The sequence below is a fragment of the Vitis vinifera genome, chromosome 12 (assembly GCF_030704535.1).
Source record: "Vitis vinifera cultivar Pinot Noir 40024 chromosome 12, ASM3070453v1".
In the NCBI taxonomy this organism is placed as follows: Eukaryota; Viridiplantae; Streptophyta; class Magnoliopsida; order Vitales; family Vitaceae; genus Vitis; species Vitis vinifera.
The window spans coordinates 19,847,263-19,919,351 of NC_081816.1; the positions used below are offsets into that span (position 1 = coordinate 19,847,263).

Sequence of the window (72,089 nt, forward strand, 5' to 3'; positions counted from 1 at the left end):
GATGGTATGCGCAATGCAGATCCATCCTGAACTGGGGTGGAATCGGTTGAGGTGGCGGCCTGGGAGCTAAAACAGTCAACAGCCCTGCCTTTGTGAGCTTCCGAAGAGCCTGGCTCAACGTCATGCCTAACTGCGAGAACTGTCTCTGTGTCCTCAAAGCAAATGGAGCAAAAGTTTGCTGAGCTCTAGGTCGGGGATAAAGCGCTGTGGGTCTCGCAGTGAACTGAGCAGCATAGCATGGCTGTCCTGTGGCCGTGTAGGAAACCGGGGGTCTCTTAATGCCCTGAGAGGCATAATAAGGCAAAGCCAAAGTCTGTGGCACATAGGGCTGATCATAAGTCGGACGAGGTGCCCGTGGCCTGTACTGATGAGGTGCATAGGAAGAATGAGGCTCGAAAAGCTGTGGGATCGGCTAATGGCGCCTGAGAGGCCTTTGACTGGAAGAACCAATGGCGCTCACATCCATTAACCTCTATCCTACGAAAGGCTTCTTCCCCTTAATATCACTAGGGGAAGAATCTGTCCACAATCCTCTCGAGATGTCGTCCTCAACATCGTATAAAGCCAAAACCAGAGACCCAAAATCTGCAAATGGTACCCCGACCACATGCCTGGCAATCCTCGGCTGTAGGCTCCTCAAAACCATCTGAATCTGATCTCTCTCTGATGGTTTATCCACTACCTTGGCTATCTTCCCGCGCCAGCGGGAGATGAATGAAGAAATAGATTCCTCTGCCCTCTGTCTCAGAGCCTCAAGCTCCCTCCTCGATACATCTACGACAGTGTTAAACGAAAACTGTCGTAGGAACTTGTAGACCCTCTATTTTGTCTTCCTCGCACATGTCGTTTATAGCAATTCTCTGGTGGCCCGTTAATACTCGTGTAACCTATCTTTTCTAAGCCACCTTGGAGACTTTGGTTGAGGGATGATTTGACCTCTTATTGTGACCTTTGGCAGCTCTAATTTAGACTTAGGCACTTTAGGCCCACTTAGGCACCACACTTAGCCCGTTAGGCATCACCCTAGGTCCATTTAGACACTTGGCCCATTAGGCATCACCCTAGGCCCACTTAGGCACCTTAGGTTCACTTAGTACACCTTAGGCCCATTAGACATGCCTAACCCATTAGGCACCACTTTAAGCTCACTTAGGCATCCTAGGTTCACTTAGATACACTTAGGCCCACTCTAAGCCCACTTAGGCCCACTTAGGCATCCTAGGTCCATTAAGCACCACTTTAGGCCCACTTAGAATCCCTTGGGTAGTTCTTTAAGCTTAGTACACTAAGGTTTGTCTTCTGGAATTCTATTTGTTTGATTTTTGTTTTAAGTGGGTTTTAGTTTATTTGTTCTTGTATTTATTTATTTTTAGGAGATTATAAGATACTAACGTTATGTTTCTTTATCATGAAATAATATTTTGGTTATCTTGTGCATGTATATGATTAATCATCTTTATTATTATTATTATTATTATTTATTTATTTATTTATTATTATTATTATTATTATTATTATTACTATTTAATTGGATGATTTTGTTTTTACTATTTTTATTGCATGGTTCTATGGAAGGGAGATTCGACCGTGATTTGAAAGAGCATTCAACCCAAGACAGATATGAAAAAGGGAAGAAAGAGAGAGATGGGAAGGTTTAGAAACTTACCAAAGCTGATTTTGGCAGGTGAAAAGAAGATGTTCGGTGTGTATAGGGATGGAATGAAGGCTAGGTTCAAAATGGAGGGTTCTAATCATGTTGGACTGATGCGGAAGATTACGGGTTTTCTCTAGACCGGTGAGGGATTTTTTCCATATTGGTAGAGTCAACGGGACCATTGAGAAGGAAAGGATTCTCTGGAGGGAAGTGGCAGCTGCACCAGGAAAGAAAGAAAATATTTTTGCATTCAAGAAGAGAGGAAAAGGATCAGAGAGGGGGACCTTTCCTACGGTGTCTTCCATCACTGTGGCTAGAGAGGAGTCGGAGAGATTGAGAAAAGGGGAAGGAGAAGGAAAGAAAAAAAAAAAGGAGGGAAGAAGGAGAGGGGATCAACAACTGCTTCATTCTGGAAGCGGGAGCAGGTGCAGCCGCACCATTCAGACCAAAGGAAAGTTTGGTATTTTGGGTTGAGGAGGAGGTGCAGTCGTACCTGGTTTTGGAGGAAGTACATCGCACCTTTGAGAGGGTTTTCAGCACAAGGAGGGGGAAAGAAAAACAGGGAGTGCGATCTGGAGAGAGGGGAATCATCATTCACATCTCCATGATTGACTGAAAAAGCCAGGACGACTAGAGATTTTTTTTGCTGGCCTCAGCCTTGAGAAGGATCAGTAGCGTGCTTCCTCTAAAACCAACCAGACATCTCACCACGGGGACACCGGCTTCATCACTGCCAGTCCGCTCATCTTGATGATTCGCCTATCACCATAATCAGAAACACTTACGAGGTGCATCAAATCTCCACAAAAAGATTTCCGTTCACACCTTCAGCACCAACTTCACGCTGCCATCCGTAGTCGCATGCCTCTTCCCCCTCCTCTCGCAATCTGCATCCGCCATCAGTCCACGCATCAAGCCTTCATCCACACGACTGCCGCTTTGAGGGAAGCAATCCACGCACCAATAGAGTCTCCACAGGAAGCATCTCCACCTGAAGGAAATCCACTTACACGGCTGCCACCTTGAGAAGGACAATCCACGCACCTAACTGCCAGGTAAGTTTGGTTTCTATGTGGGGTTGCTTTGAAAAAAAAATATATAAAAGTCTGGTTTGATTTTTGTTTGGATTATTATATTGGGTTGCTTTATTGGTCCAGTACGTTTTCATTAATATGGCAGCAAGAATACTATTTTTTAGGTTTAATTGTTTAGTTATTATATTCGGTGATGTTTTGGTGTACCATTTTTAGTTTGGATTTTTGTATTGGGTGAGTGGGTTGATTTGTTTATTTGCTTGAACACGTGTTTTCTTTAATATGGTAATACAATCTCACATTTGTTTATTTATTTTTTTGATTCATCACATTAAAGGTTAGTTTTGATGTATTATATTAAATTCATAAAATATGATTTTAGATAGCTTTACATAAAATAAAATAAAAAACATATATATTTTAATCTTCATTTGATATGGTTTTGATTCATTTAATTACTGATTTTTTATTTATTTATTTGTTACCAAATTAATGCTTTGTAATTTATTTAATTATAAATAAAATTGATTTTATAGGTTAGAGATTTGGTTTTAAAAATCATTTTTGTTAGTTTTTAATTTTACTTTAGGTTTAAGCACTTTTATAAAATTTTAGTTCATTAAAATAATTTATCATATATATGTTTATCCAATTATAAATAAATTATTTTTGATTTGTTATTCTAGCTTGAAAATTATGTTTTGTTCACTGTAGTTACAATTTATTTTCTTAGTTTGACAAATTAGTTTCTTAGTATTGGTTTGGGCAATTTTTGTTAATAATGGAAAAGTTAAGATTTTTTAGAGTTTAGATAATTTTTTATGATAGTTAAAAATTTAGAATATTGATTAGCATTATTTTGGTTCTCAATTAGGAAATTCATAATTTCATACGTTTTAGTTTTAATTTATCTTTTAGTTTAGATGTTATTAAAATTCAGTTTATTAGTTCAATTGCTTCCATGTCACTCTTTTCATATCTAAAAGTTGTTAAATTTAATTCATGATTCATCCTTTTAGTTTATTAGTTTTAGAATTTAAGTTGGTTAATTTATTTCATTCTGCGTTGATATATTCATGTTTTAAAATAAAATATATAAAATTAAATAAATAAATAAATAATAAAAATTTATTTTAGTTTTGATTGATCCTGTTTTAGTTGATATTTTTTAGAGTTTTAATTAATTTGATTGGTTTCATATTGTTTAGTTTATGTTAAGATTTTTTTATTTTTTATTTTTTTTATTTTTTATTTTTTTATTCCATTTTCCCATTAATTATATGCTTTCGAATTGTAGGCTATTAGTTTAATCTATTCCCATGTTGTCATTTTGTGTTTAAAAATAGTTCATTTTAGTTTTTGACTAATTTTATTTATTCTATGTGTTTTTTTTCTTTTATTCAATTATTTAGTTAGTCGATTAAATTTATGACTCCAAATCATTAATATTAGTTGATACGTATCGTTTGTACTATTTTAAAGGTCACATAATATTTAGTGTTTGATTAAGTTTATCTTAAGATTAAATGTTTTTAAAGTTTTAGTGCTTGTAAGATCTAAGGTTTTGGTTTATCACTTTGGTCATCCTTTGTCAAAATCAATTTTTAGAGGTTATCGGAAAATAGTGAAGATTGGCCTCCATTCCCACCACTTCAATTTTATCGGTTGTCAAAAATTCTACTTTGTGATTTTGTTCTTTTTTTTCTTTTGCTTGGTATTTTGATTCATACATTTTATTGTTTTCAAATTAACTTCTTTTATCTTTAAAACATAACAATATTCTCAAAATCTCATTTCCTTAAAAACAAACCATTTCAAAAATTCATTTAGAGTTCTCAGAATCAAAATCCCATTCCCTTTAAAAATTCATTTCAAAGATTCCTTTAGGATTCTTAAAATCAAAACCCCATTTTCTTAAAATAATATGCAACCATTTTTTTTGATCGGTTTGCATCTTTCTCGGTTTTTAACGAAAATTTTGGTTTGAAATCAGACACGAATCAAAGCTTGTGGTCCCACATAAATGGGATAATTTTGAGCTAAATTCGTGTATATCAATTGGGGAATTGGTGAAACCCCTACATAGAAAAATCTTTTCAAAAATTATTTTTGTTGCCACTTTTGTCACTTGTTGAAATTATGTCTATCTTTTTTTAGGAATTGTATACAAGATGAGTGTGATAATTAGTGTTTTCATATACTTTGATAATTTCTGCTATGCTAATTAGATAACGAGCATGCTAGGATTCCTATATTTTATTATTTATTATCTAACCCCTCATGTCTTATGGAAGCGCATTGTAAGTCATCTATGTTATCCAGGTACGTATCACCTACTTTCTAAATTTTGTAAACAATCATGTCACTGTGAAATATGCATATGTTTGATAATCCTTAGGTGCTTAGATGTATGCTAGATTCGCTATGATTAAATACATGTTGTGTGCTATACTTCTATACTATCTCTCATGTTTTTTTATGGCGCTTGGGAAGCCGTCCAGGTACGCATCCTTAACTTTCCTTCATTGTTATTTGATCTTGTTAGGCATGCAATATTCGAAATCATCTAATCTACTTAGGTATCCATAATTAACTGATTAATGGCCACACTTCCCTTAACTTTGTCAATAGAGACCTTTATAGGGCTTAGAGGGGTGCTACCTTTCAAAGGTACCTTCCCAATAGGTAACCTGATCCCCGGACTTAGACTCGGGTTTTTCAAAGACACGTTTTTCCAAAAATTATGGAGTCATTTTTTTTAGGGTTTTATTTCTTGTTTTATTTTCCCTTTAAAAATAAAAATAAAATAAGTGGCGACTCCAACTTTTTTTCAAAAATCAATTTTTCACAAATAAAAAGCGAGTCTCGCCGATCGAGTGGGGGCGCACGTGAAAAATGCGGGTCCACAGAACTCTTGGGCTAAGTCATCCCATGTACGGCGTCTCGAAGACTCCAAAGACGCGAACCAGCGTTGAGCCACCCCACTCAGAGATAGTGGGAAAAGAGTGATCATCTGAGGCTCGTCCAATCCATGAGCCCTCATCACCGTGCTGTATAATCGGAGGTGCATGCGTGGACAACCAATGCCTGTATACCTCTCAATATCCGGCATCCTGAACTTAGCCAGTAGACTGGCTATCGACATACCCTCTAGATCGTCTTAGACAACGGAGCCATCAGATACTCTCAACTGCCTCATGCGCTGCTCAATGCGGTCCATGCGCGCATGAGCATCATCGATAACAAGGGCCTGGACAACTGCGGGCGGAACAACCTCAGAATGACTGTGTAGCACATAGGGTGAAGCCTGGGGCACCAAAGGAACTGGTGGTGGCGGTGGAGGTGGCAACGAGTCATGCGGTGTCTCATCCTGAGCCACTGGGGGTCTACTCTGCTGACCACTGATCTCCTGCCTGAGGTTAGCCAAAGTCTCCTGAATAGAAGCCATCGCGGCCGTGAACTGGTCGACCGTAACTACCTGCTGATTCATAATTGATCTCTCTGAAAACCGAACCAATCTCCCCTCTACTCTGATCCAATGAGGTAAGTCCAGACTGATAACAAAGGTCCAATCCTGAAAGTCTCGTCCTCTGCTCTAATCTACGAAGGTATACCTAGACTCAGAACAAAGGTCTAATCCTGGCAAATCACGAAGAACGAAATAAGGATATGGCTCGAGGAAAGTACGAAAGAAATGATAATCTGAACAGAAACAAACAAGGCATCCAAGTGAAAATGAACGGTCTGACCGTACTCAAACTCGTCCTGATCTCAGTGCACTCTCAACTGGAGACTAAATAGAGGGAACATCGGATCCAAAATGTGGCTAAAGAGGCTTTGAAAGCCCTCAGATGCACCCACGTGTAGGGAGGAAGTCCTAGTTGAAGGATCTACGACTCAACCTACAAGGTCAAGGTGGTTCTAGATGGATAAGGGTGGACTTTAAAAGATCCCTAGCAGAAGCAATCATACCCTCCGGTAGTATGCAACCCTCTGCACGCCTCAGAAGAGACGGGGTGCTTCCATGCAAGGTGGTCATCACCTCCATACATGCACTACCTCGACATCCCAGGGGGTTCCTATGGTGAAACCTCTCAAACTCGCAACTCTCAAAAGTCAGCTAGAGTGCACAGTGAATGGTGTGGGTGCATCTGAAACCCTATGAAGCTAAAACAGAAGAGGAAACACACTGGCCACACAAATATCCATGAAACCTAGCTCCGGGCTATATAGGTCTTCAATGATCGGACTCCAATCTGCATCAACGTGTCGCTCTTCTCCAGAATACTCCCAAACATCGGTATAGCCCGTCGCTAGACCCTACTCCTAACCTCTAGCTCGGTCAGAGTGCAAGCACACACAAGGCCTCACATTTGCAAAAGTGAAAACCGAAATGAAGGAAATGACCGAAACCAGAGGGTGGGAGGTAAGGGGATAAATGTGCGACCCACATAGATAGGCGACATGCAATCATACAAGGGAGGGCAATCATGCAACATACAGTCAGGCAGTGCTCAGATATATTACCATGTACACACAAGATAAGCGAGAATATGACAATTAGATGAATAATGATACAAATATCATGCTCAAAGACGATCGAGTTAATATGCGAGCAAGCGAATCAACATGTCAAATCAAATTATATACAATGGTGAATCTATACAACATGTGATGTGATCAAAACAAACATGGCAAAATCAGAATCACTATACTAAGCAAAACAAAACGAGCAATCGATGCAATCAACATGTCAACATCCTCAAACAAATAAAACAATGAAGTACGGAAGAGGTAACTATCTCGGGTCTTCAATCATGACAAATCAATCATCATAATCAACATACCAATATCCCAGATGAATACAATATCCGAACATGCATCAAAACTCTCAATGTACAATCAAAAGATAGGCATCCACTGATTGACCAATCAAATGCCACATTTGCTTCATCCTAAGTTCAAGCTTGACCCTTTAAAAATCCCCAGTGGAGTCGCCATTTTGTGGACCTCGCATTTCGGCTCATGTGTTTCCCACTTGATGGCGAGCTCAACTTTTATTTGAAAAATGATTTTAATTGTTTAAGAAAACTGACTTGGAGTCGCCACTTATTTTTGTTTTATTTTTAAAGGGTAAACAAAATAAGAAAGAAAACCCTAAGTGCGACTCCTTGTTTTGGAAAAGGTGGCCTATGAAAACCGGATCGGGCTCAGGGGTCAGGTTACTTATCGGGAAGGTACGGTATGAACCGTAGCACCCCTCTAAGTCCCTAAAGTCAGGTCTCTACTAATAGAATGAAGCTAACGTGGTCATCAACAAGAAAAACAATGAACACTCAAATCGATCGTGCACAATATGAGAATCAGAATATGCATATAGAATGATCAAAACAAGAATGAGTGCGTACCTGGACCCCCAGTCACGAATGCGCTGTAGAAAAGAATCCGTGAGTTCCCTTCTTGCCCGTGATCAGCTTCCCGGTCTTCCTCCTCCTCCTGGAAACTCTCTGCCCTCCCAATATTTTTTTTTTTCTTCCCCATCTTGTTTCCTCTTCCTGCAAGCCAATATCCACTCCCCTGTTCCCCCGCTCCGCATGTTTGGAGCCCCAACCACCACTATGGCTGTGGTCAGTTGCTCCCCACACGTTTCATGCAGCTGATGTTTCCAGAAAACGGTCCCCACCCCAGCCTTTCTCGAGTTGACACGCATAAAACCTCATAAATGCTCCACCTGATAAGAAACGGCTACAGTTAGATGGGGGTCTACAATAATATTATTTTATCTCAATGAGATAAGATATTTGAAACTTAATAATTTGATAAAAAAGATTATAATTTAATATAACTTTTTATATCCTAAAGTACCAAAATAGATTGCAATAAACAAAAGTTTAGGGAAAATGAGTTTTAACTCACTATTTTGAAAAAAATATAGAAAAAAGAATTCCAATTTTTATAAATCAGTTTTATCTTCACTCATTTAAAAATATTTTAAAATACATGCACTTTTTCATAATTCAAATAATTATTTCTTAAAATAACCTTTTTACTTGTGATATTAATAACACTAATTAACAATTTTTTTAAAAGTGAGAAATGGTTTGAGATTAATAAAATAATAAATTTAAAAATTAAAAATACAATTAAAACTTAAAATAACTTTAAAGCTAAAAACATAAAAATAAAATATTAACTTTTACTTAGTTAAAGCACTTTGGTCGAAAATATAGATATCAAGAAATTGTTGAAAATAAAATAGGAGTAAATTTTTTATTTTTAATTGTATTCAATTTTTATATATTTTAGTTTTAACTTAATTTTCTTATTTTATTGTTGATGTCAACTAACAAAATTTTTATTTAATTTTATTGAAAAAATATAAGAAGATGAAGGGATTTATATAATACAAGATATAAAATCATTATTGATTAATATAATAAAGTAAAAGGATGTTTCAGGAAATAATTATTTGATTCATAAAAAAGTGCATGGATTTTAAAATATTTTTAAATGAATGATGATAAAATCAATTTATAAAAATTGAGTTATTTTTTCTATATTTTTTCAAATTAGTGAGTCAAAACCTACTCTTCCCATCAAATTATATGAAATTATAATTTGATTTATTTTTAAGTAAAAAAAAAAATTAAAAGTAAAATTGGTTTTCTTTAGGTGACTATTGTAGAAATTAAAAGAAAAACAACTTTTTTCATTGACAGAAAAATTATAAAAAATAAATAAATAAATCAACTTTTTCATTAACACAAACTTGTTTTAGAATAATTAATAATTTGGAAATAACTTTAAATTGTCTTAAGTAAGGGGAAAAGAAAAAAAAAAAAGAAAAAGAAAGAAGAAGAAGAAGAAGAAGAAGAAGAGCTAGTTCATTCTTGTAAAAGCATTTCTAAGAGAAGTAATGAAAGACTAACATTAAATACACTTTTATTTTAACCACTTGCAAACAAGCCCTTAATTAATAAATAACAAAGATGATAAAATATCATTTGTGGTCATATTTACTTAACATTAAAATTTCATGGCATGCTTCCTAACATTGAATGGTCTAGGTTGTGTAATTTGGTTGTAATTCATTTTTCCCATGAGATTTAAAGCCTCTTTGTATCTTTAGAAAATTTTATGAGCAAATATAAGAATGCCTTAAGGTACTTTGATTCTCGAGAAATTTGAATGAAAATGCAACGAAAGAAAGTAGAAAGAAAAAGTAGAAGAAAACAAAGAACGAAAGAAAACAAAAAAATAGATATAGAGTCAATAAATTATTTGTTTATGTACTATTTTAAACTCGTTTAATTTATTTTAAATTTTTTATATAAAGATTGAATAAAAATTTATAAGTTTCTAACTAATTTTAATTTTATTTATTTCTTTATTAAAGTAGGCTTAGAGGATTGAAATTTTCATATAAAAAAAAATGATGTAAGGTTTTTCTAACTTTTTCTTAATCAAACAACACTCTCATTCAAATATGTAATTTTCCTAAAAATGAAAGACTAAGTAAATGAAGTTCAATTGAGGTGAAATTTAAGTTAAAGGAGTTTGTTGATGAGTCTAGAAATTTTAAAAATTAATTTCTAAGTCAAATGGATACCAAAGATTATCAATTAAGCCTCAACCAAAATCAAATCCAAATTTGCCCAAAACAGAATATGTTGCAATGCTACTCACTTTCTCGAATTTTCTCACCAATTAAATAAGTTCTAAATATTATGAAACTCTCAAAATCTAATATATAATGAGTTTAAAAAAATAAATAAATGATTTATAAACCTAAAAAAATTCTAATTACACCAAACTCTAAAAAATAAAAACTATCTCGGGATAACTTGTCGAAAATCCATTAGCATTTTCATAATTACTTTCCTATGAAATTGAAGTTGGAATGGCATGAAATTAAGCTCTATAATTTTCTTTTTTATTTTAAAAACATATAAAAATAATTAAAAATTATTTTTATATGAAATAATTATTAATAAAAACTATAAAATAACCTTTTAGATATTTGGATATAATTTATGATTGATGTTACCTTAAATTTTAATAGGAAGGGTTAGGATGTAGGAAGAGGCCTGATTTAAGCTTGTCTCAACCGAAAGGGCCGATGCAAGCCTAACCTGGCCAATAACTCAGGGGCCTGCATTGACCTAGTGAGTCTTGCCTTGCTGAGCTAGATGGGCCTAAGCCTGGTCCTGGCCGGCAAGGTGCCTCCAGGAAGATCCGGAAAGCTTCCCTTTTCCTATGAGTGGGTAAGCAGTCCTCATCAGGAATATTGCATGTTACCCCGTAAGTCTTGCAACCCATGTTCAACATCATTTTCTTCTTTAAAGGGTGGTCCACACTCCTTCCTATCTTATCTTTTTGTGGTGGATATTCACAAGTCTCTTAAAAATCATTTGACAAAACTCATCTGATATTCAAAAGTCTTCATCTACCTCTTTCTTCTGCCTAATGGTGATTTGAACATATTTTTTAATACTTATTTTTAGAAATTGTTTTTAAGTTAAAAAACAAAAAAAAATAGCTTTTTAATATTTCATAAAAATAAGAGTTTTGACAAGTTGTCTTTTAAAAGCAGTTTTTAAAAACAAAAAACAAAAAACTCAATTGTTTTTAGAAATTATTTTTCTATTTTTATTTTGTAAAAACATTTTAAATCCAATTGATATGATATTAACTAAATTTAATTCAAGTCTTATTAAAAGTGAAAAATAGTTTTATAATTATAAATAAATTAAAAATAAATCATGCTTATTAAAACATGAATAGTAATATTATAATAAAATAATAAATTAAATTTTTTTGGTATAAAATATACTATTTTGGTTTATGTTAAAAAAATATGGATAGTAACATTTTCGTAAAAGCATAATTTGTTTTCTTAAATAAATAATGATAATTTAAAAGTAACAATGATTAATAATATTTTATTTAAAATAAATAACTAAGAAAGTTTAAATTTTTAATATGTAAATTAATCAAGTTTTTCATTACATGCACACATGTCGTGTTCAATTACGCATACAATATTCTGGAATATTTCATTGAACCGCAATTAATTAGATTGATTTTTTGAATTCCAAATTATTTTCTTTAAAAATTGTTAAACTTATTAATAAATTCAATATAAAGTGTGCCCCTTGATTTAAAGTTCATTTTTCTAATGAGAAAATTTATAAAACTTTAATTATGTGTAAAAAATTAATAAGTAAATTCATTATAAGTCAATTTCTATTTATTATTTAAATTTAAATTATTTTTAAACATTATTAGACTCGTTAACGAATCTAATATATTAAGGTTTGTTTAATTTATAATTAATTTACTTAGTGAAAAAAATCGGAAAAAAAAAATTCTGCATAGAAAAATAATATAGTCCTTTGGGACTAATTTTTATCAATAAACTTTTCTCATTAATGAGTCCATTATTTGATTTTTAAATTATTTTTAAAATTTTCTAAATTTATTAATAAATCCAACCTATTAAGTATTTAAATTTATTTGTGTAGTGAAAAAATGGGATCAAATTGCAATCCACATAATATCGGTAGGTAGAAAATGAATTCTTCTGTACCTTTAGCATTAGTTGATAGGCCATCGTCTTCATCCACCTCTTTCTTCCAAGGCCAAGGCTCTTCCACGTTGCTCTGCAACTGCTTTCTTGAATTGTTCTTGGATCCACTATTCACTTCCCTTGCAAACCAACAAACATGGCTGGGGCTATAGTAGGAGGAGCACTTCTCTCGGCTTCTATCGAAGTTCTACTTCACCGGATGGCTTCTCGCGAGGTCCTCACCTTCCTCCGGCGACAGAGACTCAGTGCTACGCTCCTAAGGAAGTTGAGGATAAAATTGCTGGCAGTTCAGGTAGTGCTCGACGACGCTGAGGCCAAGCAATTCACAAAATCAGCTGTAAAAGATTGGCTGGATGACCTGAAAGATGCTGTGTATGATGCAGAGGACCTGTTGGATGATATCACCACTGAAACTCTACGCTGCAAAATGGAGTCTGATGCTCAAACCAGCGCAACTCAGGTACGTGACATCACCTCTGCCTCGCTTAATCCGTTTGGAGGGGGGATCGAGTCCAGGGTAGAGGAGATCACTGACAAACTAGAATATCTTGCACAAGAAAAAGATGTTCTGGGATTGAAAGAAGGCGTTGGAGAAAAATTGTCACAAAGATGGCCCGCGACTTCCTTGGTAGATGAGTCTGGGGAGGTGTACGGAAGGGAAGGTAATATAAAGGAGATAATTGAATATTTGTTGTCCCATAATGCAAGTGGGAATAAGATAAGTGTGATCGCCCTGGTGGGTATGGGCGGTATTGGAAAGACCACACTTGCTCAATTGGTGTATAATGATAGGAGAGTGGTGGAATGTTTTGATCTTAAAGCTTGGGTTTGTGTTTCCGATGAATTTGATCTTGTCAGGATAACGAAAACCATTCTTAAGGAAATCGATTCTGGGGCTTCTGAAAAATATTCTGATGATAGTGATTTGAATCTGCTTCAACTTAAAGTGAAGGAGAGACTTAGTAAGAAGAAATTCTTACTTGTCCTTGATGATGTTTGGAATGAAAACTATACTAATTGGCATATGCTACAAACTCCATTCACCGTTGGTCTAAATGGAAGTAAGATTATTGTAACTACACGTAGTGATAAGGTTGCATCGATCATGCGTTCAGTTCATATTCATCATTTGGGACAGTTATCCTTTGAGGACTGCTGGTCGCTATTTGCAAAACATGCATTTGAAAATGGAGATTCTAGTCTACATCCAGAACTAGAAGAAATTGGCAAAGGGATTGTAAAGAAGTGTAAAGGATTGCCTTTGGCTGCAAAGACCCTAGGGGGTGCCTTATACTCAGAGTTACGAGTAAAAGAATGGGAATTTGTATTGAACAGCGAAACGTGGGATTTACCAAATGATGAAATTCTCCCCGCCTTAAGGTTAAGCTATTCTTTTCTTCCTTCACACTTAAAGCGGTGTTTTGCATATTGCTCAATTTTTCCTAAGGACTACGAATTTGAAAAGGAAAATTTGATTCTATTGTGGATGGCAGAAGGCTTTTTGCAACAATTTGAAAGCAAGAAAACAATGGAAGAGGTGGGTGATGGGTACTTTTATGACCTATTATCAAGGTCATTTTTTCAGAAGTCCAATAGTCACAAATCATATTTTGTAATGCATGATCTCATTAACGACTTGGCTCAACTTGTTTCTGGAAAATTTTGTGTTCAGTTGAAGGATGGTAAAATGAATGGAATTCTTGAAAAGCTCCGCCATTTATCATATTTTAGAAGTGAATATGACCAATTTGAGAGATTTGAGACCCTAAATGAAGTTAATGGTCTTCGTACCTTCTTTCCTTTGAATTTGAGAACTTGGCCTCGGGAAGATAAGGTTTCAAAGATAAGATATCCAAGTAGTCATAGGTATGGTTTAGAGTTTCGCTTGAGTACTAGAGTTTGGAATGATTTGTTGATGAAAGTTCAATATTTACGAGTGTTGTCATTATGTTACTATCAGATAACGGATTTGTCTAATTCAATTAGTAATTTGAAACATTTGCGCTATTTAGACCTTACCTACGCACTCATCAAAAGGCTACCGGAGTCGGTTTGTAGTTTGTATAATTTACAAACATTGATATTATACAATTGTAAATGTCTTGTTGAATTGCCTAAAATGATGTGCAAAATGATTAGCTTACGTCATCTTGATATCAGGCATAGCAAAGTGAAAGAGATGCCAAGTCACATGGGTCAATTAAAAAGTTTACAAAAATTGAGTAACTATATAGTGGGCAAGCAAAGTGGGACAAGGGTTGGAGAGTTGAGGAAGCTTTCCCACATTGGTGGGAGTCTTGTCATTCAAGAGCTGCAGAATGTGGTTGATGCTAAGGATGCCTCAGAGGCCAATTTGGTAGGCAAGAAATATCTGGATGAGTTACAGTTGGAATGGAATCGTGGAAGTCATTTTGAACAAAATGGAGCAGACATAGTGCTCAACAACTTACAACCTCATTCAAACTTAAAGAGACTTACTATTTATAGTTATGGTGGCTCAAGATTTCCAGATTGGTTAGGTCCTTCAATTCTGAATGTGGTGTCGCTACGTCTCTGGAATTGTAAGAATGTGTCAACCTTCCCACCGCTTGGGCAGCTACCCTCTCTTAAACATTTATATATATTGGGGTTGAGGGAGATAGAAAGGGTGGGCGTTGAGTTTTATGGCACTGATCCCTCCTTTGTATCCCTAAAGGCTCTATCATTTGAGGGTATGCCAAAATGGAAGGAATGGTTGTGCATGGGAGGCCAAGGTGGAGAATTCCCTCGTCTCAAGGAGCTTTATATAGAGGATTGTCCCAAGCTAATTGGGGACTTACCAACCGATCTGCTTTTCTTGACCACACTACGGATTGAAAAATGTGAGCAGCTTGTGGCTCCACTTCCAAGGGTTCCAGCCATCCTTCGATTGACAACGCGCATCCGTGACATCTCACAGTGGAAGGAACTACCACCACTACTGCAGAATCTCTCAATTCAAAATTCCGAATCTCTACTGGAGGAGGGAATGTTGCAAAGTAATACTTGTCTTCGAGAGTTGAGAATCAGAAATTGTTCTTTTTCGAGACCCTTGTGCAGAGTTTGTTTGCCCATTACATTGAAATCATTATATATAGAGGAGTGTAAGAAACTAGAGTTTCTCCTACCTGAGTTCTTAAAATGTCACCACCCTTCCCTTGCCTATTTGTCTATATTCAGTGGTACTTGCAATTCTCTCTCATCCTTCCCACTCGGCAACTTCCCAAGTTTGACTCACCTCATTATCAGCGATCTCAAGGGGCTTGAATCCCTCTCCATTTCAATTTCAGAGGGCGATGTTACAGCTTTGCATGGGTTGCACATCATCAGGTGCCCTAATCTTGTGTCTATTGAATTGCCAGCTCTCGACTTCTCACGATATCACATTCTCAATTGCAAGAATCTCAAGTGGCTGCTGCACAACGCTACATGCTTTCAGTCATTAACAATAAAAGGTTGTCCTGAATTGATATTCCCAATACAAGGTCTGCAAGGACTGTCCTCTCTTACCTCTCTCGAAATCTCAGATCTTCCAAATCTCATGTCCCTTGACTGTTTGGAGCTTCAACTGCTCACCTCTCTTGAAAAATTAGAGATCTGTGACTGCCCCAAGCTCCAATTCTTGACAGAAGAGCAGCTGCCCACCAACCTTTCCGTTCTAACAATCCAGAACTGCCCATTGCTGAAAGATCGGTGCAAGTTTTTGACAGGGGAAGATTGGCATCATATAGCTCACATTCCACACATTGTGATCGATGACCAAGTTATGTAATGAAGGTGGCATTACACCAATTTATAGTCAGGTACTTGTTCTGTCCTAAAAATGATTGTCTCAGGAAAACTAACATACTTAAATACCAATTTTGAATTGATCCATTATCAATAGGAAAAATATGCTTTAAATTTTCTAATTATTATAACAATTTCTTGCTTTCTTTCAGGTCATCTGTGATGCTTCACTCTGGCTCTGATCAACATATCTTCATAAGGAATCTTTTAAGACTCCCTTGCTTAATTAGGGCCTTGTCAAATGCTTCAGATTTCATTTAGAGTGAATTGATGCTTAAAAGCCAAGCAGCTCTGCAGGTCTGATTTGGTAAATTGTGTTTCTTGTATAATTTTGTGGACCTTGAATTTGTTTTCAGTGGCTAATTTGCTGAAATCTGATGGCAGGCCTTTGATCCTTGTTCTCTCAACAAACTCTAGCTGTCTAGTAATGATTTCCAATGGGGCCATTTTTTTGTTGTGAGTTCAGGTTCATGACTCTTTTTGGACAACAGTAGCCAAGATTTTTTGCACCCAAAGAATCATGAGTTGATACTCTGCTGGAGGAACTACAGAAGCTCAACTCTGTTGGAGAGTGGAGGATGCAGCAGGCTCTATGATTCCAGTTAGTGAGACATTTCAATTGCTTTGGTTTAACTTTCGAAGCTACAAACTACAATACTCATAATCTCATATGCATTAATTTTCAGGTTCTTTGAGGTTGCATCAGCATTGATATCTTAGTTCTTCTCTAAAAACAACAGGTATGTTTCTTTTAATTCATACTTTTCATAAGCTGACACATTGTGGAGTTCCATCATTTTCAACACAAGATAAACCTAATACTAAATTCTATTGAAGCTAAAACAAAAATCTTACTGCCTGAGGTTCTGTCTTCCATGAATTTTATTCACTATGTTCATATGGCATCTAAGCAACCTAGACGTTAACATTTTCCTTGGTCTACATATTGTTTTCATCTCTTTCAGCTTTGATTAATCTGCAGACATTCGGTTTAGGCACCTCAAACTCAAAATCTTCAGCTTCTGTCATGCCATCTCCTTCTCATTTCATGATTGTCATCCACCTTTGAGCTTTACTTTGTTAATGGTAAGATAGTCATAATAGTACTACAATAGTTGAGCATGGATTGACAACAATGCATGCTTTCAGTCTTCAACATCACACGGTTGTCCTGAATTGATATTCCCAATGCAGGGTCTTCCCTCCAACCTAAATTCACTTACAATAACAAACTGCAACAAACTTACATCCCACATGGACTGTGGCCTGCAAGGGCTGGCCTCTCTTACCTCTCTCAAAATCTCAGGTCTTCCAAATCTCAGGTCCCTGGACAGTTTGGGGCTTCAACTGCTCACCTCTCTCCAAAAATTAGAGATCCGTGACTGCCCCAAGCTCTAATCCTTGACAGAAAAGCTGCTGCCCACCTCCCTTTCTGTTCCAACAATCCAGAACTGCCCATTGCTGAAAGGTCAGTGCAAGTTTTGGACAAGGGAAGATTGGCATCCTATAGCACACATTCCAAACATTGTGATCGATGACCAAGTTTTGTAATGAAGGTAGCATTACACTAATTTTTAGTCAAGTACTTGTTCTGTCCTTATAGTAATTTTCTCAGGAAAACTGATATGCTTAAATAGCAATTTTAATTTGATCCATCATAAATGGGATAAAATATGCTTTAAATTTTCTAATTATTATAATAACTTCTTGCTTCTTTCAGGTTATCAGTAATTCTTCTCTCTTGTAAATTGATGCTTAAAAGCCAAGCAGCTCTGCAGGTCTGATTTCGTAACTTGTTTTTCTTGTATAATTTTATGGACCTTGAATTCGTTTTCATTGGCTAATTCACTGAAACTCATGGAATGCCTCTGATCCTATTTTTCTCAATAAATTCGAGCTGTCTAGCAACAATCCTTCCAATGGGACCTTTTTTTATCGAGTTCAAAGACTCTGTCTGGAAGATTGTAGCAGATATTTTCTAGCATCCATAGACTCTCATGATTGATAATCTGCTTGAGGAACTGAGAAAGCTCAACTCTGTTAGAGAGTGGAGCATGCAACATGCTCTGTGATTCCCATTAGTAAGATATTTTAATTGCTTTTGTTTAACTTTCTAAGCTACAAATTACAAGGATTTATAATTCCATGTGCATTATTTTTCAGGTTCTCTGTGTTAATATTCTAGTTCTTCTCTAGAAAAAACAGATATGTTTCTTCTGTGTTAATACTTTTCATAAGATGACACATTGTGGAGTTCCATCATATGCATGACAAGATAAACCCAATTCTAAAATCAACTCAGCCTAAAACACATTGTGGAGTTCCATATGGCATCTTAGCGCCGTAAATGTTAACATTTTCCTTAGTGTAATCATTGTTTTAGCTTCAATTAATCTGCAGATGTTCAGTTTAGACATCTCAAACACAAAACCTTCAGCTTCTGACAGGCCACCACTTCCTAGTCTCTGCTCATCTCCTTCCCATTTAACTATTGTCATCAACCTTTGATTTTTTTACATCGTTGATGGTAAAAGAATCATAATTGTACTACATTTGTTGAGCATGGATGCTACCATTTAATTTCCATATTCAAGCTTTTCTTGTACTTACAAATGATAATTTGAGCTCTGGATTTTCTTCTTTTAAATTTGTGATTCTGAGGCAGATGCTTGGAGAAGAGAGAAGTCAAACCATATTCAAAGTCATAGCAGTGCAGAGTATGGTTTTGTTCCACCAAGTTCAGGTCAGTTGAGTGGAATCTTATTAATACTTCAAGGAGGCATGATCAAATTGGCTGATTTTCCAAACTTGATGACTGCCTCTAACCATGAGCTATTTTTTTGTATCAACTTTGTGTTAAGAAATTATGAACGTATTGGATCTGCTCATACCACCTCCCTTCATGATGAATTTTAACAACTCAGTACTTGGAGGATGGCTACTCAACTAAACCCTATTTATTGGAGCACAATTTGAGCTTTTCTTCCTTACTCAGGTAGAGTGCTATAAAAATTCAGTCTAAAAAGTATCTATCACCCCCTATGAATTTGAATGTCAGATGCAGCTGATTAGCATGTGACCATTTTGATTTTCAGATGGTGGCACTTTGAATCTTTGGAACAGTTGTAGGAGGAAGCTTTGCCAAAGCCTCCCTATGCAATACATGGGCCTTGGCTGCAAGTGAGATTTGAAGATTCTATTCTCTCTTGGAAGACTTCAACTCATTTTTTTTTTTAGTTTTGAGCCTTGAGCTTTTACTTCCAAGCATGTGCAAAGAAGAAAGAAAGCAACAACAAACGTCCACTTATAGAAGTTTTACATGGAGTGAGACTCCCATGGAAAATATTGTAGCTAATGGTTTGTCAACCTTGAAGGTTATAGTTTTGTTTCCCATTGGATCTTTAAGGAATGTGTTTGTTGAATCATACATTTTGAACTTACTATAGATTTTGTGTATATACACATAAATATGTATATGCCGAAAAGTTACAAAATTGCTCTAATGTTTTACTTGAAGTGAGGTTCAATATGCCCTTCTTCTGCATTTTGGTGTATACAAGAGTTTACTTCATAGGCAAATCACTTCCAATCCAGCCTTTTTTTTTAATTTTGGTTCTCTTTTCTACCCTAAACTAAAATTGCACTACTATTATCAATGGCTAAATATTTAGAGAGAAAATTTCTCTAAATTATTATTATTGTTATTGTTTAATATGATTGAATTTTTTGAATAATTTATTTGAGTAGATGATCAAAACGAATTTTCTATTTTTATCAAACCAACATTGAATTGGAAGAAGAAAAGTCCAAGGGGGCTCACATGGTGGGTTCAGCTGTTGGTTTGGGTGGAGTCACTGCAACAGAATGGGTGTGGGCTCCTCCCCAAAAACCCACTCACATGACATCTCTCTTTCCAACTTTCTCTCTCTGTTCCCGAAACCCAATGCCTACCTTTCCCTTACAACCATTTCAAAAAGGCAACAGCCACACTGGCCCCACACTTTTCCACTGCCCCAAGATTCCAATTCCATGAACGAGATCAGAAACCAATCCACATCCACCCACTTCTCCATCCCCCACTAATGGAGAAAAGAAGAAACAGGAAAATTTTGGGTTCCCCTTTAAATGGAACAACTCCAAATTGAGGTATATGCAAGCTTTCAACAATGGGTGTGTGTTAATTTAGATATGCCAATCCAACGGCCCAAATTGAACTTGGAATCTAGTTGTACTTTTTCTCCATTATAAGGCACTAAAATGAATTCCATGATTAAGATTTTGTTACATGGTCACATGTTTTGGTTCGGATCCAAATACCCATTGGGACCCAAAACCCTAATTTGGGTTATTTTCTTGGAAGATATTGAATCTCACTTCATTAGGGTTTAATATGTAATCAAGTAATCGATCAAAAACTACCACAAAGTTAATAAAGAAGAACCCATAAAAAGGGTCTTCACATGAAAAAATTTAATACTAATGGTGTTTGTTTTTTTGGCTTTTTACTAAAAGTAATTTATTTTCAGAATTTAGGTTGTTTGTTTTTCTATTTTTTTTATAACTTATTATAAATATTTTACTAAATAAGAAAATTCAAAATATGTAACCTTTTTTAAATAGAAAAAATAACATATTGATTTTTCTTTACTTTTTAATACTTAATAAAAATAAAATACTATAAAAATAAATAACTTAATATTTAGTACTTTTAAGTATTAAGGTTCTACTTATAATTAAGTAAAAAAATAAATACCACTTAAATCCACTTAAAGTATTTTAAGGTTATTTCATTCATTTTAATCAATTAAACATTAATATTATATAGTGGCAAATGGTCTTGTTGGGTTGGATGGTTTGGGACCCTGGCCCAGACCCAACCCTTTGACAGCATCATTGATTGTGAAGCATTTGTTGTCTCGTATCCTTCTTGTCTAAAAAGACCATAATATACTCTCCCTTTATATGATTCTCCAACCACCCACCCAACTTGCTCATCTACACAAAACTTTAGATCTGCTGCATCTGCACTTCACCTTCAAGACAACAACAACAATGGAAGCTCTCCTGTCCCAATTCACCTTCCTCTCCAACCAGGCACTCTCTGACAAAAACTTCGATCCATCGACAATAGAAGAGCTGATGAAACTGTTTGAATTGGAGGCCTACAAGTCATGGGCATCCCTGGAGCTTGAGCAGCAAAAGGAGGTGGAAGAAGCTGAGATATCAATGAAGGAAGCAGAGGCATATCTTGACTCAGTAATGGACAGTGCTATGGAGGAGTTTAGGCTGTTTGAAGAGGAGCTAGAGCGAACATCCAAGGCTGAATATGATAGCCTAGTTCAAACTGCAGATAATGCAAGGAAGATGGGGAAGTTGATGGAGAAAGCAGCCACTATTGCTTCCAAGAAGTATATTGAAGCTGCAATGAATTCAGCTACTTCTACAATGAAGATGGCATGGAAGGGGATTTCCTCTAAAAAAGTTCATCCTTCTTGAGATGGGGCTTTCCCCTTTGTGATGATATTATGAAATAAGGCCACTATAGGTTGGAGCACATCTCCTCTGTAGTTGTATGTCATTTGGGGTCTTTTTTTAGGCTTCTTTGTGGTGTGGAAGAGTAGATCTGTGAAGTTGTTGTGTTTCAAAATCTTGGAATATGAAACACCACCCATCCACAAGAAAAAAACAAAAACAAAAACTGATCCTTTGTTTAAAGCACATCTTATCATTCTCAAAATCACACCATACTTTCCTTTGTTATCTGTGGAGATCTTGTTTCCTTTTTCTCTATTTTGCAGGAAACATGCCTAGGGTTTGGTTCTTCTATTGATTTCCCACTTGTTTTAGGGGATTTACATCACATAAAGATTACTACTTTAGTTGATTAACTGCAATGTTTGTTGAAACTCAAGGGGTAACACAGGAAAGCTAGCCCTTCTCATTACCCCCAAACCCTCCCTATCCTGGTGAAGGATTTCATTGAGACAACTAATTTCAGAGCATTGATATTATAAGCCCTTCTTTTCTTACTTTATGTTCTGAATGAACAAGTAAAGCCTCAGGTTTGGGAGGCATTAGAATGCAAATAAGGTCTTCTGCTTTGATAATTAGTCTTTGTTTTCAGCTACTTTTTGCTTCCTTTACTGCTGTTTTTTCCCCTGCTTTTGAGGCATTAGAATGTAACTAAGGTCTTCAGCTTTGATAATTAGTCTTTGTTTTCAGCTCCTATTTGCTTCCTTTACTGCTGTATTTTGCCCTGTTTTTGAAGCATTAGAATATAAATAACCTTTGTTCTCGGGTACTAATTGCTTCTTTTGCCGCTATCTCTGCCCTGCTTTTGAGGCACTAGAATGTAACTAAGGTCTTCAGCTTTGATAATTAGTCTTTGTTTTCAGCTACTATTTGATTCCTTTACTGCTATATTTTGCCCTGTTTTTGAAGCATTAGAATATAAGTATGTAACTAAGGTTTTTCAGCTTTGAAAGCCTTTGTTTTCAGGTACCCTTTGCTCCTTTTACTGGCATCTCTGCCTGGTTTGTGAAAGCCCAATCCTTTTCACCTTCCATGGCAAGCAGAATGATAGTTTCCCTTACAGAATCTCACCATCTCATCCTCTTCCCTACTCACAATTTTGCCTAATTGGTTAGGCAAAAAGGTTCATTGAGTTTTGGGTTTGAGAAGTCATGAACATTTGGTAAGAATTAGGCATCTAGTAAACTTGAGGATCATGGATGTATCATCAACACAGAAGGAACCTAGATGCATATTTCTTTGGGCATTTAGTCATCTCTTCTTGGTTTTAATTCTTATTTTTCCCCTTCTGGGTATAGATTCTATTCACCTAAAGTCTTCACATAAGAGGGTTATGTATCCTTCTTTTACTATACAATTGGAGAAGGAGAAGGCCTCACACTCTCTCCAAATGCTTCTGCAAATGTTGAAGATGGTGAATATTTCTTCCTTCACATCTATCATGCTTTCAAAATCCCAAGTTGATGATTCAGGATTATCCATATAATGATAGTTGAAATTAGAAAATGGAACTTATGGGTGCTGCTAGATTGCAAGAACAGCTAATTATTGGAGTAGTTGTATGGGAAATGGCAATGATGATGAAAGTTACAAGAAGAGTTCCTGTGAATATGTATAAAATTTTACTTTGTAGTGCTTCTATTATAAATACTTTTATGTTATGTTTGTTTCCGGAAAGTATCGAGGAAGCAAAAAAATAATAATAATTTATTAAATTTGATTTTTTTTTTCTTTCCTTTGTTTTTTTTCTTCTTTCAACTTTTCCTCTGTTTTCTTTCCTCTTACATATTTTTTCAAATTTTTTGAGAACCAACCATAGCTTAAGGAAGTCAATAATAATTCATAGAGTGCAGGTATCTAAACACAGTAGTTGAATATAAATAAATAAATAAAATATGATTTGATAGTATTTTTTATTTTGAAAGAATCATTTACTAAGTGATTATTTTTAGGATTCACTTAAGTAATTCTTTATATTTTTAAAAGTTTAAACACTCAGAGCTTGTTTAGTCATGTAATTTAAAAATAGTTTTCTATTTTTAAAAACAAAAAAAAAATTGTTTTTAAAAAATTTTAACATTGTTTGACCATTATTTTCTAAAAATAATTTTTAAAAGCAAAGCAAAATAAAGAATAATTTTTTTAAGAATAAGTAGGAGTCGTTTTCATCTGTTTTAAATTAAAGAATTTAAAAACAAATTTTAAAAAATATGACCAAATGAGCCGATAATTTGTACTTAAAAAAATAATTATTTTCAATAATTGGTAAATGTCTCTAATCATCTCAAATAAACTCTTAGAACTCATTCACGAAGTGATTTTGGTTAAAGAGTTTTTATTTATAGGACTTTCATTAGTACTGCATCCATTAAAAAATATTTCAAAAATGATCCATCTGCATTTGAATATAAGATGATATTTATTTTTTGATAGAATAGAAAAAATCAAAATATATATTTGTTTTCTGTTCAGTTAAAAGTTACATGTTGAATAAGAAAAGTCAAACACGTGCTGGTATTTATTTTGACTTTTTCTATTCCACTAAAAGTAATAGTTGATATTAACTAATACAATTAAACTTAACTTATTAATAACAAATTCACTTTAATTATATTAATGGATATCAATATTTTACCTGATTTGATTTTTTCTATTCAGCCAAAAAAACAAACACCCCTTTAATTTAAAAAAACTTTTTGGTAACAGTACTAAATAATAAAATAAAAAAAATTAATTTAAAAGTGAATTTGACATTTTTTCCATAAATCTACTATTTTTGTTACTATGTTGTTCATCTTAATTAATGTGATTTAATTATAAATAATAAATTAATTATGTATAGATTTATTAGGAATTAATTTTTTATCTTAAAAATTGGAAATTGATATGGTCCGATTCGACTTGACCCGGTCCAGAGTCCAGACCCGACGGATGGTTGATTAACAGTTGAAACTTGAAACTTAAAACCCTAGTTTTGAGGTTTGGGATCTGAGACCTTGTTTGGCTTTTACGTTTGGTTGAAGAGAAACTGAGGGGAAAACAAAGGGGAAAATAAAAAAGAAGAAAAGGAAGACGAAGCGAATCTGAAGAGCATTTTAGTTTCAAACCCTGGAGGATGAAGACGATTTCAGGAAGAGTGACGTCTTCCAATCCAATCTCTCTCTCCAAAGCAACCTCAGTTCTCACAACCTTTGTGGCCGCCGAGACCGGAGCCTCCCAGGCCGTGGCCGCCTACCTCCGCCGCACTGTGGAGGCGTTCAACGAGTTAACTCAACTCCACAGAGAGCTCAAAGGCTCAAAATCCGGCCGCAAGCACAAACGAGCCAAGGAGGGTCACGAAAACCCTCGACTTCCCGAACTGACCAATGAATATGATATAGAAACAGAGAGTGCAAAGGGGAGTCACGAGAAGAAGAAGAAGAAGATGAGGAAGAGTGCGGAGGTTGAAGAGGGAGGAGTCGAGTATTCGGAGGAGCAGCAGAGTAAGAAGAAGAGGAAGAAAAGCGATTAAGAGATAGTGATTTGGAGGACTATGGGATTCGGCTTTTTTTTGGGTAATTTAATGGGTTCCATGTAATTTTGTTTGAATTTGTTCATTATAAGTTCACATTCATGATATTACTCAGAAGTGAAATTTTAATGCCTTTTCAATGTAATCTTGTTTGATTTTGTTCAGTAGAAGTTCATAGTTATGATATCAATTGAAATGAAATTTTGTTAATGATTAGTATGTATTTTTCTGAAGAATTGTTAATGCAATCATTTTGCAAGGCTCTTCTCTAATACACTCTATGTTCAAGTGACATGGAAATGCCTTCATACGTATGTGCATTATATGCTTTGAAGTACTGCAAAAAGCAATTTCTTTACTGGACAACTGCAAGTTCATATCAAGCCTTTGAAAAGATTGTGTACAAATTGCTCATTCCCTAAAAATGTTGTAAAAATTTTGAAATAGAAATAATGACGTTTAGCAATTTCCTTTTGGTAGCTGTTAGCCTGTTAGAGAAAGCATATTAAGGGAGAACTACGATTTTTCAGAAAGAGCTAATTGCCTCATTTTTTTAGGGACTGATGTGGTATGATAAGTATGCGGGATGAATATAGCCTTTCCTTGCCTCTTTCTTATAGCAACAAATATGGATACCTTTATCACGATGTCTGGTCCGTCAGAACTTCAAATTTTTCAGAAACCTATCTAAACAAGAGGCTTTGATTTCTTTAAAAATGCACATGGCTCGAACTGATGATGTTGCATACTTCATTCTTTTAAAATGTTTACTTATCTGAATATCTCCTGGTGAAAGATTTTGCCTTTGCATGGGAAAGGTTCCTTTTCTAAACTGTATTTCAAGCATCTTTCTATTAGTGATCATGTAACCGCCTTTCATTTGATAAGCTCATCTGGAGAGCCAAAGTACCTGTCCAGATCAAAGCTTTATTCTGGACAATGCCCCATAGGATAGTCAAGATGTTGTTCATATTTGCCTATGTTATGTCATGCCAGGATTTTGACTGCAGGCCACTTTGTTTTTGCACTGCCACATTTTTTATTGGAGATGATGAAGGCTTTCTTTCTTTCCTTTTTTTTTCTTCTGGGGTGGGGTGGTGGTGGGAGTTTATATCCTGTGAGGGGTGGGAAGAGACATCACTAACAAGTTGGTTTTTTCTCTTAGCGTTTTATTTGGGGAAAGAGGAGTATAGTTATTTGGGCATTTGACGTCCTTATTTTGTGGAAAGGAACACTAGGGCCTCTGAATTCAAAGTTTATTTAGTGGAGGTGCTTTGGAGGAGGATTATCTTGCTTGATACCCTGGACAGATGGGTGTTGGTGTAGCCTTTACAAACCAAAGGAAGGGCATTATGCTGGCTTTGTTTAAAACAATGATCAGTTTATCAACCATTTAGTCAAGATATTATCCCTTTTTGAAGAGTTATGGAGGTCTTTATTTTGTGTTGAGCAATTTTTATGGTTGTGGGTGAATCTTTTGTGCTCATTACCTACACCTCTAGGAATAGAAGCAGGGCACCCTGCAGATATGGTCGCCTTTTACAATGCAAATTTTGAACACTCCATGAAATCCTAGGTCTCCATAGTTGGATTCCTAGATTTTGAATCTCCCATGAAATCCTAAGGTTTGTTTTTTCAGATCCCTAGAATTTCACTTGGGTGGCAGAAAATCTTGCAAAAGCAGGGAGGACATGGATTCTTCATTTTTGTAAGGGTAACTATAATCCTCCTTGTTGGAGGCCCATGGTTTGTCCTTTTTTTTTTTGTTTTTTGTTTTTTTCTTTAAACTTCTTTGTTAGTCTACAAATATCGTGATGGAAAGCCTTGGTTTTTCTTTTTCTTTTTCCTTCTTCAATTGCATTGTTATTGTATGGATATCTCTTTGTGTTGGCTTTAGGACTGTTCATTCTTTCTGTTTTAAATTGTTATTCTTGCATTGTTATGTTATGCTTCTTATAAAATGAAAGTGTTTATGCTTCCACATTTCACAATATACATGCTTCTGAACCTTTTTTTGTCTGATCTTGGGTATACAAAAAAGTATACTTTTCAGCAATATGATGCTGGTAATAAAGGAAATTATCAGACTTGATGTAACATTGTTGTCTGGTTTATCTTGGCAAAGTTTCTTTCTACCATACTAAGGCCTTGCAAACATTTTAGGAACTGTCATTGTTCCTCCCACTCTTCCATGTATTTAAGTGATGAAGAATAAGATATTTAAATGCAACCGCTTGTGGTGATCCAACCCATTTGATAAGATGATTTACATTTAGTGTTGACCCCCCAACGGTCCTTTTTCACAAGAACACTATCCTTTCAATCTAGGTTTTCTTTGTTTGTTATCAGATTCTGGATGTGTGTGCATACTTTTAGGAGCCACCATTACTCCCATGTGATGCCTCTCCTAATACCTTGAGGGTTCCATTTCTTTGTTTGTTGGGAGATTAGTTATTGACTTGTTTCATCTTTATAACCTTTATTCACCCTACTGTTCTATAAAGAGCCACTTCACAGACAGACAACTGGCAGTCATGCCCAATTTATTCTCAGGTATCTTCTTAAGTGATTATCTATGATCATTTCTTTTTACTTAGCTCAGCTGAGCTATCTTCCTTTCGTATCGGTGATTAGAAGTGTGTTTGAGTGTTTTTCAGGTGCAAAATAACTGAGGCACATCAAAAGAAAATAGAGATTTTTGTTGCTTTGACATATTTCTATGACCATGCAGCTTTTTCATTATTGTGTTCCTTTTTTATTGAGCAATAATATATATGAAATCAGTACAAAGGGGGCATAAGTAAACTACACATAGATCACTCAAGAGGGGGAAAAAAAGAGAGTAGGCCAGGCCAAGAGGCCTTATGTTGGCCCCACCATAGCAATGAAATCAAGAAATGTCAAACTATCCTCCCCAAAGAAAATCCTTAGACCAAGGAAACAAAGATTTCAAGATTATGTCTTCCATAATCAACACAAACAACTCCATCCCATTGGAAGTTCTCCAGTTCCATTTCTTTGAGATGCACCAGAATGAGCTGACAGGTCCTTCTTGCTGTCTCCTGCACAAGAACCTTGCCAACTGGTCTAAGAACCTTTGAAAGAAGGAGGCAACTCCCAAGAAATTGGATGAGAAAAAATGCTAGTAAGCAATGGGGCACCAAGCAATGCATATGGATGTGATTATCTGTCAGGGCCCATATTCACTTATGTCCTAAATGAGGGATGCCACTGATCTTGTTGATTGTGGCAGTGATTATTGAGGTGAATGACATTTCAATAGTGATGATTTTATTTCTTCTGTTCTGATGCCAATTGTTTATCTTTCAAATAACTTGCAGTAAAAAATTGACAGTGTCCTCATCTTCTTCAATTGATATGTTTTCTCTTATCTTTTTATAATCTGCTTCCCAAGATTCTCTCAATTTTAAAGTATGAATAAATGAATGTGAATACAACTACCAAGAAAAGAAAAGAAAGAGAATATAGATATTATCTTATCAAAAAAAAATGATGAAACTGCAGTAAGTGATGCTCTGTGTCTGTTGCTTTTTAATTTACATTCATGTAACTGGGGCTTCAGAAATCATGCCATTTGTATTCTTCCTGAAGAATCTCTAATCTGGTCAATCATAATTGCATGAATCAAAAGATATGTTTCAACAATGTGACTTCTTTCTACTGGAAATTGGTTAGACATTGGGGACAAGTATTGTGTTAGTGGCTTTGGTTCTTCTATTTTGTATTTTTTTCAGGTTAATTATTTTCTATGATGACTTTGGTTGTTTGAAGTTTATTGTACAATAGTGATGTGAATTTGTGTTTAGCATGTTGATTGGTTCAATGGGTTTAACTAGAAGTAACGGTTACATTTATCACTTCATGGCTGGCTGTCTGGAGCTCATCATTGCTGCAAACCTCAGTCAACTTGCCCAAATTAATTCTATCTTTGAAATGCCTATAATTTAACTGTAATGTTAAGTTCAAAATGTAGTTTCTAGTATTCAATACAAAATTCTTTGCTGTCAATGTAGCCAATGTTAATTCTAAATTTGAAGTTCAAAATTTGGGTGCACCTGAAAGTTGAGTGGTAGAGAGACCTCAATTAAAGTGGCTTATTCCTGGAAGGCTTGTTAGTGCATCTTGATGATTTTGGTATTCCTAGAGGACTACTGTGAGATGTATGAATAGATAGATGTCAGTTACTGAAGCTAAAATCCTCCCTATATTTGGATCAGTGAGGAGAGTACACTGGCAATTACTTGAACATTTTTCTGTTCGGTTTGTATTTTTCTTCCCTCTTTGGACTTTTAAGGAAACACAAACACACCAAGTCTAGGAATATCATTGAAATAAATGAAAAGTTGAGGGTTTTTTTATGCCTCCTGCCCATAAAGAAGGGGATTGCTTTCACTCTTAATAATAATGTTTCAGGAAGTGTTTTGCAGCTTTTGCTTTTGCTCTTCAGTGTTTTGTAAGCCTGCATGAGGTTGTTGTGTAATGCCGATCAGATGAATTCAATAGTCGACTCTTTCTGTTGCTCCTTCTAGATTGCTGCTGATGCTTATCATGCTCTTTTTGGCTTCTGTCAATTCTTCCAATTGTGTTTCTGGGCTCAATTTAGTTCTTTCCTTTTTGTTTTGGAGCATGACTGATGAGTTAATTATGGTGGGGCAATCTTTTTTTCATGATGCTGGGGATTTTCCCATCTTGATTCTGTAGATGCATTTCAAAGCCTCTTTAAATTTGATGTTTTCTTTGGGTGCTGGAGTATTTGTTGGGTTCTGGACTCTGATCAAGTGTTTGAACAACTTACATTTCTTTTCCAGTCTGGGAATTATTTACTGGTTAGTGGTCTGGTCTTCCTTCAAGATGAAGATCATATTTATTGAAATCTGAATTATTGTAAGCTTTCTGTCATTTGTGGCCTTTGATTTATGTCTTCATCTACCGTAGAAACCACTTTTATTACTTTTGTTAAACAAGAAAAACTCCCCAAATAATGAACTATTTTTTATGATCATGTATGTGAATGACTTTTGTATAGGGAAAGTTCGAGTCCCTATGGATGTTTCACTTTTGATTGTTGAAAGTATATGTTGAAATCTAGACCGTTAAATGAGGGTACAATCGATCATATTAAAGTACAAAAGAATAAAATCAAGTACTAATAATAATAATAACTTCAAGGTATAAAATAATGGACTAACTTGATTTTCTTATGTTTGATATATGTTGAATTGGGACCTTTTGAAGAAGTGTTAGCGAATATTTGGTAAACCAATTTAGTAACTTAAGTGATTTAATAACTTAATTTAAGTCATTAAGTAAATTAAGTATATTTAGGAAAATAACTTAAAATTAAAAATAATTTTAAGTAATAAGTAAAACAATTTACTTATTTTTAAGTCCACATTTTTATTTTACTTTTTTATCTTATTTGCTCTAATTGCTTTCACGATCCCCTATATTATTCCACAACTTTCATTATTACTCGACCTCACTTCTCTTAATTATAATTTATAAAAATAAATATATTATCTTGATGATTTAAAATGAATTTTAAGTTAGTTTTATCAAATAACTTTTATATTTAAATTAAAAATTAAAAAACAAATTTTAAGTCCATAACTTAAGTATAATTTACTTAAAGTTAACTTAAATCATTAAGTAATAAGTATTAAGTTTTACCACCTACTCTTTAGTGTAGTTTAAAAGTAAATGTTGGTGAGGGCTTATTCTTTTAAAGCACTTTGTATTGCATCTTCCCACACATCTTTTTAGTCAATTTGTTAAAATAATTTTACTTAAATTATTTTTACTTAAATGTAATTAGGAGAGTTGTTGAGTAATTTTATGTGATACTTTTTCAAATAATGAATTGTTGATTCGAACTTTTTACATTCACATGTTGTATGAGTGGTTTCCCCGTAAAAAAAATCCTTTGTCTGGATTGTGTTGGATTATTATTAATTTCTTTATAGGATTAATTGAATTAAAATTGAAAAGTTGTTATCGAAGGATTAAAAAATAATTAAATTTTGGACCAAAAAGGCACCACAAATTCCTTAAGCGAAAATGCATAAAAGACTATTTCTTGCTTAAAAAAATCGAGAATTATTGGATTTATGTTGTCTTTTAAATATAATATTCTTTGTATAAAATTATTTTTAAAATAAATTTCTACCACAAAAGATAAAACTTGCTTCTTGTTCTTTCCCTCAATTTAAAAATAATTCAATATTGAGTGATGTCAATAGTTACTTTTAACTTAATAAAAACTTCAAATATTTTAGTCTTTTTTATTTAAAAAAAAAAAACAAAAAAAAAAAAAAACATCATTTAAGTCTTCTCGAGGTAAAAATATAATTAAAATTTAAAAGTGAAATTAAAAACAAAATTTTCAAAAATTTTGGTTTGGCTTAAAACCTACCACTTTTTCCCATACCTTCATTTCTTTTTATTTTTGTAAAATTATTATTTCAATCTTATTTCTATTAATAATTTTTCTAGATTTAATTAGTTCATCTTAATCTTAATATATTTTTGAAAATTGAAGGTAATTGAAGGAAGTTTGTTTGGATATGTTTTGATGGCCATATTAAGATTTTATGATTAGATATTTTAAAAAATAAAAATAATACCACTTATCTTGTTAAGACTTTATAAATAACGTAAAATTAGATTATTTTTGGGATTTTTTAAAATTTTTTTAATCTAGGTATGTTTTATTTATTTATTTAACTATTCACTTTAATAAAAAAAAAAGGTTATATTATTGATATATCATATATCTAACTCCTATTAATACTTAGGTCATGTTTGGATTGTTGGAATAAAAAATAAGCTTATTTCCATTTATTAATGTGTTTAAATTATTTTTTAGAACGAAAATAAAAATTAAAAATTGTGGAAACTATGAGGTCGCTTGGGTAACTATTTTAAAAAATAGTCTTCAAAAACGGTTTTTAAGAATAATTTTTGAAAACTATTTTATGATATTTTATAGAATAAAAATATATTTGAAAACTTAAAATATTTTAAAACAAATTTTAAAATAATTTTTATGTACAATAATTTATTTTTAATTATTTTTTAAAACAATCATTAGAAAATAATAGAAAATAACTAAAGAGATATTTTCTGAAAACATTCTATTTTCTGATCTTAATAATAAAAAATAAAAAATAATTTTTAGTTATTAAACGTTTTTTTTAAATTAAAAATCATTTTTTAAAACAGTTCGATATTAACTAAATCTCATTTTCACTTGAATTTTTATTCCTCTCTTCCGCGTAGAATCATGATTTGATTTTTAGAAATAATTAAACCAATAATAATAATAATAAAATAAAATCGTTTTAATTTTGATTAATAAAAATAACAAAACAAATTTATTTGTCTTATAATTAAAATAAAAAGTAATTTAATTTTTTAGAATTAAAACAAAATTAAAAGACCCCAAACCCAAGCAATGGTTTACTGCTACGGGCCCACAACAGATAGTTACAGGGCTAATCTGAAGCTCAAAAACTCCTTCAAGTAAAGCCTTTACCTCTTTGTCGCCGCTCTCTTCTTCAGCGTCTCTGTGGGGTTAGGGTTTCAATTTTTATTTTAATCGCTTCTCATGATAGTATTCCCTTTTCTGAATCCCTCGGATCGTTTTAATAGGTAGGGTTTTCACTGTTTTCCTTCATTTTCCTCTTTTTTCTCGCTATCCAAACGCCAGGTTTGTTGATTTATTTTGTTTGTTTGTTTGTTTTTTTTTTTTGGCAGCTGAGAAGGTATTGTGTTGTATACTGTCTTCGAGATGCCGCGGGATTTGTCTCGATCGCCATCGTACCGGCGGAGGTATTCGCCCTCGCCGGTGGGCCACAGGTATGGCAGGAGGAGCCGGAGAGATCGAAGCCGTTCTCCCTATTCATCCTATTCTCATAGCAGGTGATCCCGTTGGTTTTCGATGCTTTGCTTGATTTATTTATTTATTTTTGTGAATTTTTGATGAGCAATTTTTAGAAAGATGGTGACTGACTCCATATCTCTCATCCGGAATCAAAATCCAAAACCTTCGGGTTATATGTACGCAGCTTATCCTTTTCTTATCGTTGATCCCTCCCTTTGAGGATAATGATTTATTGCTTGGAAAATTGCTTGTAGGATGAGAATTTGTGGAGAATTTTGGGGAATGTTCGATGTTGGATTATTGTTTTCAATACAGAGATTCTTCTTTGTAATTTAAAAGACAAAGCTTTAGCTGCTGTGCAAAAAAGAGAAAGAAAATGCTCTTATAGTCCACTGAGAATACAAAAATCCTTTAGATCTTCCTTTTGGATAACTCTCAGTTTAGTGTAGAAAATCAAGTACTTCTCGTATTAATCCGAAGTCGTGACTTTACATAAAGTATGACAAACTTGAGTTTACAGCTCAAAAAACATGGTTGATGTGATTTTTCTGTTTGTAATTGCTTATTATTTTGGCTTCTCTGTTTTACATGTTCAAGCAGACGAGAGATTGGTAGTTAGATTGTGTACTTTGAGAACGCATATGATTTTGCTGCCCGGAGGTTCTCCACCTTTAATCAGAAAATTGATCATTTACATGCTTATGATTGATTTCCATCATGCTGATGTTCAAGTATTGGCCCTTTGTTCCTCGAGTTGATGATTATGTTGCTCAGTTTTTAGACAATCGACAATATCTGGATGGCCCATCTGACTGTTTGGAAACCTATCTTTCACATGGAAACCAGAAAGATGCCAAAAACAAATATTTGCAGCAAAATAGTGATAGAATGCATTCCTTCTATAAGAAAAGAAAATAAATCCCCCCCTGCCCCCCCAAAAAAAAAAAAAAAAAAACCTCAGTTTCTTCCCCATTATATGGGAAGTGAGCAGGTGATAGGTGCCGATGGGTGTCCTTTTGTTGCTCGATTGTGACATTAGCTTCTTCATGTGATAAAAGATGGAGCACACAAAGGTTATTCTTAACAATGCATGAGGTAACTGTATATGCTTCTATATTATCATGCTAGATGGTGGGTTGGCTTGAAGCTTTTTTATTATACACATTCTATTATGTCCAAAATTCTGTCATTCTTAAATATCTTTTGTTATTATACAGACGAAAAAGTCGTTCTATCTCCCCACGACGCCGTAAAAGTCGATCACCATCTCCAAGACATCGTAAAAGCCGTTCTCCAACACCGAGGCGATACAAGAGACAAAAAAGTAGTGCTACATCACTGTCTCCTATGCATAAATCTTCTAGTCCAAGTCTTGGGTCAGTAGATCACAAAAATGCCAGCGAAAAAGTGAGAAAAGAAGAAGAAGAGAAGAAAAGGTATTCAATCACCTCACATCCTTGTTTTAAGTTATATTGTATTTTTCCTCGAGTTGTTTTTATCTTTAGGTAAAATCTAACTTCCCTATGCCTTTTTTTTTCTTTTTTTTCCAATTTTCCTCTTATCACATTATTGACTTTTGTTGTATTTTGGAAGTCCATAGATTAAATTTGTATGGTTTTTATTAGGGTTTGGAGAAACTAAACTTAAGGGTCGAGCGACATTCTATAAGTTGCAAGATTTTGGTTCTAGGTCTATTATGGGATTTAAATTTTGTTAAGTTTCATTCACGTGCGATTTTGAATTCCTTCTTGTTGGTAAGGATGATGAGTTTGGTCTGTGCCCCTTGGTTTTTTGTAATATGATTTGGTAGTGATTTAAAAATCTGTTGAGGCTTAAGCCTTGATGCTCGCGTCAATGCTAGGTTCTGGAAATTAGCATTGAGGCTATGACCTTGACATAGGGTAATAGAGGCTTATGCCTCACTTTTTCTAGGCTTACAACCTTGAGGTTATAGCCTCGTGTCTATTGAGGTTATAGCCTTGAGTCTATTGAGGCTTAAGCCTCAAATACTCAAAAAAGGTTTTTAATGGCTTTAGGTCTTTTTGAGCTTTCTGTATATCTCTTATAAGAGGTTTAAGTCTGAATATTCAATGTTTTTAATGAGTTGTGCTTTTGTGGTTTGTTTATTTTTTTTATTTTTTTATTTTATGGATTTATAAGTTTTGCCTTGCATCCAAGACTAGGGTCAAACTTCTTACAAAGTAATGGCTTAGTTGGTTACTAATTAACCCTTTAAATGGAAAGGGAAAGAAGAGGTTAAGGCCTTATTTAGTAACTGTTTTTGAAAATATATCTGAAAAGCAGTTTTTGAGAATAATTTTTGAAAACCATTCTCTGATGTTTTATAGAGCAAATGCCTATTTGGGAATCTGAAATGTTTTTAACTTTTTTTCTATGTTTTTAAATATGTTTTAAAAATAACTTTTATATGTAGATCTTTATTTTTAGTCATTCTCCACATTTGTATAATTGTTTTTTAAAATAACCCTTAGAAAATAAATGCAAACAAGTAAAAATAACTAAAAGATGTTCTATGAAAACACCTTGTTTTTTGTTTTTAAGAACATAAAATTGTTTTCTGTTTTCTAGTTGCCAAATATGTTTTCTTGTTTTTTTATTTTGGAGAACAAAAAATTATTTTAGAAAATAGTTACCAAACATACCCTAAGAAGTAGAAATGAAAAAATTATAGGCCATTGTAGTGGCTAATCTTATTATTTATAGATAAAGGAAAATGATCATTGCAATTAGTGGATGAAGAACAAGAATGGGTGAACATTAACACTAAAGGAAAGGATAGTAGAACAATTAGATATGATTATGATTCATTAGAGGAAGTGATGATAATATTGAATATTATTTGATTAAGCATGAGAGAGTTGGATTTTAGAAGAGAGAGAGAAACATAATTAGAAACTATTGACAATGACATAATTAATTTTATTACTCTGAATTTTATGGTTTTCTTATTATTTAATTTTCATGTGATTTTATATTATTATTATTACTACTGCCAATGAGATTTGCATTATTATTATTATAGATGGGACATGGTCCTTTTTTGCAATTAGCAATAAGGACATTGAGATTTGTGTTATTATTATTATAGATGGGAGTATGGGACATGGTCTTTTTTTTGTTAGTGCATACACCTTATTGGTAACAAGGACAATGAGATTTGGTTTTACATGACTCTGAGATTGTATACATCAGCTTGTCTTTTTCACTCATGACTAGTTTCATTTTCCAAAGATCATTTAATATATATGTTTGCTTTTTCTAGGAAAAAAAGTGATACTTAAATATTAAATTAGAGTTGAATTTTATGGTTTTCTTATTATTTAATTTTCATGTGATTTATATTATTATAGATGGGGCATGGTCCTTTTTTTGTTAATGTATACACCTTATTGGCAATAAGAACAATGAGATTTGCATTATTATTATTATTATTATAGATGGGACATGGTCCTTTTTTGCAATTGGCAATAAGGACATTGAGATTTGTATTATTGTTATTATAGATGGGACATGGTCTTTTTTTTGTTAATGCATACACCTTATTGGTAATAAGGACAATGAGATTTGGTTTTACATACAACTCTGAGATTGTATCAACAATATTAATTAGCAATGCATTCAACAGGTAATGGGGATCTTGGGCTATATGTACTAAAAAAACATGCACATTTCTCTAAACATCATCTTATCTTTTTCACTCATGACTAGTTTCATTTTCCAAAGATCATTTAATATATCTGTTTGCTTTTTCTAGGAAAAAAGTGAGGCTTAAATATTAAATTAGCATTTTTTACAAAGTTAAGAGAAGAAAAAGTTGGCGATTCCTAGCTGTAGAAGTGGAAGTAAGAACTTGTGCATTTCATGAAAATTGAGAACCCTTGAGCATTATGATTCTTTTCTGACTATTTAAGCATTGTGCACTATTCACAGGCTCAGGCCATTGCTGAGCTGTAAAGGGAAAAGCTTAGCCCAGGGAGAATGTGCTAGGCTAAAAAATTATTGGCTGCTAATTTTGTTTAACAAGATAAAGAAACAGGTCCTCATCTCTTTTCCAGACCAAAAAGTGTTTATTGTTGTCTGCAATTTGCCATGTTTTCTTTTTGCTTCCAATTAACATGCTAAAAAAAGTACTATTGATGGTTAAAAAGAAAAAATAGTAGGTGATTAATGGCTTTTTGTTTCAATTGACAGTAATCCAATCACAGAGTTTTAATGCTTTATATGAGATTTCTGGCATCATGATGGTAATGTGCTAGTAATCCATGATATTAGATTAAGGAGCTTGTAAATGAAGTTATTTTTCTCAACTTAGGGAATATTCCTTGTGTACTAAACTCTGAGGCTCTGTTTGAATCGTAGAAAGTAGCAGGGAAAGGAAAAAAAGTAGGTAAAAATTCAAAATATCTTGTTTGGTTTACCTTGAAAAATACATGCCAAGAAAAATCAAATATAGTGAAAACTATTTAGAAACTTGTGCATTTTCCAGTTCTTCATTCTTTATGTAGGAGAGAAAAGAAGAGAAATAGATTGGAAAGTTATGTGAGAATTTTAATAAGCTGAAACCTATCTTTTATTCTCGTCCATTTTTTCTTTTCTTCCATTTTCTCATTTATTTTCTTTTCATCATACTCTTTGGTTTTATATCATGAATTGCTTCCCTGAAATGTTTCTCCTGAAAGACTTAATTGCATGCCATAAAAGCATTTGCAAGACCAGGGGCATTTATACCAGTTGTCTATATTTTATAACATCAAAAACTACCCATGTTAATAGGGATGTACGGATGTAGGTTAACAGATGCAAAATCCATTCTCTTGAGTTACTGAAATGCTTTGTAAGAAATCAATGGTACGAGTATTAATTAGACATCCTTGCATATATGGATGGAATTATATGACTGTTGTTCATATGCTTTTTAGCCTCCCTTGTTAGGAGGATATGGTTATGGGTTCCCTTGATGTTTTCTGGGCTGGCTAAGTTCAAGACCAACCCTACCAAATGGTTAGGCTTCAGATTAGTGTTTTAGGACAGAGGATTGGACTGTGCCTGGGCTATATAATCATCATGGGTTTATGGAAAATACTTGGAATACAACCTACCAAGATCATAATGTAGTTATTGTAGCGGGTGGGTTGGTATTATTTTGGGAAATCCTAAGTGTAACTACTGTACTTATCCCATTTCCCATTTTTCCGCTTAAGAGGCCTATCTATAACATGACATTTTGATTATGGCACAGTTAGGAGAGATCCAACAGAATGATAAAATAATTATTTGATTAGCCACCTTGGGGTTCATTTTTAGTGAAGAATAAAGTGTTTTTTAGTTGTATTATATATCTTTATGGTTATTCTTTCACTTCTAACCTATCAGATATGGCCTAAAAGGGATCCAACTTACATCAGTCTTGGCTGACCCAGGTTTAATGTTTAACCTGATCCAACCTGACCAACTTGCAGCCTCAGGGGTTCCTTCTGTCAATTTAAAATTTCATGCTTTTCTTGGCATAGAATCACTAGTTCATTTGCCTTTGCTTTATGCACCCAACACTCAATACTAAGAGAAAAAGCAATTTATTACACAACATTCAGACTTCTGATTGTCAAAACTGTATCTTAATACAAGGATTGGAGTATTTCGGTGATTGTTAGTTTTAAAACTGCGACAGGTTTCTTGACATTCTTCTCCACAGGCTTTTCTGAAGGAAGATACTGCTATAGTTCAACTTGTTATATTTGATGATCAATTGGTGCGTCGTTTATCTACTGTTCACCAGTTTTGAAACTCATTTATTTGGTCATCAATTAGAGGTATGCCTTATAAGTATAAGCATAAACATGTATTTAGTGCCTTCATTAACATAAAGGTTAGTTTGCCTTTCATTGTAGTTATGTTACATGATGTAAGAAGTGGAAAAAAGTGGAAATGACGTTTGCCATCTTGATCATTGTTTCAATTTCAACTGTTGTCTGGTTCAAAGATGTTGAAAATCAAAAGTGCTGCATTTTCCCCTCCACAACAGTGGCTACTTTCCCCTTAACTTTTTTTCCTGTTATCAGGCGTCAACAGGAAGCTGAACTGAAACTTATTGAAGAAGAAACTACAAGGAGAGTGGAAGAGGCAATTCGGAAGAAAGTTGAAGAGAGCTTGAACTCTGAGGAGATCAAGCTGGAAATACAGAGGCGCCTGGAGGAGGGTCGGAAGAGGCTCCTGGATGAGGTTGCAATTCAACTGGAGAAAGAGAAGGAAGCTGCTCTTATTGAGGCTAGACAGAAAGAGGCAAGTATTTTCTGGAAATAATTTGAAAGGCATGTTTATGTTTCTGTCATCATGGTGCACTGATACTTGTTTGGGTGCTTGGGAAATAATCTTTTCTTTTTTATTCCTTTCCCACTAAGTCTTGACCCTTATTTATACAGAACAATGAAAAAAGTTATAACTTTCTCATACATTGTCTTCTATTTATTTGCTCATGCAATTGGGTTCTCAGATGAAGTACCCTTGTATTTTATAGGATATGGAGTAAGAAAAAGCTAATCTATGAAGGCCCATGCTTAGCCTGTAAGAGAAATACTTTGGTGTTATTGGGCCACCTCCTTTCTTCTTTACCATTTTTACCGTCACTAGGGAGAGCCCCCGGAAAATGGCAGCTTTTGAGCAAAAACCCAGCTATTCCTGTTGTGGTGATCTTATGTTACCTCTGGTTTGCAATTGAAGAATTTGCACTGCAATACATATAATTTTGATTGCTTCTCATTTATTTTAAATTGTTTTCACAGGAACAAGCTCGAAGGGAGAAAGAGGAGCTGGAAAAGATGCTTGAAGAGAACCGGAGAAGGGTGGAAGAATCCCAGAAAAGGGAAGCCTTGGAGCAGCAGCGGAGAGAGGAGGAAAGATACCGGGAGTTGGAACAAATCCAAAGACAAAAGGAGGAGGCTCTGCGAAGAAAGAAACAGGAAGAGGAGGAAGAACGGGCAAACCAGATGAAACTTTTGGGTAAGAACAAATCCAGACCGAAGCTGTCGTTTGCGTTAGGTTCAAAATGATTTGTTCACACACATTTAATCCCTTATGGGGTTGGACTTGGATTTCGTGCTTGTCTTGTAATTCTAAGGAGATATATTTGTTTAAAAAAAAAAACACAGTTTTTGGTGTGCTAATGTCCATATTGAGTTGTCCAGCAAGCTTTATAAACTTGAAGAATGATTGGTGCTCTGCGCAGCTTCTCCAGAAACTACACGGCCCTATGGCTACATTGGTTGGCGTAAGGATTGGATTTGCTTCCATGTAACTTTTATAGAATTACTGTGAGGAGAGTAAGTGGTTGAGTTAAAGTGATTTAAGAACTTAATTTAAGTCATTAAAATTAATTTTAAGTAATAAGTAAAATTAATTAAGTTATTTTTAAGTTCATATATTTATTTTTATTTATTTCAATTATTTTTATGATTTTTTTTGTTATTCTATTATTTTTACTGTTAATTAATTCCCTTTATTCTAGTTATAATTTATAAAAATAAATATATTAATTTAATTATTTAAAATATGTTTTAAATTAATTTTATCAAATAATTTTAATAGTTAAAGTAAGAATTAAATAATAATTATTTCAGTTTTACCAAACATGAATTTAAATTAATGATAGAGGGAGAATATAAATGTAAACAAATATAGGTTATGTATGTTTGTTGTATGTATTTCAACCATATTGTAAGGAAAAAAAAAAAAAAAAAATCTAATATGGAATCGGCATGCGTACATGTCTTATTCACTCAAAAACTTTTGGATTGAATTTAATTCTTGATGTCTGTATCAGGATGACAAACAATCTTGGTCCTCATTGTTTGAGGTTTCTATGGCCAAAAATGGATTGGGGGTCCTCTGTTGTTGCTTTTAGGTTTTCAAAACTTTAATGCTCTTTTCATCCATCATGGCTCATTATTGGGCATAGTGCCTTTTCATCTACCATCATTCGACTCTGATTGAAGGCTTCGTCAGGAGTCTAGGATTCTGTTATTTGAGTCAAAAGGATATCTCTCGTAAACATGAAGTATAGTTTTTTTCGTATGAAAATATTTTTTATTAATTTTTTTTATTCTTATCTTATATTCAAGCACTTTTTGATATATATATATATATATATATATATATATATATATATATGGAAAGAAAGAAAAAATAGAGTTAAAATTGATAAATTGTTTTTATTTATTACTTCAAACTCATTTTATTTATTTTAATTCATCAATATAAAGATTAAATAATTTAAAATGAATAAATTTTTAACTAATTTTAATTATATTTAACTTATTTTGGAATTTTCTACATAACAACTAAACATGAGAAAATAATTTTTTTTAATATTTATTTTTTTTTCCTTAATACTTTTCGGGTACTAAACACAACCTTAAAAATTGACACGTTTCCTTTTGTCCACATTATTATTTATTCATGTAGGTCAAATATGTTTGTAAATATCTGTATAGTAAAATGTTTTAAATTTGACAGAAATTTATATCAAATATTGTTGAATATATAATTTAATATTACTCTTCTTTTTTTCCCTTTTCTCATATTGGTTTTCACTTAAATATTGAAGCTTTTTATTTTATTTTATTGGTATACAACTTTGGTGTTTCTTGCAAATGTTTTGGGGGTTGTGCCAAACAAAATGTGTTTCTTGTATCAGTTAATTATGAAATCTGTTATTCATTTTTATTTTGAGAGGTTAATATGATACTAAGATTTTGTCACAAGATGGTATACTTTAAATATAAGCTCACCAAAATAGTTCAATGTTGAACATTGGAAAAAATTCTTTCTTTTCTTAAAATTTGAAGGAAAATGTTTCAATTAATTTTAAATCCATTTTTTTATAAGTAAAAGATAGCTTATAACTGGGCCCCATAAAAAAGGAGGCGTGTAACATGAAGGGTACAATAATTAAATTAAAAAGAAAACAAATAAAATTACAAGTTGTCGATACGTTGCTGTATCATTCTTGAATCTAAATAACATGACATAGTAGTAGTACATGATGGGAAAAACCCGGATCTCTTAGTTTCCCAAGTTCTGATCATACCTCAGATTCAAATGTTCCTGAATCAAATCCACACGGTGAAGATGAAGATTGAAACCGTAGAAGTCTCGTAAACTCGAAGTCTTCTACTCGATGACTCGAACCTTGATCTTGACATAGTTTTGGTGGGGAGGAAAAGAAAGTAGAAGCCATGACTCTCTATCTTTCTGGATGGTGGAAGACCAAGCTATGGAAACCCTAACCCCTAGGGAGTATTTATAGGGTTCTTAAATGGGCATAAGTGACTGGAACCCACATGGGCTTGGATAACTTAATCTAACCTAAAATGAGTTCTAATAATTAATCAATTAGCCAAATCCAAAGACCTTGTTCACTTACTCCTATGCAATATTGTGTAATTACCAAAACACCCTTATACACAAAAGTAAACCTAGAGTTAATCTGACCCTCATAACCTATGCCAACAAGGTATATGAGTTCAGAACGGGGACCACTAAGACCTATAGGAATACTGACTCCATCATAATCCAATTCTAAAGTTGATTCAATATCCCACTACAAAGAATCAACTGAACTCCAATATCCTATATAAATAACAACAAGACACCAAGTGTTTGGGTTTGTGACCTGCTATTCATTGTGTTTAGTCTCCCTACGAACCAATATCCGTAGTTTAACAAGGTGAAAGTTATCAGTCTTTCAAGACTACCTCTACCATCATTGAATTACAGATCCTCCTATTGTGTGCTCAATTAACATATCTTAGCTCTCAAAGAGACTATGTTAAGTTCCACTTAAGGAATTACTATGACCATAGTTTCCATGAACACACCTTCTTAACCGAAATTCTCTTTAAGCACCTTTAAAAGTTTAATTTCTTGCTCTTCAGTTAATGTAGCTGAAATTACCACAAGTTTTTCTTCATTTTCTTCTAAATAAACATACTTTAAACTATGTGGTAGGGACTTTAACTCTGGTTTGCTGATCTCAACCTCTTCCTTTTTGTTTTCTTCATCATTCTCAACACTGTTCAAAGATTGGATCGTATATTTTTCTTTCCATTTTGTAGCAACTTGAACACATTCTTCCTTAACGATTGTTAAGAAAAATTCATCTATATTTTCTTCCATTAACTTTTATGTGTGTTCTTGCACCAAGGCCTCTATAAGGCATGCTTCCTCATTTTCCACATCATCATGGTCCATTGGTTGCTTGCATAAATTGAAGACATTCATTTCCACTATCATGTTCCCAAAAGATAACTGCATCAATCCATTTCGATAGTTAATAAGAGCATTGGCTGTAGCAAGGAAGGATCTCCCAAGCATAATTGGAACATAATTCATACCCTTTTTCAATGGTTCTGTATCTAACACCACAAAGTCCACTGGGTAGTAGAACTTTTCAACTTGCACCAAAACATCTTCGACTACTCCTCTGGGTACTTTAATCGAACGGTTTGCTAAAGAGAGTAGTAGTAGCCTTAAGCTCTCCCAATCCAAATTGCTTATAGATTGAATATGGAAGCAAATTCACACTAGCTCCCAAATCTAACAAAGCCCTTTCCACGAATGAATCTCCAATCTAGACTGAGATGGTAGGACAACCTGGATCTTTGTACTTCACCATTGCCTTATTCTCAATGATGGCATTGACTTTCTCGATGAGGAATGCTTTCTTGCTTAATTTAATCCTTCTTTTCACAGTGCATAAGTCTTTGAGGAACTTTGCATAAGTAGGAACTTGCTTGATCATATCAAGGAGTGGAATGTTGATCTTCACTTGCTTCAAAACTTCCAAAATCTCTAAAGTCTTATTCCCCACTTTGTGTCTCTGCATAGCTGAAGGGAAAGGCAAATGATTGGAAACACTCATTTTATTTTTGCTCACAATGACTTCCTCATATTTTTCAGACGCTTTCTCATTTCTAACATTTTTTCTCCACAGTTGGTTCATCTCTAGTAGGAATATCTTCACTTACAGGTAACTTGGGCCCTTCATATTCTTTCCCATTTCTGAGTGTGATAACTGCATTGCAATCTTCCTTTTGCACTTCAAAAACTTCATTTACTCCTCTCGGATTTTTCTGTGGTTGAGCTAGGAATTTTCCTTTCTCTTGAGATAAACTTACAGCAAGTTGGCTCAAAGTGGTTCGAATATCTACTAGTTCTTGAGATGTTTGAGCATTTATCCTATTTTGATCTTCATTACGCTTGTCTTGCTTCTGTATAAACTCTCTCATCATGTCTTCCAGGCTTGAGTTAGATGATGAGGTTTGATGTTGCTGTTGAAAATTCTGAGATGACATACCTTGTGGTTGAAAACCTTGCTGCCCATTAGTCTGATTACCCTGAAATTGGTTTCCTTGCTGTTGAAACTGGCCATTGTTACCTCCCTTCCATGATAGATTTGGATGATTCCTCCAACCCAGATTATAAGTGTTGGAATATGGAGAATTGCTAGAATATTGCTTGTATGTCCCTAAGGCATTGGCTTGCTCTGTAAACATATCTTGCACTGCAGGTAGAGTGGGACAAGATTGCACACCATGTTCCGTAGACTTACATATCAAGCACAGTTGAGTTACCCCATCATTGACTATTTGCACCTCTTGAACTCCCTTGGCTTCCAAATCATCCAACCTTCTCATAACGGTTGCTAACTTTGCTTGGACATCTAAACCCTCTGGTAAGGTATACACTCCACTAGCTCTTGCTCTGTTCATTGTTCTATCTCTAGATGGTTCCTTGACGATTGGTTCATCCCAACTTCTAGATACCTCAACAACATAATCAAGGAATTGAAATGCTTCATCGGGGTTTTTATTCATGAAATCTCCTCCACACATAGTCTCGAGAAGTTGTTTCATTGGTGGTGCCATGTCTTCATAGAAATACGAAACTAGCATCCAGTTGTCAAATCCATGATGGGGGCATGCTGCAATAATCTCCTTGAATCTTTCCCAACATGCAAAAAATTTCTCATCCTTCATAGCCTTGAAATTCGAGATCTCCTTTTTCAATGCACTGGTTCTATGTGTTGGAAAGAATTTCTGCAAAAACACTGATTGTAGATCACCCCAATTTATGATACTATAGGGTCTAAGACTATTTAACCAAGTCTTAGCTTTATCCTTCAATGACAAGGGGAATAGCTCCATGTGAAAGATCTCCAAAGGAGTGTTGGCTTCTCGGAAAATTGAAACGATGTCCTCAAATTCCTTGATGTGAGAGTATGGATTTTCATTTTCTGTCCCCCTAAAAATGGGTAGTTGAGACACCACTTGAGGCCGAATGGTAACATGATCATGATTTGGAGGTAGCATAAAACACGATAGTGTGCTCAACCTGGGAGGATTTAGAAGCTCTCTCATAGTTCTTTGGCCCTGCACAGGTGGTCGTGGCTTGTTGTTATTATTGTTGAATTCTTCAGTGTCCTCCATATTTGGTTGAGATTCCTTAGTTGTTCTTTGAAGTCTACCTGAAATATCTCTTTCCCAACCAAGCATAAAATAGAAGAAAAATATGTATAAAGATAAAAAATAAAAGAACTAAAACAAAGTAATGCACTATAGCCTAGTTATGATGATTGCCAATCCTCGGCAACGGCGCCAATTTCTTGATCGAAAATTCTCTATTGTACCAAAATACTTAGCCTTTTTACGTAGTAACTCTAGTCAAGAAAAACTAGAGAAAGAGTCACTATGGCTTTTGTAGTATTCCGGGTATCGTTCTCAAGGACTGACTTATGAAAATTGTCAATACTAGAATAAATGAATTGTTTTTGTTTAAATCCTTAAGTGAAAAACAATATGTGAATAATGTAAAACTAAGTAAAAGAAATTAAATTAATAAGAGAAAATGAATATTGATTTTAAATTCAATTGATTCAAGTTTGGGGTTTTCCACAATCCAACCTAGGGTATAGAAATTAGAGAAAACAAGGGTATTTTAAGTAATATGATCTTAGGGTTTTTGGGATCCTTGGCCACTCGCGATCAAGTTGAGTTCTATAACTCAAAATTGCATCTAAAACCTAATTTTTCCTTTTTAAAATAGATTCCTAAAACCATCAAATGAATGAGATTGATTATCAATTTAAGATTTGACTTTTTAACCTTTCCTACTCCTTATAGCTTTGTTTAGGGGCAAATAATGGTAGGTAAGACGAGGATAACTAATGATCAAGAATTACCAAGAATCACTAGTATCAAGTAATAACCTACCGTATCATTCCCTAAACGAACTCACAAGGATAGGATAAAAAAATGATAAATTGTCACCTAACCAATAATTAATCTCATTATTATAATAATTTACCCATTGTCCCTATAGGTTTTCTAGCTCTTAGGTTTTCATGCTTCAAGCCCCAAGTTGGCTCTTAGCCTCTCATGGGGGTGATGTCACATTCACAATCCATAATAGGATAAAAATCCATAATTTGAATCAAAAGAAACTAAAAACAATATATTTAATAAAGAAGAAAAAGAAAACAAACCAAAGTTCTCGTCTTCTTCCACTTTCAATGTCAAACTCTTCAGAAAAAAAATCCAAGATCCCTAAAACCTAGAATTGAAAGAGTTTATATAATATCCTCAATTACCTAACATGTGGCACACTCTCATTGGCCACTTATTACAAAATAATTTCCTAAAAATGATTAAAAAAATAATAAAATGGTGATTTCTAGTCGTGTGGGGTCCACCTAGGGCGGATGGAGTGCTTTAGTTGCAATTCCCGAGGTAGAGGAGGTGGAACATCAAAGTGGCAGTGGGTGAATTCAAAATTGGTGTCATTTCGAAGTGGATTTCGAATTCATAAGTTGAATTTCGAAATCATTTCGAAATGACCCTCCAGCTTGGTGTAGTTGTCTTCAAATGGCCATAACTTCTTCATTTCAGCTCTGATTTGAAAACTGTTTGAAGTGTTGGACTTTTGACTTCCCGATCTTCGAAACGATATATAGTATGTATATAATGGACTCCAGAAAGCACTCAAAATTTGTCCTCAAAGTCAGAGTATATAATGCCATCAGATTTTTGAGTTCTAAATTTCCATGCAGCTGAATCTTGCTTCATGCCTCATTTCCCATGCTTTCTTGCCTTCTTTCTTACTCCATAATGGTCATTTAGCATCCTCCAACCTCATGATATCCTTGTTTTGCCTATCCTTACGTTCAATGAGTCTTGACTCACTTATTTCCTCATTTAGCCCTTTCTTGATCTTTCAAAATCTAAAGTCATTCAATTTGCATAATTTTCTTCCCTTGAACCTGAGATAAATCTCCAAAGTATAGATTAAACTCATGGCTAGGGCCTTAGCATTGATTTAGGTCAAGTTGTGTGATTTGAATGTCCTTTGGTGCATAAATCATATCGAATATGTGTCATTAGAGCACAAATTTTGGCTCCAATAACTTCTTAGGATCACCTAAGGGGACACATTGTCTCAATCCCAAGAGATATCATGGTGCCTTTATTGAGAATACCTATTACTACCAACTTCCATCAACAGTGACCCAATCCATAGGGAATATATGATCAGCTTACGATTTCACCCGTAGGTCAAAGCCACTACTAACTTCAGAACAAGTTCAATATTCTCTCAAGGTTGTGAAATAATACAATGAAGCAACTTGGTAGAGTCATGACTACTTGATAGCCTTAAATCATAACTCACCATAGGTCATGTCCAATGGGCAACCATACACACTAGTGCACTCACCATGGGAAACTCATCCCAATAGCCAAGACCAACCATCCCTCCAATTAGAAGGTGGTACACTACAACCTCCAATGGGTTGCCTAGGCCCATGAACTGATTGTGAACAAGTCATCTAGTTTCAAGGAACCCATGACTTGGATCTTTTGTGTAACTCCTAATACACCTAACTCACGTATAATACAAAAGATGTAGACAAAAATGCTTGTAAAGTATAATACAGGAATAAGGATAGATAAAAGTGAAATTGGAACATCATTAAATAAATAATCAATTCCAAATTTATTACATCATGTCATGTTTTTAAGGGTTTTATCCTAACAGTACAATCCTTATGATGTTATGAATGCAGTTTTACCTAAGTTGGACAGATGCATTAGGAGTTGATTATATATGAAAAATGTGTCCATGAATGAAAACATAGCATGCCCAGATATAGCATCTACTATTTGGTCAGTTTAAGGCAGCGAAAAACAATATTCCAAACAAGCTTTGTTCAAATAAGTGAAGTTGACACACATTCTTCATTTTCCTCCCCCTTTTAAGCACTACCATGATGTTTGCTAACCAATAAGGGTATTTTACTTCTCGAATGAAACCTGCCTCAAGAAAGTTGGCCACCTTTATTTGGTTAATTTTCTAACTATCTGGATGAAAATGATAAACCTTTTGCCTAACCGAGCGTGCTATTAGATAGACGTTCAACTTATGAGAGGCCACACTAGGACTGATGTTTGACATATCCGAATGCTTCCAAGTGAATACATCACTATTTTGCCTTAGCATTAGTGCTAGATGGACATGATGTTCAGTAGTAAAAAATGCACTTGCAAATGCTATATGGACATGATGTTCAGTAGTAAAAAATGCACTTGCAAATGCTATCCTCAAAGGTGTCGATGCCTATCAGCGGGTCTATAGTTGGATATTCACGTTCCTTCACTTCATTCTCTTATTTAGTTAATAGTTTCTATTTAGAACGATTGCTTGAAGATCTAGGTACTTTGGTCAAGCTCTTTTTCTTAGTTTGCACATTTCTTTGATATCATTGTCAGGATACTAACTAACTCCTATGCAAGTCAACTTGGCCTTGATAGGTAAGAAAACTAACCATATGATGATAAATGCAGGATAACCTTCATCTTGTGGATTCATGTTTGACCTATTATTGTGTTGTAAGGTGAAGTATCCATTATAATTAAGAATTTTACATTTAGAACAACAAGCCCAAACTCGAGTGGAAGTACTATGTCTCCTAACAATATTGTAGTAGCACCACTGAATCTAATCAAGATGTGTCCTAGGCTTTCTAGAGTTGTTAGAGCATGACCCATCAATTTATTAGTGGACATTTGTAAAAGATTGATATAACTGTCTGAATCGACGAAAATCCTACACACATTAAACCCACTAATAGCCAAGATAAATATAAAGCATCCTCATAGGGAATGATTACTCGATGTGGTTTGATGAGTAGAAAAGTTATTGATCTGTCAATTGGTTTGGTGTTGCTTGGCATGAAAGAATATTAGAGGGAATGCATCCGCTCTACTAGAATAGTGACTTAATCATGGATGATTTGCACTTGTTGGAATTGTATATGTCGTTAACTGGTGGAGTGTGTGTTATATTCCTTTCACTAGGTAGAATTTCTCTATTGTCCACTAGCTTGATGATATAGTATAGGAGGTGCCCAAATTTTAACCAAAAATTGAAATTGATGGCATTGTTTTGTAGTATGCTTGTGCTCCTTATGGTAAAAGCATTATTATTGTTGGTCTCTTTTTGTCGGGTCCCCTCTCATAGGGTTCGACTACCTGAATTTGGGCAAATTGCGTATCACCAGGAAAAGACCCCATAAGTAATGGTTAGGGGGTTAAATGCAATGACTCCTTTCTATTCTGGTCATACTATGTGGGCTTCTAAATATGCCACCATGATTCACTCCCAAGGGTCTTTGAATTTCCTAACTTGTTTTCTTGGGTTGGAAGTGTGGTGATTAGAATTTGTTGTGAAGCTGCTCATATGTCATCTTTTAACATTGCATACTTATTGACTTGTTGGAATAAATCGTCCATGGTCTCTAAGGATTTTTTTTTTTTTTTTTTGTGTAATAGATTTGAAAAAATGGAGTACCCAAACTTATGCTCCTTTTGAAAATCTACAACACTGCATCCATATTACATGACTCCACCTGGAGAATAGCTTGTCCGGATTATGTCATGAAATCTTAGAGGGAGTTATTTTCCATCATTTTTACATTTTAAAGATCGCTAATGTTTTGCTTTTACCAAGCAAAACATTAATGATGTGCCATAAAGGCTTTAGAGATGTCTCAGAATGAATAAATAGAGTTTTGTGGAAGACAATAAACTAGGAGAAAGCAAGGTTATTTAGGATGATCTAAAAATCTTTGCACAAACCTACATCGAGAGTTATTACTTGCCTATAATGCATTAGGTAATGGAGCGAATTGCTCGTCCTATCATACATTGTGAATTTGGAACCACGAATCCTCTCTATGATTCATAATTTGTTATATGAGTGTCGAATGGAATGGACAACATGTCGTCAAGGTGTCTTCTGACCGACACTATAGGTGTTTTATGCCCTGGCTCTCTTGGTATTTGATCAAATCCCAACATTCCCTAGATTTTTTTTTGCAATATTTGTAAAAACACATTAAATTTATATTTATTTAGTATTTAATTATTTTATACAATATAGTACAATAATTAAAATTAATTAATTTATAATAATATTATTTTAATTAATTTAAAAGATATAATATATACAATATAGTTTATGTATACATACAAAATTTTATGTAAACATATAACAATAAAACACATTCAGTTTGGTGGTGGATACTATGCATCTCATGCTTAAGATCTCTTAGGTTCAAACCCCTTCACTTACATGTTTAAGTGTTTTTTTTTTTTTTTTAGTTTTAAATATGCCACCCCACATCGAAAGTGTAGGGAATCCTAGATCTCTTTATCCCCTATCACATGCTCATGATAGGTATATAAAACTAATCCTAGGGCTTTTAGGTCAACAAATGAAGCAAAAATACAATTTTTAACAATCAAGGACTAGAAGAATAGCGCTATAGATGTTTTTGCCTAGATTTGGATGTTCCTAGGTTGATTCCTTGTAGTGAAAAAAAATGTTTGAATATTCTGGAGGTACACCTAAAGCCTTTTGCCCAATAACTCGAATCATGACATTCGCACTCCAAAGGGTAGCCTTTGGAAGGGAAGATACATTTTCTCTCTCTGTGTGGAAATGGAAGACAACAATCAAAAGCCTTGGAAACCCAACCCCTAAAGGGTATTTATAGAGTTCTTTTACTAGGCTTAAGTGACTTGTTTCCACAAAAGCTTGAGTATCTTAATCTAGCCTAAAGCGGGTCCTAATAGATTAATTAACCACACATGATCATCTAATTAATCAACTAACCCAATATAGAAAACTTGTTCAATATTCCTTGTGTAATTACCTAAATGTCTTTATGCACAAATGTGAACCTAGAATCAATCCAACCCTCATAACTTGTGTCAACATGGTGTATGAGCTTAGAGTGGGGACCATTATGACCCATATGAGTATTGGCTCCATTAAAATCCAATTCTAAAGTCGATTTAACATCTTACTATAAACAATCAACTGCACTCTAGTACCCTATGTAAATAACATTGAGATAAAGCTCGAGCTCATGACCTCCTATTCACTACATACAAACTCCCCATGAGTTGGTACCTGTAATCTAACAAGGTAGTGTTATTAGCTATTAAGATTATCTCTCCAATCATTGAGTTACAAATCCCACTTATTATATAATCAATTAATATACTCTAACTCTAAGGAGCATATGTCAAATTTTGACTAAAGGAAATGTTACGGTCATAGTCTTCTAAATCACATATCCTTTAGATCACCCAAAGGAGTACATTATCTCAATCCATGATATATCATGGGCCCCTATTGAGAATACTTGTTGCCATCAACTTCCATCAATAGTGACCTAATTCATAGGAATATGTGACCACCTTAGGGTCTCAACCATAGGTCAAAGCCTCTTGTTGACTTGGGCATGAACTCAATATCATCTCAAAGTTGAGAGTCCATGCAATATAGTAACTTAGTGAATCATGAAAATTGATAGCCTTACGTCATAATTCACCATAGGTCCTATCTAATGTGCATCACATGCACTAGTGTGCTTACCATGGGAAAAACCGGTGATCAAGACAAGTTATTCTTCCAATTATGAGGTAGTGCACTATAGTCTCAAATGGATTGTCCAAATCCATGAATTGACCGTAGACTACTCATCACTCTACAAGGACCCTATGACTTGAATCTTCTATACAACTCTTAATGCACCCAAGTCTTGTACAATGTAAATGATGTGGGAGTGTGTGCACAAATAACCAATTAATGTATATGGAATAATAAATAAGAAACCAAGAAACATGAATAAATAAATTTATAAATATATCTCAATTAGTTACATCATATCATGCTTCTTAGGACTTAATCCCAATAGAAGGTTCAAGAGAAAGCAATGCCATATTCATTAGTTTAGTACCCTGAGAACAACCGCAATTATGGGCTTAGGAATGCCAACACCCTTACTTGATATTGGGTTGACCAATTATTGCAATTGCAATTTTACAGGAAATTGTTCATTGACATTTCTAATGTGGTTATCATGTCAAGGTAGGCCGATAAAAAATCGTCAATATATGAAATAACGTCCTTGATTAGAGGATTTGAGGTATTTACAAATCCATATTAGAGTTTTGGACTTAAAAGCTTCTGTGGAAAATTTCATGGTACATTCAGACTTGGTTAAGAAAATTAAGACCCTACAAAAGAATGGTTTGCTATTAATGCAACTTATAGAGGTGATTAGAATGTTAGATTACTTTGTTCCTAGGCCTTATATCTCGTTAGGCGCATGTAACTATTCATATGGCCATTAAATCCTACGCATAGTGAAAAAAATGCATTAAAAAACTTAACAGGATCTAGATTGATCTATAAGTTAAAAGTCGTTATCGAAGATCTATTTGTTCTAAATCAATTCCTTGCAATGAAAAACGTCATCGAATGTGGTGCTAGTTGAAGGTGATCTTGTAAACCTCTTATCTCAATATTTCCAATGTGGTTATTATGTTGAGATAGGTCAATAAAAAATCATTGATATATGAAATGATGTCATTGACTAGAGGATTTGAGTTGTTTACAAGTCCATATTAGAATTTTTGACTTAAGGGCTTTTGTGGCAAATTTCATGGTACAATAGGACTTGGTTGGGAGAATTAAGGCTCTATAAAAGAATGATTCGCAATTAATGCAACTTATAGAGGTGATGGGAACCCTAGATTACTTTGTTTCTAGGCTTTAGATCTTGTTAAGTGCATGCAACTATTTCTAGGCTTTACATCGAATGTTGCACTAATCGAAGGTGATCTTGTAAACCTTTTATCTTAACCTTTCCAATGTGGTTATTGTGTTGAGATGGGTTGATAAAAAATCGTTGATATATGAAATGATGTCCTTGACTAGAGGATTTGAGTTGTTTACAAGTCCATATTAGAGTTTTTGACTTAGAAGCTTTCATGGCAAATTTCATGGTACAACCAAACTTGGTTAGGAGAATTAAGACCCTACAAAAGAATGATTCGCAATTAATACAACTTATAGAGGTGATGGGAATCCTAGATTACTCTATTTCTAAGCTTTAGATCTTGTTAGGCGCATGCAACTATTTCTAAGGCCACTGGATTCTATCCAAAATAGAAACAAATGCATTAAAAAACTTAATATGATCTCAATCTACAAGTTAAGAGTGGTTACTTAAGATTTGGATGTTCTCAAATCAATTCCTTGTGATAAAGAACATTGAATATTGCGTTAGTTGAAAGTGATTTCATAAACCTCTGATCTTTCTTTTTATGACTCTTTCTTAAAGCTTAGCACAAAGATAGTAGAAATCTCTAAAGGTTAGATGGTAAGGATCTCGCTCTAAACATATGGGAAAGAATAGAGAATGAAAGAAGAATGAAACTCTAATCCTTAAAGTGATATTTATAGGCTTCCTATTGAGCTTAAGTGACTTGAGCAGCCCATTTTAAGTTTGAGTCGATTAATCTAACCTCAAAAGGGTCTCAACTGATTAATTAACCTAATAAGGCTCCAATTAATCAATTAGCTTAATCCAGAGATACCATTCACTAATTCTTATGCAACTTTGCATAGTTATCAAAATGCCCTTATGCACATAGTGAACAAAGAACCCATCCAATCCTCATAAACCATGTAATCAAAGTATATGAGCTCAAGTAGGGACCATTGGGACTCATAGGAAAATACTAGCTTTCTAAGAATTCAATTCTAAAGTTGATTTAACATTTCAATATAACAAATCAACTACACTATACTATCCTATGTAAATAACAATGAAACACTAAGTGCCTAAGTTTGTTACTTACTATCCCTTGTATGTAGTCTCCTCATTGATTGGTGTTAGTGATCTAACAAGGAAAAAACTATCAACCTCTCAAAAGTACCTATGACATCCTAAAGTACCTATAACATCCTTGAGTTCCAGATCCTTCTATGTGTGATTAACTAATGTATCTTAGCTCACCAAGAGCTAGTGTCAAGTTTCACTTAAGAAACTACTATAACCATAGTTTGCATGAACACACCTTCTTAAGATCACCCAATGGGACACATTGTCTCAATCCCATAAGATATCATGTTGCCTCTATTAAGAATACCTATTGCTACCAACTTCTATCAATAATGACTCAATCCATAGAGAATACATGATCACTTTAGGATCTCATTTGTAGATTAAAACCATTACTAACTTTAACATAAGCTCAATATTCTATCAAGGTTGAGAAACAATACAATATAACAACCTGGTGAAGTCATGACTACTTGCTAATCTTACGTCATGACTCACTGTAGGTCCTGTCTAATGTATAAACATACACATTAGTGTACTCACCATGGGAAACTCATCTCAATAGCCAAGACCATCCATCCCTTCAATTAAGGAATAGTACACTACAACCTCTAATTGATTGCCTAAGTCTATGAACCGGTTGTGAACAAAATATCTACTTATAAAGAACTCATGACTTGGGTCTTCTATGTAACTTTTAATGTACCATAGTAATGTACAATGTAAGAGATGCATGCCAAAATGCTCATAAGCTACAATGCATGAATAAAGATAAATTAAAGTGCAACTAGAACTTTATTACATGAACAATAAACTTCAAATTTGTTATATCATGTCATGATTTTAAAGGCTCTATCCTAATAGGGAACCCCATCTTGATGGCCAAGAATAATGATCATTCCAATTAGAAGGTAGTACACTATAACCTTAAATGGATTGCCAAAGTCCATGAACCGGCTGTGAACAAAACATCTACTTGTAAGAAACCTAAAACTTGGATATTTTGTGTAACTCCTAATCTACCAAAGTATGTACAATGTAAGTGATGCTAAGCTAGAATGCTCATACGGTATAAGACATGGAATAAGGATAAATAAAAGTAAAACTAAAATATTATTAAATAATAAATCCACATTTGTTACATCATGTCATGTTTTTTAAGGCTCTATCCTAATAAGAAGAAGTCAAGAAGGGTGGTAAGTTTGACTTTGTTTTATTAAATGATGGGATCTTGAGATTTAAGACTTAGACTTTGTGTCCTAAATAATGACGAGTTAAAGAGGGAGCTTTTGGAGGAAGCTATTGTTCTAGGCTTGTAATCCACCCTAGAAAGATGAAGATGCACAAAAATTTAAGGCGAAATTATTGGTGGTTAAGCATGAAATGAGATATTGCAACATTTGTGGCTCAATGTTTGGTGTGTCAACAAGTGAAAGCAAAGCACCAATGACCATTATAGTTTTTGTAACCACTTTGTATTCTTGAATGGACATGGGAATATATTACCATGGATTTGGTGATAGGGTTGCCCAAAACCTTAGGTGTAATAATGTTGTTTAGGTGATTTTTGATGGACTAATAAAGTCTGCTCATTTTTTGCCTATGAAAGTTAGTTTCTCCATAGACTAATTGACTTCTTTTTATGGTAAGGAAATTGTGAGAATGTGTGGAGTACCTGTTTCTATAGTATATGATAAAGATCCTCATTTTATTTCTACATTTTAACACAGTTTACTGAAAATTCTGGATACCAAGTTGAGTTTCAATACTACTTTTTATTTTCAGACTAATGGCCAGCCAAAAACGATAATTCAAGTTTAGGAAGATTTGTTGAGAACTTGTGCTGTGGAAGGTAATTGGGATGACTACTTACCTTTAGTAGAGTTTGACTATAATAATAGCTTTCAAGCTAATATTGGGATGACAACTTTTGAAGGGTTGTATGGTAGAAGGTTTCGATTTCCTATTTTCTAGGAGGATGTTGGAGTGAGGAAACTTTTAGGGCTAAAACTAACATAACAATTTCATATCAAATCAAATAAAATGTTTTCAAAATATTTTTATTATGTCTATCAAATAACAAATGGTGTTCGATTAGGTGGGGTTTATTACCTTATTAAGGGAAGTTTACTACTTGATTGGGGAGGAAGTTTATAAATGGGTGGTAAGCCTCAAATATATTCCTTCTAAGGTAGACAGGACTAAATACTACTAATACAAATAACCTCTAACCAAAACTTAGAGGTTGGGGTTTAAGTAATTACATTTGCAATCAAGGAATGTAAACGTTAATAATAGTACCCATTGATTTGGGTTAAATAAATTGGAATCAAATACTTTTGTTTCATTTATTCAAACTTATAGAAAACATAGGGGCTGTTTGGTTGCTGTTTTTAAGAACTGTTTTCTGTTCTTGAAAACAAAAAACATTGAAAATGTGTTTGGGAAAGAGGGTGATTTTTGTTTTTGGTGTTTTTTGTGTTCTTGAGAGGCCTATTTTTAGAGAACAAAAAAAAGTTGTTTTGGTTGTTTTCTTCACTATTCAAGGAAGAGTTGTTCTCCGTGTTATCTTTTTCTATTTTTTTTGTTTCCCTACATGTGGTTTCTCCTTCAGAGGCAAGAAATGAAGGTCATGGAGGATGAAGATGGTAGCCATGTTGGTTGACTATGTGGTCTTGGCGTGAGTAAATGGTTGCGGGTGTGAAAGGTGTCGGTGACCGAGTAGTGCTTTGAAGGGCAAGGCCACAAGTGGAGATGCTAAAGCCCGGCCCAAGCCCGCGCGGGCCCGAGCCCGTTTATGGGCGGGCCGGGCCGCGGGCCTAAATTTAGGCCCGGCCCGGCCCGTAGGCCTGCCCCTTTAAAAAAAAAAAATACAAAAATAAAAAGTATTAAAAAAAATATTCATTTCAAAATTTTATTCATTGAATGTATAATTACATTTAAAAATGTGGGAAAAGTTTACATCACTACAAAATAAATACATCCCAACTAGGTTGACACCTATTTATTTGTTAATCATCTGTATTTTTCAACCACAAAAAATAAAAATAAAAATATAATATACATTTAGTCATTATTTTCTGGCGGTGGTGGTGAACTATCATGCATCCATGAAGATCTTGATAGTTTTAAAGATTCCATATCGGCAAGCATCTCTGTTTCTCGAATGGAATCGTACATCCTTTTATCTGCTATTTCCCAATCTTTTACACATATCCCTGCTTCAATAACGTCTAGCGCTAAGTTGCATCGTTTTTTACTAATAACTCTTCCACCTGCACTAAAAGCAGCTTCTGATGCAACTGTACTCACAGGAACTGTTAGTACATCACGAGCAATTATAGAAAGCACATGATATTTGTGTTGATGTGATTTCCACCATATTAAAATATCAAAATCTTCTTGATCTTCAAATGGAATTATATCAGTATTAAGATATTTATCTAAATTAGATGTATTATTTGGAGAACTATTTGTTGTCTTTTTTCGACTTTTCAACATTTCTAGAGCTCCTTTATAAAAAGATGAGGAGTTTGTAGATGTAGGTGGTAATTTATTAGTATTAATATCATTACCATATTTTTCTTTATAATAGTTATATAAATTATGTAATAATGAATTTATTTCATTTTTAATTTCTTCAATTTTTATTTGGTCATTAAAATAAATAATTGTTAACCATTCATCCAAAGCTTGAAATTTCAATCTAGGGTCCACAATTAAAGCAATATAAAAAATTAAAGGTATTTCCCCCCAATATTTTCTAAATTTTTCTATCATTGCAAATATTGTATCATTAAATATTTCAAAACTTAAATATTTTTGAAGTACAATAAAAATATTAGTTATTTGCATAATAACTCGATTTGAAGTTGGATAATATACACCACAAAAAATGTTTGTTGAAGTATCAAAAATTTCAAAAAGATCTCTTAAAAGATCTGCAACATGCCAATCATAATCACTTAATGCATAAATATCTGCTTCACAATCATTGTTAAGTAATTGTATTTCATATAATTCGACTACTTTTCTATATTTTGTAATATTTTGTAAAAGTTTATATGTGGAATTCCATCTAATGGCCATATCCAAATTTATATTTTTTCTTTTCATATTTAACATTTTGCAACAATCAAAAAATAATTCATGTTTTGCTTGAGAACTATTAATACTATATGCAATGCCTCTAATTTTTTCCAATGTATCATCAACATTTTTTAATCCATCCTTTACAATTAAATTTAAAATATGTGCACAACAACGCACATGAAATATTTCAGCATGATCTTCTTTTACTTACCAATATAGTTTTAGTCTATTTATTGCTGCATCATTATTAGCAGCATTATCTAATGTTACTGTCAATATTTTATCACGAAGGCCTAAATTTATAATTTCTTCATTTATTAAAGCTGCTATATTTTTACCACTATGTGGAGCATTTATTAATTTAAATGAAATTATTCTTTTATTTAATTTTCATTCATTATCAATGTAGTGAGCAGTTATACATAAAAAAACCAGTGTGAGTTAAAGATGTCCAAATATCAGATGTTAAACAAATATTTCCTTCAAAATTTGCAAAAAAAAATTTTAAAATTTCTTTTTGTGTATAAAATTTTTTCATAATATCTCTTTTAACTGTATTTCCAGACCAACCTTTAAATTGAGGATTAATACCTTGTTGAATTGTTCATACAAAATCATGAGTTTCCATCATGTTGAAAGGTTGTTCTGCTCTTATTATATAATCAATCATTTATTCACGACAGTTAGATTCATCATAAGAAAATGTTTTTAAATTTCCACTTTCATTTTTACCTAATTGCATATAATTTCTAATATCTACATTATTTTTAGTTTTACAATTTTCGTGATGTCTTTTTAAATGACTTGTGCCTGCATTTGAGCCACCAGTAAGAAATTTATTACAAATTTTACTTTTTGCTTTTATTTCTTTTTTATTATTTTCTAAAATTATTTCTACTCTATTAAAAAAATTTCATATATTTGAAGTAAATTTTTTGTTTGATGATATTTCATCACATGGACTAGATGAAGAAGAAGCACTTGTCATATTATAATTATTGATAAAATATTATGCCAAAAATAATAAAGTAATAAATATAAAAAAAAAATGTAACAAAAAAATAAAGTAGTAGGGGTGAAGTATGTTACTCAATTAGAGAACCGATGCAGAAATTCCTAGCAAATTTGAACTCTTGGAGCCACCAATGCTTGTTTTGCACCACCAACAATATTGTATAATTTGAGGGAAAAATAAAAGAATTTGAAATATTGTAGAATGTGAGAGAAATAGAGAGAGAAATAGAGAGAATTTGATGAAAAAATGAAAAGGGAGAAGATGTATTTATAGGAAGGCTTTAGAAAAAAAAAAAAATTGGCCATGTGACCGTTGCCCAACGGTCACATGGCAGTTGGGAGTTGGGCTGGAGCTCCAACGGTCACATGACCGTTGGAGCCTTTAATTTTTTTTTAAAAAATAATATACTTTATCTTATATATATATAACTAACTCATTTAGTTAACACAAAAGAAATGTGGCTCAGTTGGTTAGAGCCTTTATATTAAAGCATGAGGGGAGGGGTTCGAATCCCCCCCTCTCCCTTCCTTTCTAAAGCCATTTTGGCTTATTTAAAAAAGCCCAAGGCTTGGCCCGCCCAGCCCGCTAGCCCGTGGGCTCATAGGTCGGGCCGCGGGCCTAACATTTTTCCATGGCCCGGCCCGGCCGCGGGCCTCCTATTTACGGCCCGGCCCGGCCCGGCCCGGCCGTTGGAGACCCTTATATTTACATTTGAATCATTTTTAATTTATTATATCATTATTTTTAAATGGTATAAAAATTATATTTAGATTTGAATTATTTTTTATTTTATTATTATTTTTACCTTATTTATCTATATCATATTCTATGTTCATATTTATCTACTAAAAGTTAACAAAAATTATAGTTGGTGTAAATAAATTTGAGAATAATTTTTTTAATTTTAATAAAATGTGAATTTAAAAATTATTTATATGCTTACGATATCAAGTTAATTGAAAAAAAAAAACCTTTAAATATGTTTTTTATTTTACTTGTTCTAAAAAACTTTTTTTATTTTACTTGTTCTAAAAAACTTTTTTTATTAACTCAACCAAACATGTTTTTTTTTTTTTTTGAGAACAAAAACTGTTTTCCATAATCTGGTTCCCAAACACAATTTTGTTTCTGAAAACACCAAAAAATGTTCTTAAAAATTGTTCTCAAAACTGTTTTCAAAAGCAACAACCAAAGAGGCCCATAATATCTCCATTTTTTTTTTGTCATGAACAAAAAATGTTTTAACATATTTCTCTTGTAAAATGTATTTAATCAACGTAGAGAAACAAAGATAACATTTCACATAATCAAAACAACATATATATATATATATATATATAAATTTCTTTTACAAAATTTACATTAATTTCCCTCACTTGAAGAAGCACTCAAAATTTTGAAAATTTTACTCTTAAATAAATTAATCCACCTAATATAAAAAAAAAACATTATTATTAACTATTTATCTAAAATTATAATTTGACATTTCTAAATTTTTTTATATTAATATTATTATTTCTATTAATATTAATTTAATTAATTTATTCCTTATTTAAGTAAAATTAATAAATTTCTAATTTATATAAAACTATTTTTTCAATTTTTTTATAAAAATATATAACTAAATTGATTTAGCTAAACTAAAATTTTATTTCATTTATTAACTTAAAACTAAATATATATATTTTTTGTTATTTTATTATACCATCACATTATTCCTCTTTCATCTCTTTGTACTAATTCTTTATTGATAACATCAAAATCTCCACCAAGCATTCAAATACCACTGCAACCTTCCTTTATTTATTTCCCTTATTTACTATCTTTATTTATTGCTTATACTTACTGCTTCACATGCATAGCCAATGCATTGTTTTCCCTTCACTCTACAATCCTACACGCACAACCATCATCTCCAATTATTTTCCTCTTTCTCCCATGTAGCTGTCACCCTCTTCCACCATTTTTTTATTTGGGCAATAATGTATGTGTCCTTCATCCATTCCTTTTCCCATTTTTTTTCCATGTAGCAGCCCCTTGCACTCTACCACATTTATCACACTTCCTAGTTTTTTTTACTACATGGTGGTTCCATTCTATGCACACACTATAGTTTTTTTTTTCCTTTTTTTTTCCACACCCTATGATGGGTAGATTTTGTCCCTTTTTTTTCTATTTTTTTTTTATTTTTATTGTTTAGATCTACTCATCAAATATTCGTAATTTCCTTATTTCCACCAATAAGTATACTTATGTTCATATATTTCAAATGATTTAATTAATTAATTATAATAAATCAAAGCCTAATCTAAATTTAGATTTTCCAAAAGAATATTTATATTTTTTAAAATTAATTAGTGAATATAAAATACAAATCTAAGGGTAAAATCTTACCTAGAAAAACTTATTTTCAAACCCTAAGCGATCAAATCTTCCACCCTGGTTGCACTATGTTTTTTGATCTCTTTGATTATTGTGCAAAAGGATTTTTGTATAGAAAAGTCACAAAATCTAATTTATACCTAAGGTTTTTAATATGAAAAACCTTTCCACCATTTTTTTAATTACTTAATTTATTTTTTTATTTTTAATTTATAATTTTACCCTTAAAATTTAGTATGGGGCATAAAAAAAACCTCTCGAAACCTAATCTACACCTCTTTTGTCTCTTTCATTTTTTTGAAACATATAAACCTATGAACCCTAATCTCTCCATTTTTTGCTTCCTCTTTTCTCTCATTTTCTAAAACCCACGATGTAACGAACCCTAATCTTTACCTCTTTTCTCATTGAAACAAAAAAAAAAAAAAAAAGAAAAAATCTCGAACCCATAACCTTAATATTTGTCTCTTCTCCTTCGCACCTGTTTCTTCAAACCTACTAACCTGCTAACCTATATAGATAGTCTAACGGAAACGAACCTCTATAATAGCTTCCAAATAAATACTATTAAGTATAGTAATGGCTTGATCTCACACGAACTTTTGACGCATATTCTGAAACCTTTGATTGTAATGCAATAACCTTGTGGAGCTTGGCACTTCAATGAAACCCCTACAATGGTAGTTAAATGCAAGTATACCATTGCAATGTTTATGATAAATTAAAATTATGATGAATGAAGATTCTAACCCTAATTTTTATTGCAAAGGTAATTTTAGAATATGTTAGATTCCAAATTTTTAGTTACAAAAATCCATAAGAGGATCCCTAAAACCATGAGATTCATTTTATTTTATTTCCATTTTTATTTTGTTTCCTTATATTTTCTTGTTCATATATGGATAAAATATGGATGCATGTTAATAAAATGGAATATTTTGGTAGACTTTATAAAAATAAATTTTCATGAATTCACTTTCTAAATAGAAGTATTTATTTAAACCGGAAGGTGTTTGAAATAAGAATTTTTTTTTTGTTTTTATAAAAAGATTAATTTTTTTTTAATTATTCTTAAATATTTTATTCTCAAAATCTTCTCAAAATCTTATTTGATCTAAAAATACCTTGAACTCATTGGATTTAAAATGTAAGGCCCTAGTAACAATCATTTGGATTTAGGTTGGTTTTGAAGCCTAAAATCATCCAAATGGACTTGAATAAGTCCCCAAAGATGTAAACTTTAAGGTTTCATGTTTCATTTGGTCCCAATTGTCAATGCATTAGGGTTCAAGATCTATGTGCCAATCAAAAGCATTCCCTTTTTAGTGAATGAACAAATTATTTGACCAAGAGGTTGCCTTTTGTTCTACATTGTTGTAAGTTTCGATGAAATGGGCAACATGTTGCTTTAGATTTTCTTTTCCATTGAATGATTGAAATTTTGAAGGTTGATAACCTATAGGCATTTTTAGGTTATCAATTATCTTAGTTTAAGGTTTAGAGTACATATGTGTACTTTGTAACGATCCACTATATTGTACTTTAATGATGTTCATTATCATGTCCTAAAGTTGTTGGATAGATAACAAGGCCATTAAAGCTCAATAGCTTGCCTTCTAACTTATATGTACTTAGATGCATATGGTGCATCGCTTTAAGATGCAATCCTTAGGGGTGACTGAGTCATTGACTTAACTCAATTGTATTTTATGTTTGTGCCTCAACCTTCTTCATGAGGGAGGATATTTACTGATCTTTCTCCTTAATAATCATTTCTAGTTTAGTCATGGCATGAGCCATCTCAACCAATTGTTCTTCTATGGAGGCAGTATCGATCATTATTATTGGTATAGTCATTTAGAGGAAAGAGTTAGAGGAGTTGGAACATTTTAACAAGTCATCATCCCCTGACATCTCAGTTGATGATTTAAAATGTGAGTTAATTGGTGCTAGGGTTGGCATCGGCAATAGAGTAAGAAGACCTTGGTTTTTTGCCTTCAGCGAGATTAAATTTGTGAGTGATTAGTGATTGTGCATTTCTATTGGTTTTAGCAAGCAAGTGTACCCTCTTCCTTGTTTTGTCGAAAATACAATGGATGTCTTCACTTTACTACTAGTCATGGGGTCTAAGAGTTGTTATGCATTGATTTGAGAAATGATAATATCGTCATTGCCCTTGTTAACATGCACAACTTGAGTCTTTTTTATGTCATCATCTTAGTAATTACCATTTTTTTTAGAAAAATAGATTAAAGATAGAGAAGTCACATCAAGAGTGCTAGAAATTTGTATGTGCAAATTTGGGAACTCCTATAAAAATAAGTAAAAATAAATAAATAATATGCGAACAAAAGTGTTTGTAGTAGAAAATTTATGAGGTACAACTCATTGTGATAATATTTGATTGAAAATCAAATATGTGCTTCAATGACACATAGTGACTACAATTTATGCAATATAAAAAGTTCAAATCATCTAACTTAACATAAACTAATAATAAGACCCTAGTTATGGATCTAACTTTTGTTTAGAGTTTAATTTCATGTTTAAGAAATGAAAAGAATACAAGTTGTAAGAGTCATTTTCATCCATAGTAGAGTAAGGTGCGATTAAATATTGATAAATGAGATATTCGAGACTTGTGGAGCATGAGGAGACATAATCAAGGACAAAACAAGCAAATCATGGGCATGAAAGATGAGCAACGAGTGTTGTGGATAGAGTTAGAGAGTAAGTAAATATGAGAAGGAAGGTTAAAGGCCATAACTTGAAGATCAAAATGGAATTCGAAATTTAAAAATCTAGTAACAACATATACATTGACTTTGAGGTGAATTATGAAGCACTTTTTAAAATTATTTAGGAGAAAAATATATATTATTTTGAATATCAGGAAGTTAAGAGTCCAACACTTTAAACGATGTGTGAACTAGAGTTGAAAAGATGAAGTTATTGTCGTTTAAAGTCAACTAGGTAGAGCATGTGTTGATTTTGAATTTGGAATCATGACAATTTTGAATTCGTTCCTTGCCAAGTTAAGATAGGCAACTTACCAATTCAATTCCAATTTGAATGGGGCCTAATTTCGAATTCTCTCACTATCACTTCAATGTCAAGACGACTCCACCGCAAAATTTTCACTTTTGGAACTCCACAACTTGAAGTTGATCTTGGACAATTGAAAATTGTAATTTTGTTATTCTTTATTTATTTTCAAGAAATTATTTTGGAATAAGTGACCAATTAGAACATGTCGCATATCTCTTTAGGTTTAGGCTATATATATTATTTGTTTTAGGGTTAAGAGGATATAATAACAAAGAGGGACGGAGACATAAAATGAAAAAAAGAGAGAGAGAAATTGGTCTCTTCTTCTTGAGTTCTTCAATAAATTTTTATTTTTCTTTCTTCTCTTTTCAACCTGTCTATTCTGTTTTCTTGGCAACCAAACATGTGTTATGAGGAGAATTTCTCTATCATGTTTGGATAACTTGATTGATTTAGAGATACTAATATGAAGGTGAAGAATCCAAAAAAGTAGCAAGAATATGGTAAAGTTATGGTTTTCTTTTTTGTTTTCCAGTTTGACTCTTTGATTTTAGCAACTTGTAAAATATTTCTTTTTAATTTCCTTTTGACTCTAATTATTTGATATACTTTTATTTTACAAGATTTGATTTGTAGTCTTCCAAATTTTATCACATGTCACCCTTTGAGTGACATGTCACATGTTTAACGTATATGAGTTATCACTTATTAAAATCAAATTTCTTAAGTTGAAGAGTCATAATTTGGTGATTACTTTTGTGGCAATTTAATCCATCGAATTTTTAACATCTATAGAAGTCTTGGTCATTTACAACTCCCATGCCTCAATCATCCCATATATCTACTATCGAAGAATCCATTGAGAGAAGAAAGTAGATATTAGATGAGGAAAAAGTGTGTAGTAGGTGAATCACCACATATCTACCATCTAACCAAAATTAGTTGGTTGACGGTCAAGTACTTTAGATTTGGGTCGAAAAAGAAACCAATATAGTCTAAGAACAACTAATTCCTTTAATGTTTGATGATTTTTTTTCATATTAGATTCCATTAAAGTAATTAATATTTTTTAGATTATAGTTAAATTATTTTTTAAATATAGTCATTACATTTTATGCTAAAAAATTTACGTATATCTTGAATTTTAAATCAAAATTAACTTCTACTAGTTTTAAAACAAATTAGACTTAAAGACATAAATTAACTTACATGCAATCAATCATCTAAATAAAATTAAACGGGTTTTGATTAAACTTAACTTGATTCAGTGTTTCTATCACTAAAATGTTGGTTTAGTTTTTATTTAAATATAAGTAGTTGATTAGGTTTTAGATCAGACCAACCCACCTACATTACATTCCATCACTCATAGCAATTTCATATTTTCTAGAATTGAGGATTAATGGGCATCCATTCTTTCATTCTATGGATTGGTCTCCTCATTTTAGAGGAGATTTATTTTAATGCAATAAAACTTTTTCTCAACAAAATTTAATCAATAATAATAATAATAAAGAAATAAATAAAGGAGGAGAGAGAATGATTGAAATTGGTGTAGCGGTCAACCGAGGGAAAGACACAAGTAGTGACTAAAAGCAGACGCACTGACACCCATCCCCCGTTTCGCCGTTCCGGGGAACCCGCCTTCTCTCGCTTTCTCTGACCCACATCTATCATCATTAACACATAATTGCCCCCCACCGGCCCCACCCCCTCCCCCTCACCAATCACATCATCCCACATCGTCACCCTCTGTCACCTCCACGCACACCAACGTAGTCTTGTCCTCTCACCCCTTGGCCCCCCCAGACCCCACCGTACATACCTCCGCATTTAATTAGACCACGTGGTGGTCGATGAGCCGTACATCCTTCCAGCAAATCTCCTCCGTTCATCTCGGCGCGTGCGTGATGCCCGATGCTGTCTGCTTTTGACTCTCCTGGGGGTTGTTGGGTGGGGGCTGTCAAGTACTTAATGCTCATTTAAGGATGGGAGGTCCACGCGCTGTATGGGGAGGGAGCGTGGAGGTTGGCGGGGTGGCAGTGAAGCGTCGACGTCGGCGATTAACTCGGTCGGTCCCTCGTTACTCGGGCTATTCTTCTTCCTCCTCCTTCCGTTTCGCGTATTCGCCGCTCCCGCTGACATACCCACCTTACCGGTTACCGGGAAGATGTCATTTTTGTAATTTGACGGCTCAGATTTAATGATTCCCAGTCTTCTGTTTGTCGTTGTTCCGAAATCAGCGGCTGTCAACATTAAGGAAAAATACTCTTTAACAAACTATTTATTTATTTATTTATTTAAAATTTCCACATTCGTAACTTATTATTTTTGTTTGAAAGAAGCCGTTATCATTCCTTATTGAGAATAAAAAAAAAAAAAATTTACTTAAAAAGTAAATAGTGATTAATAATATTAAGTATTAAGTAATTTGTTTTTATAATATTTTATTTTTATTAAATATTAAAAATCTAAAAAAATTAAATAACTTAAAATTTAAAAACAAATTACTTTCAACATAAAACTAAAAAAAACACTTTTGAATTTTTATGTTGGTTTTACTAATTCTGTTTCACAACATAAAAGCGTTTTGCCTTTTTTTTTGTCAGAACTTTTTTTTCTTGTGTGAGAGAGTCTTTCCATTTTTATTTTTTATTTTTATTGGGATGGTTTTTTAGAGGTTTCTAGCAATTCCAACTTCCAAAAATTGCTCCCATGATTTCTTATTTGCTTGGATGAGATTGGGTCAATCCAACTTGGATATCCACCCAGCTCCAACAACTAGAAATAAAATATAATTTAAATTAGTTATTGTTATAAAATAAAATAATGAGAAAAAGAAGAAAAAATAGAATAAACATAAATACTCAAAGAAAAATAGAATGTTATTTCATTAGCAAACATCCTCTTAGAAAAGATTTACAATATGGATGATCATCCACAAGCTCCCACAATCCGATAAATTTTCATGTTTTATAATAGTTATAAATTTATATGTACATTTTTTAATTATTTAATTTTTATGTAGAAAATTTGAAATAAATTAAATAAGTTTTATTATATCTACAAATATTTATTTACATTAAATCTATTTTTTATTTTATACTTTTCATCTTTATTTTCTTTTCGTATATACATATGTGTCACCATTTTTAAAAATAGAAGTTCTTAATTAGGATATATTTATCATCATTTTTAATATAAAGTCATAATTAAATATAAAAAATTATTGTATATAATGAAGAAAAGTGGATCTTGGAAGCATAAATGATCCCTCCAGCGTTGAGTCAACATCATGTGCACTGACTCATCAATTGCCTTAGAAATAATTTCAAATTTTGCAACTGTTCTAATTTATTGGTATTTAATAAGAATCCATATATTTTATACTATGTACTACTTTAACACTCTTCACCATCAATGCTTATATAATGTATTTCAATTTGAAATTAAATCAAATTTAAAAAAAAATGAATTGGCCATTTTATATTTGGCTAAAAATGGAAAAATCTCAGCAGAAAATAAAAAATAAAATATTTTCTAGTTTTAATTTTTAAAAATATTTTTTATTCCCATTTTTCCCTTAGATGACATGTGGTTGAAAAAAGTCAAAAAATAAAAATAATTATTTCATTTTCTTGAGATGTAATTTGATTGAGAAAAATGAAATTTCTGGTTTCCAATTAGTATAAATTTATTTATTTATTTTATTGTTTTACTTTCTTTGCTCTGTCTTAGGGTTCTTGGCTTTAAAACGCATTTACATATAAGGATGATAATAGGATGGGTTTGAGACAGGTTGCCCCCATTTCAATCTCACCCCGCTTATTTAAAATAATTCTCAGCACACCCCATTCAAAAAATTAAATGGGGCATATATGAGAAATTCCCATTACAACTAGCCCCATCCTACTTTGTTCAATTTTTTTTTAACATTTTTAATTTTTTTTTAAAAATTATTTAAATTTTTTTTAATTACATTACATAAATATATTTTATAAATAATTAAATTATTATAAATTTTATAACTTATTGTATTTTATTGAAAAGTATTTTATAATTTTATTATTATCTATGTATTAAAAGTAGAAAAATAAAAATTAAATTAATTTTATATATAATTGTGGCAGACAATACCGAGTTTAAAAAAGAATATTTCAAACTCATCTCAAACCTGTTTATTTAAATTTCAAATATGTCCCATTAAGGGTAGGACAAGGAGGTACATGAAAAAATTCGCCCCATTGTTATCCCTATCTACATGTTTAAGAGAAACTCATATGTACATAACATCAAAAACTTTTCTTTTCATTTAATATGAGATATCACAATCACCTCTCATGCAAAAACAACATTCTTGTGGGTTCAAACAAACTCTCATGCTAATGTCTCATTTGCAATGATGTTTTAAAATAAATATATATAACTAAAAATAGCCCATACATATATGGTTTCAAAAATTTTTTTTTTCAATATCATATGACATGTTCATTTAGTACCATAACATTTTTGTACAATCAGCAAAGTCAAATAAGCAAACAACCTTTGTATGGTCAAATAAACTCTTATATAAGAATATGATATTATTTATAACAACTCAGTTTTAATTATATAGATATTATTTGACTCATAGGCAGTGGCTTGGTTAAGGAAACCCACTGGAGTTGTAGCGAAAGCAAGTCTTCATAGGCAATTGTCATTGTTTATGGATCCAAGAGAGACTTTTTCTCGAAATATGGACAAATGAGAGTTTAACTCCTAAAGAAACACTTTATGAAGTTTCTCGTAATTTAATTGATTTATTTATTCATTTTCTACATACGAAGGGCATGCAAAAAACGATAATAGATCTCATTGTTTAAATAAGGATATTTATCCTTTATTATTCATTAGTGGGAGGTGAACCTTATGACAAATATGTTAAGAAACATAGACACCTAAAGATGAGGAAGGGTGTAATAAGCGATAAAATGTTTCAAGGAGTTGAAAATGAGGAAGGGTGTAATAAGTGATAAAATGTTTCAAGGAGTTGAAAATAAGTAGGACGATTCAAATTATTCTAACATTTGATTCTTTAGTTCGCGCACAAAATTTTTTTTTTGAATTCCCAATACAAAGATATTTCGCTAAAGCAAAAGCCTGTACTCAATGGACTCTAATAATTCTAAACAAGAAATTCATTAGTATCCAAGTTCGCGTGTATGATTCAAGCTCAAACATGAATTCAATACCCCCTATGCCAAATAGAATAAAACAAAAAGAAGCAGCAGGGCATCCATAAAAAATGGTGGGCCAAAAAGGTTGGAAAAAAAAAAAAAATGAAAGAAAAAGGTTGAATAAAGCTAAAATTAACTAATAAAAACTGAGAGCTTTTAAGAGTTGGGGGTGGTCAGCCGTACACAAGAGACTTAAATGCAGAAAAAGAGATTTTTTTTTTTTAAAAAAAAAGGGTAAATTCAATAATAATAAGGTAATGATGAAGAATCATTATTATAATTATTAATTAATTAAGCCCATCCAAGTGCAGGTAGGTTGACGTGATGTCACCCCTCTGTAAACACCAATGGAATCTACAACTAACCTTTCAATATATCCAAAATTTTAACTTTTACAAATATTTTAAAATTTACCTTTTTTTATTACATTTTCTTTTAAATTTAAGTGGGAGATTTGGATTACGGGAATTTGAAAGAAAATGTAAAGGAAAAAAAATATTAAAAAAAAGATTAAAAATAAATAAATTATTTTAATTCATCAATATAAGTATTAAATAATTTAAAATATAAAAAAATTAATTAGTTTTAAGTTTTAACTATATTTGATTTTTTTTTTCATAGGAAAATTTCCTTCTTTTTTTTTTGTTTTTTTGTGTGTATTTTTTGGGAATCAAATATAATCTAAAACTCGGAAAAAAAATTATGGTGGAATAATTAATTTAGAAAAAATAAAATAGCGGAAATTTATTTTTTCCAAATTTTAATTAAGTCTAAAATTTGTTGACTTTGTGATTTACTGGTGAGCGGTAAAAAGAGATGGGATGGGGGAAGGTGACCGGCAGCAGCCGGTAATGAGATAAAAATGAAAGGTACAAATCACTCAGCTTTGTTAATGGTGACGGGTGACAGTGCTCCAACTCCTCACATTTTTAGCAAACCCCAAATTTAGTGCACTATTTGGTAACGCTCCATTCTGCGTCTCTCTACCCCCAGTACACTTTGAAGAGCGTGCAACTCACTTTTCACTTGAATCAATTCTATTTTCAATAATTGGGTGTCTTTAAACTCAACTCTGTTTGATTCATAAATGGAATTATATGAATGATTTTTTTTAAAATAAAATAAATAAAAAAAATTCAAAAAAAAAAAATATTTGTGAAATTTTGATTTATTTTTATTTCTTCAAATATTTATCATATTTTTTAAAATAAAATAAAAATAATTTTTGTTACAATAAATACGTTTTTGCTTCATTTTTTGAGTTTAATAAGGTGGAGAAATGGGGTTTTTATTATTATTTAAATTACTATTGGAGCGTGGTTGCACGAGAGAAGAAAACTCGTTGGGGGTTGAAATATCAACAAATAAGGAGATAAAAATTGAAGTCTCTGTGCCGCCCCCATCTCCCCATCTCTCCAGCTCTCTATCTCTCTATAAAAGCTATGTGGGCTCTAGGGTTTTCTTATCCATACATGTAGAAGGTAGAAGAAGTGTGTTTATTACCCTAGGGTTTGAGATGTGTTCTTGTTTTAGGGTTTTAGATTTAGAGTTCCCTCACCCTAGGGTTTTGAAGAGGGAGGAAGAGAAATCAGAGTGAGATGACTGGCTGTTTTTTGAGGGGAATGTTGGCTGGCTCGAGGCATTCACATAAGAAGAAGATATATAAGTGAAGGTGTCGGACCAGGCTTCATTCCTCTCAAATATACATGTTCTATCTATATGCATTTGAATCTCTTCCGTATGCCTCTAGGGTTGATGATGTATAGACTGTTGTTCAGTCACGGCCATCTAGGGTTTTTGTCTCCTTTTGTTTTCCTGGAAAATTCTAAGATTTTAGGTTTAGATCCTTATGGGTTTTTCATTTCCCCATCGACCATCTCCCAACTCTCTCAAGGTTGCAACTCTCAGGTAATTGATTAATGGCAAACCCTCTTTCTCTCTCTCTCTCCCTCTCTCTCTCTCTCTCTCTCTCTCTCTCTCTCTCTCTCTCTTTCTCTGTCTTTTTGAAGGTTGCATGGAATCAGTTCCAACCACTTGT

At 33.2% G+C, this 72,089-nt stretch overlaps 5 protein-coding genes, 1 long non-coding RNA gene and 1 other non-coding gene across 23 annotated transcripts in view; 6 read left to right on the top strand and 1 right to left on the bottom strand.

The window, feature by feature from the left end:
• The first annotated feature begins 12,238 nt into the window (after positions 1-12,238).
• On the top strand, positions 12,239-19,628 carry LOC100254853 (putative disease resistance RPP13-like protein 1). Of its 16 annotated transcripts, XM_059740899.1 has the most exons (11): positions 12,239-16,098; positions 16,237-16,381; positions 16,469-16,685; positions 16,771-16,824; positions 17,067-17,170; positions 17,279-17,640; positions 17,805-17,862; positions 17,982-18,165; positions 18,248-18,827; positions 18,946-19,079; positions 19,180-19,628. In XM_059740899.1, exon 1 carries the CDS (start codon positions 12,414-12,416, stop codon positions 16,065-16,067), a length of 3,654 nt encoding a protein of 1,217 aa, XP_059596882.1. In that variant the 5' UTR covers positions 12,239-12,413; the 3' UTR covers positions 16,068-16,098; positions 16,237-16,381; positions 16,469-16,685; positions 16,771-16,824; positions 17,067-17,170; positions 17,279-17,640; positions 17,805-17,862; positions 17,982-18,165; positions 18,248-18,827; positions 18,946-19,079; positions 19,180-19,628. The 16 variants fall into 16 exon arrangements, with proteins under 16 accessions (XP_059596882.1, XP_019079040.1, XP_059596884.1 ...); XM_019223495.2 differs by having other exon boundaries at positions 17,805-18,165; positions 18,750-18,827; XM_059740901.1 differs by having other exon boundaries at positions 17,990-18,827.
• Positions 19,629-20,914: 1,286 nt separating this feature from the next.
• Positions 20,915-21,844, top strand: LOC100261813 (uncharacterized). The gene has a single exon (XM_002271311.5). The coding sequence runs from the start codon at positions 21,047-21,049 to the stop codon at positions 21,578-21,580; it is 534 nt and encodes a 177-aa protein (XP_002271347.1). The 5' UTR covers positions 20,915-21,046; the 3' UTR covers positions 21,581-21,844.
• A 2,623-nt stretch (positions 21,845-24,467) lies between these two features.
• LOC100259958 (uncharacterized) lies at positions 24,468-25,337 on the top strand. Its single transcript, XM_002270555.4, has one exon. The coding sequence runs from the start codon at positions 24,732-24,734 to the stop codon at positions 25,125-25,127; it is 396 nt and encodes a 131-aa protein (XP_002270591.1). The 5' UTR covers positions 24,468-24,731; the 3' UTR covers positions 25,128-25,337.
• A 7,276-nt stretch (positions 25,338-32,613) lies between these two features.
• LOC100267001 (arginine and glutamate-rich protein 1-like) lies at positions 32,614-40,211 on the top strand. 2 transcript variants are annotated; one of them, XM_010659399.3, is made up of 5 exons: positions 32,614-32,798; positions 32,904-34,125; positions 34,248-34,466; positions 39,111-39,330; positions 39,831-40,211. In XM_010659399.3, the coding sequence occupies exons 2-5, from the start codon at positions 34,121-34,123 to the stop codon at positions 40,095-40,097; spliced, it is 711 nt and encodes a 236-aa protein (XP_010657701.1). In that variant the 5' UTR covers positions 32,614-32,798; positions 32,904-34,120; the 3' UTR covers positions 40,098-40,211. The 2 variants fall into 2 exon arrangements, with proteins under 2 accessions (XP_010657701.1, XP_010657700.1); XM_010659398.3 differs by having other exon boundaries at positions 32,617-32,798; positions 32,904-33,068.
• A 3,016-nt stretch (positions 40,212-43,227) lies between these two features.
• LOC104881005 (uncharacterized) lies at positions 43,228-44,816 on the bottom strand. The gene is made up of 3 exons (XM_010659553.1): positions 44,024-44,816; positions 43,699-43,932; positions 43,228-43,553 (listed from the first exon to the last, which is right to left on the bottom strand). Exons 1-3 carry the CDS (start codon positions 44,814-44,816, stop codon positions 43,228-43,230), a joined length of 1,353 nt encoding a protein of 450 aa, XP_010657855.1.
• A 26,639-nt stretch (positions 44,817-71,455) lies between these two features.
• Positions 71,456-72,089, top strand: part of LOC132254795 (uncharacterized) — a 1,293-nt gene continuing 659 nt past the window's right edge. Inside the window, exon 1 of the long non-coding RNA XR_009467166.1 lies at positions 71,456-72,089. This exon is cut by the window's right edge and continues 49 nt beyond it. This is a non-coding gene — a long non-coding RNA (uncharacterized LOC132254795).
• On the top strand, positions 71,660-71,758 carry MIR166B (microRNA MIR166b). Its single transcript, NR_127754.1, has one exon. It is a non-coding gene; the product is annotated as a microRNA MIR166b (primary transcript).

Bases quoted from the DNA above. Each gene is read 5' to 3' on its own strand.
- LOC100261813 (XM_002271311.5), top strand. From the start codon at position 21,047: ATGATTCTCCAACCACCCACCCAACTTGCTCATCTACACAAAACTTTA.
- LOC100267001 (XM_010659398.3), top strand. From the start codon at position 32,938: ATGCCGCGGGATTTGTCTCGATCGCCATCGTACCGGCGGAGGTATTCG. The intron at 34,467-39,110 runs GTATTCAATCAC...TCCTGTTATCAG, and splicing joins GAAGAAGAAGAGAAGAAAAG to GCGTCAACAGGAAGCTGAAC. The intron at 39,331-39,830 runs GCAAGTATTTTC...TTGTTTTCACAG, and splicing joins TTGAGGCTAGACAGAAAGAG to GAACAAGCTCGAAGGGAGAA.
- LOC100254853 (XM_059740903.1), top strand. From the start codon at position 12,414: ATGGCTGGGGCTATAGTAGGAGGAGCACTTCTCTCGGCTTCTATCGAA.
- LOC104881005 (XM_010659553.1), bottom strand. From the start codon at position 44,816: ATGAACAGAGCAAGAGCTAGTGGAGTGTATACCTTACCAGAGGGTTTA. The intron at 43,933-44,023 runs GTTAGAAATGAG...CTTTCCCTTCAG, and splicing joins ACCAACTGTGGAGAAAAAAT to CTATGCAGAGACACAAAGTG. The intron at 43,554-43,698 runs GTTGTCCTACCA...TACTCTCTTTAG, and splicing joins GGTGAAGTACAAAGATCCAG to CAAACCGTTCGATTAAAGTA.
- LOC100259958 (XM_002270555.4), top strand. From the start codon at position 24,732: ATGAAGACGATTTCAGGAAGAGTGACGTCTTCCAATCCAATCTCTCTC.